The sequence below is a fragment of the Mesoplodon bidens genome (assembly GCF_964165515.1).
Source record: "Mesoplodon bidens genome assembly, chromosome: 14".
Taxonomy (NCBI): Eukaryota; Metazoa; Chordata; class Mammalia; order Artiodactyla; family Ziphiidae; genus Mesoplodon; species Mesoplodon bidens.
The window spans coordinates 11269832-11330779 of record NC_138170.1 but is presented as its reverse complement, the minus strand read 5'-3'; the positions used below and the strand labels follow the sequence as shown (position 1 = coordinate 11330779).

Sequence of the window (60948 nt, the reverse complement as noted above, 5' to 3'; positions counted from 1 at the left end):
CTGAATGCCCTTCAACCCAGAGGGCATTTTGAGGAGTGATGTGTGACAAGACGCTGCGCTTTGGAGTCACAACCCGCTGTGTTACTATTTACTTGTTTATAATTTTCCTTGAGCCCTCTAATCTGTTTCCTCAACTGCAAGTAACACGTTATGAAGATTAAGGGATAAAATATATAACATTTAGTGTAGAATCCCGTTAAGTAGTAAGCATTCAATAAACAGAGGCTTAAAATGAAATAACCTCAGTTTCCTCAACTCTAATATGGGCATAATTTGTCGCAGAGTCGTTGTGAGGATTAAGTGACATAATTTGGGTTAAAGAGTCATACAGATATTTGCATATATGCAAATCTACGATTACACAATGGGGGGGGGGTGGGGAGGTATAGAAAGAACTCCTGGCTGCTACTATCCTCAAGGACTAGAAAAGAAACAGTAGGTGAAGGAAGAAGGAAAGATCACATAGCAAAATATGTAGCTTATAAAACTTTATAATGTTTCGGCAAAAATACAGACATTGAATATGCATGTGACAAGGACCAGGGGCCGACAGTTGATTATATGAGGGTAACGTGTTAGGTTAAGAAGAAAGTATGATTATTATTAAAGTAATCAAGAGACGTCTTTTGTTAGCTGAGGGGTGTAGTGTAGGGCCGGGCAGGTGGGGGTGATGCTGAGAATTCCCTTTCTTTCAGGACTTTGACGCTAAGCTGCGGGTCAACAGGGTAGCCTGCGAGTCCCCCTCCCCCTCCCCGTTTGACTCCGCGGGGAGCCGTGGCGCAGGGTGGCCAGAGGGTTTGGAGATCAAAGATACGTGGATGAGACATCATTCTCTGGCCCGGGGCCGGATGTCTGGCTCGGGCGAAGCCGGGAGCGGCTCCAGGAATTACTGATGCAAAGACCGGTCTGGGAGAAAGAAGAGCTCCGACTGGCCACGTGGGGGCGACAAGACACCGAGGGAAGGCGGGGGGCTCCGCGGGCCTTGGGGTTTGCCTGGGTGTCGTCGAGAGGGTCCAGTGGCCCGTCCCTTAGTGGGGCAGATGCAGGAGGACGGACTGGGCAGCGAGCACCTCGGCTGCGCGGGTGTGATGCGGCCCGGATGCTGCGCTTAGGGAGCCGGGCCACCGCCCGTTGTGAATTACCAGGCCCCGCCCGCCCACCTTCCCTGGGGTTAAATGGACCCGCCTTGGCAAGTTACAAAGGCAAACATTTCTGGAACGCCTGCTGTATACCAAGTCCTCTCCTAGGCACTGTATATTCGTGAAATCTCACCTAATCTTTACAACCACCTTGGGAGATATTATCGTCTCCATTTTATAGAGGAAGAAACTGAAACTTACTAAGTCGGAGGATTTAGCCCTAATAGGTATAATCAGACAAACAAGGAGAATTGTAAATCTTTTCACTTATTTATTTTTGTCTGCACGTGGGCTTTCTCTAGTTGCGGCGAGTACGAGCTACTCTTTGTTTTGGTGCGTGGGCTTCTCATTGCGGTGGCTTCACTTGTTTCGGAGCACGGGCTCTAGACGCGGAGGCTTCAGTAGTTGTGGCACGTTGGCTTCAGTAGTTGTGGCTCGCGGGCTCTAGAGCGCAGGCTCAGTAGTTGGGGCGCACGGGCTTAGTTGCTCCGCGGCATGTGGGATCTTCGCGGAACAGGGCTCGAACCCGTGTCCCCTGCATTGGCAGGCGGATTCTTAACCACTGCGCCACCAGGGAAGCCCTGTAAATATTTTAAAGTAAATATATGAATGAAAAGAACTCAACCTCGCTGCTCATCAGGGAAATGCAAATGAGAGCAGCAACGGGAATCCCATTTTTTCACTACCAGAGGGCAAGAATTTGAAAGATTTCCCTGTGTGGGTGCAAGTGTAATACAAAAGAGTTCTCCTCTACACAGTTAGGAATGCAAAGAGGAATGCATTTCAGTGAATTTTGGGTAACTGTCAAAATTTGCGAGCAAATTCCTCCTGATACAGAAATTCCCCTTGTGGAATCTATTTTACAGAAATAACCACACAAGTATATTCATCTTAGTGGGAAAGGCAAATAAGTTTTTTTGTTTGTTTTGTTTTGTTTTTTTAAAGAGATTTACCTGCTATTATGCAGCTATTGACTGAGCCTGGGGGTCCAATCCCACTGTATCTGATTCTGATAATCTCTGCCTTTGGGCAACATGGCGGGGGGCGGGGGGGGGGGCGGGGTGAGGGGAGGGTTCCAGTTTGAGCATTGTTCACAGCAGCGGAATCTCTAGGGATGCTTGCTAAAATGCACATTTCTTTGGAGGCCTTTTCCAAGATTTAAAGAAACAAAAGCTTTAGGAGTGGTTATCCTAGAACCTACATTAAAAAAAAAAAACAAACAAACAAAAAAAAAAACTCCCTGGGTGATTTTGAAAGCTCTGCTTTCTCCGTCTTTGCAGCAGGTTAGAATACTGGGACCTTTAAAAATACCAATATCCAGGCCACACTCTAGCCCTATAAAACCACACCCTCTGTCTGTGAGGCCCAGGCATCAGGATATTTTTTAAAGCTCCCAGGTAATTCCCAGATGCAGTCAAGGCAGAGAACCACAGGCCTTGCCACTCACAGTATAGCTGCTGGCCCATGAGTATTGGCAGAAGTGCACAGTCTCAGGTTCGACACCTCTGACCGGCTGCATCAGAATCCACATTTTAACAGGATCCCCCAGTGATTCATATGCAAATTAATGTTTGAGGTAGATGTGGGTGAGTTTTTTTCTTTTTAATTAATTTTGATTGGAGTATGGTTGCTTTGCGGTGAGGTTTTTTTTTTTTTTTTTTTTTTTTGCTGTACGCGGGCCTCTCATTGCTGTGGCCTCTCCCGTTGCGGAGCACAGGCTCCGGACACACAGGCTCCGCGGCATGGCTCGCGGGCCCAGCCGCTGCGCGGCATGTGGGATCTTCCGGGATAGGGGCACGAACCCGTGTCCCCTGCATCGGCAGGCGGACTCTCAACCACTGCGCCACCAGGGAAGCCCTGCGGTGAGGTTTTAAATTTACTTCAACATTCCTCCTGTTGCCTGACCTCATTCTGATAGCTTGGAGAGCAGATTGGAACTCTGGGCTGCCACCTACGAGATCAAAAGCAGCTGGGCCATGGTTAATTCTGCCAACATCTCCTGATCAACTCCTAAGGGGAAAGGCAGTTCTGGAGGGAGCTATACCTCTTTGTCCAGATCCCTAAAATCTGGACAAGCATAGGCTGAGGGAGGACTGGCCTGGAAGCAGTGTAAGTGCAGACAATCCGAACTCCAGGTGGATTAAAAGCATAAAGTAAATCAACCATGTGAGGCATCTAGTGAAACTTCAGATTCAAGTCTCCGTCATTCACTGGTCTCCATCACCTCTCACCAGATCCCCAAACTGGTCTCCCCACCTCCAGTCTTGAACCAATTCAAGATGACATGACAGAGAATGTTTTACAGCACAAATCTGGCTATGCTATTTATTCCCTGCTTACCATCCTTGACAGGTTTTGGGCATCCTCACATTAAAAGTCAAACTCATGATCTTGGCATACTAAGCCCTCCACCAACTGACCCAGCTAAGCCTCAACTCTGGAGAACCGCCATGTGCCAACTCTGTTCAGGAATAATGACTGAACCACTGGGCTTCCCTCAAGCTGCTGTGTCCCCAGCTTCTCTATTAGTCACCCACACTGCCCTCAGCCCCTGGAAAGTCCTCCTCCCCGATTAAGTCTCAGGATTTCAGTCTGTGACTCTTCTCCTGATCAGTCCTCATCCCAGTGAAGAGCTGAGCATGATGTCATTAGGAGGAGTGTCACCTGATTTCAGATTTGAAGGCCTGTCCAGTGAGAGCAGTGGGACCGTCTTACAGGCACAGCTTTTAAGAGCCAACCCTCCTTGGACATATCAGGATAGAGGTTCAGGTGTGTGTCACACAAACCCAGATCAACATAAAACAAGGGTTCTCAACTTTGGCTGGGGAGCTTTTTGAAATATTGAAAGGTCAGGGTACACCCCAGACCAATTACATCAGAAATTGAGGAAGGGGGGCAGTCATCAGTATTGTTATAAAGCCCCCCCCACCTTTGATCCTAATATGCAACCTAGATGAAGAACCATTGGTGACTTATTTCTCTCCCATGAGACATTCCAGAGCTGAAGTGACTGCTGTGTACCACTCAGGAATCCAGCCTCCTTCTCATCCCACCCACGTAGTCCAACTGGCTCACAGTTCATCCAAACTACAGGGTGGAGGAGGGGAAGATGCACGGGTCACTTCTGGGTATGGCCCATTGGCTGGATGTAGTCAGAGGGCCACGTTTTATCCAAGGGAAGCTGGGAAATGTAGTCTTTATTCTAGGTGGCTGTGGCTCAGCTAGAAAACTTGGGGGCTCTGTTAATACAGAGGAGAAAATGGCTGTTGGAGGAAATCAACCCAAGGAAGGGTTTCCTAAAGAACAGAACGGTTGTGTAATGGAAGAGGCAGTGTGCTCCCTGCCACCTGAAGAAGGAATCACACCAGTGGAAAAGTGCTGCTCTAGAGTGACCAGATACTCCGTCTGTCCTTTAATTATTCATTCTCAGCCACCACAGTCACACTGGCATTCTTCCTATTCTATGAGTGCACCCATCTGTCTTCCCCATCAGACGGCCTTGAGTTTGCCATGCGTCTCTCCTGTCCTTTGAGTCTCAGGGGGGTCCACTCTGAGCACCAGACCCAGAGGTGTGCTCCTAGTACCCCCGCCCCTGTCAGTCCACATACTTTCTATTTCATCGTGTTTATAACCTTAAGAGTTGGACTGCTGGGTTTAGTCCCAGCTCAGCCCCTCACTGGTTGTGTGACTTTTCTGTGTCTCTGTTTTCTCATCTATAAAATGGGGATAAGAATAGTGCCTAGGGCTTCCCTGGTGGCGCAGTGGTTGAGAGTCTGCCTGCCAATGCAGGGGACACGGGTTCGAGCCCTGGTCCGGGAAGATCCCACATGCCGTGGAGCAACTAGGCCCGTGAGCCACAACTACTGAGCCTGCACTCCGCAACAAAGAGAGGCCGTGATAGTGAGAGGCCCACACACCGCGATGAAGAGTGGCCCCCGTTCGCCACAACTAGAGAAAGCCCTCGCACAGAAACGAAGACCCAACACAGCCAAAAATAAATAAATTAATTTAAAAAAAAAACCTAAAGAAGAAATACATGGCGAATATCTTAAAAAAAAAAAAAGAATAGTGCCTATCATTATAAAGTTGTTAAGCGCATAAGTTATTTCTGTAAAATAGTTAATATTAGCTATTGTATCACTGGATCAGGTGTCTCTTCTTATGGGCAGGGAAGCCCCCTGAGATCTTTTTGCCTTATTGCCTGGCTGTTCACTGTGGGGAAAACAGCCCCCAGAACAGTGCTTGACAATTGTAAGGCCCTCAGTTTCTTCAGGGAATTGTACACGGTGGTGAGTCCACTGCCCACTGCATTCTCCTGCCTGTGTTTCAGAACAGCCTGAGGAGTGTAATCCAGATCCCCAGATACTGACTCTACACATCAGTTCTGCGTCTTAACAAACCCCTAGGTGATCTGGATGCAGCCCAGCCATGGATGGAGGTGGGGGAACAGGGGGAGGGGGAACCACTGGGTTAGACAACCTGGAAGTCCCTTCCAAATCTACCTGATGTGACCCCACTGTGTACGTGTTTATTTTAAATTTAATTCTTAAGGCAGTACATGTGTGCTGTCAAAATTTCCAACAGTGCAAAAGGATAAGAAGTCCTTATGGATGGGAGGAGATGATACGCACTAACTTTCCTGTTTCCTAGTCCGTCGCAGCTTGTGTCCCATTGATGGCCAGCTGGTGGACATTTGGATTTCTTCCAGGGCTTTGCTATTATAAATAATAATTCTGTGATTATGCCTGTACCTAATCACTGAGCATCCATGTGACTCTGTCCATCGGGACAAATTCCTAGGAGCAGAATTACTGGGTTGAAGTCTAAGTTCACTGAACAGAAAGGCTGTACTAATACCAAGTCCTAACAGCGATGGGTGACAGTTGGCTTCTCTGGGTTTCCACAGTATAGTATCAATTTTTTAATCTCTCCTGATCTGATAGATGTAAAAAGAATTCCCCCCCGTTGTTTAGTTTTTTGTTTTTTGCCACGTGGCTTGCGGGATCTTAGTTCCCCAACCAGGAATCGAACCCAGGCCCTCGGCAGTGAAAGTGCAGAGTCCTTACCACTGGACCACCAGGGAATTCCCTCTGTTGTTTGATTATGAAGTTCAGTATCTTTCCATTGTTTAAAAGCCATGCATATTTCTTTTTCTGTGAACTTGCCATGTCTTTGCCCATCTCCCCCCCACCCCATTTCTTCTGCCTCGTTCCCTCTTGCCCACCCTCTCTTCTCCCCCATTCACGCCCAGGCTCCTTGCCAGGTCACCATAACCTTGTGACTGCACCCAGAGATTCGTCCTCAGGCCTCATGCTTCCAGGCCCAGAGGCGGCATCGGGCCCAGCCGGTCCACTGAGAGCTCCCTCCTCTCTGACACGTCTCTTCTTGGGGTTTCCAGAACGCCCACTTCCCTGGTTTTCCTCCCGCCTCCCAGAGCCTCCCCATCTCCGTGACTTCTCAACCTGGACCTAGACCTCAGTCCCTGGGCTACTTCCGTGCCTTGCCAATGGGGTCAGGTGCCCTGGTTTGCAGTACCGTCCATAGGCTCTTAACTGCCACGTTTCTGTCTCCAGCCGCCCCTGACCTCTGTGCCGACCTCTCCCCCAGCGTAGCCAGCCACCTCCTCAAATCCACAATTGGATGTCCTCCTGGAGTTTCAAACTTAGTTTCAAACAAATTTCCAAAGCCAAACTGGTCTCCCCTCCAAACCCATTCTGACTGTTGTCCTCTCCAACTCAGTGAGCAGCCGCTCAACTTTCCAGTTTGCACAAACCCAAAACTGGAGTCACCACTGCTGCCTGTCCTGCTCTCACACGCCCTCCGCACCCCGGATCTGTTGGAAATCCCATTGGCTGGACCTTCACACGCCCCCAAGACCCACCTCTTCCCACCATCCCCACCTGGCAACTGCCACTCTGGTCCAAGTCGCCACCAACCCTTGCCTGGATTATCCTAATCGACCTCGGCTTCTGCCTTTGCCCTCCCAGGGTTTTCTCAACCCAGCGGCCGAAGTCATCCTTTTATTTTTTATTATTACTATTGTTATTTTTTTGGCCGCTCTGTGCCGGCATGCGGGATGCGGGATCTTAGTTTCCCGACCGGGGATCGAACCGTGCCCCCTGCATCGGGAGCGCGGAGTCTTAACCACCGGACCACCAGGGAAGTCCCTAAAGTCATCCTTTTAAAACAGAAGTCGGGTTATGTCATCCCTTTGCTCGTTACTTCCCTGTGGCCACCGGCTCATTTGGAATAAGGCTCGGAGCCTTCGCAACGGCTCAGCGGTCTGTGGACAGTCCTACGCGTCTTCTCTGATCGCATTCTGCTGCCCTGACTGGCCTCCCAGGCCCGTCCCCCTCAGGGCCTTGGCCTGGTCAGTAGGTCCCACTCATCCCATGAGAAGGTCTCTCTCCTCTTTCCTGCTTTGCTCAAAAGTTGGCTTCTCAGTGAGCTCTGCCCTGACGAAACTATTTAACCTGTGCCCAGGTGGCAGCCCTCTTACCCTCTGTGCTTGCTTTACTTTTCTCCAGGTCACTTGTTACTTTCCAACATATTATATACTTCCCTTATTTAGTTTATTGTCATTTTTCCCATCTGGTATGGAATCTCTTTGTCTTATTATTATTTTTATTGTTGCTGTATTCCCAGCATTTAGACGTGTGCCTGGCATATACTGTTAGAAAATATTTGTTAAATGAGTAAATCGTTGATTTCAAAAATAATTTTTCTCCAAATATCGTATATTAATGCATATATGTGGAACCTAGAAAAATGGTACAGATGAACCAGTTTGCAGGGCAGAAATAGAGACACAGATGTAGAGAACATGCGTATGGACACCAAGGAGGGAAAGCCATGGTGGGGGGGCAGGCGGGGGTGGGATGAATTGGGAGATTCAGATTGACATGTAGACACTAATATGTATAAAATGGATAACTCATGAGAACCTGCTGTATAAAAAATAAATTAAATAAAATTCAAAATAATAATAATTTTTCTCCTTCATTGTTGGCCTTTTTCTTCTTGGTGTGTAAGGGACTCGGATGCTTTTGTCATTTGTGTTACAAATATTTTCCCAGTTTGTTCTTTGCCTTTTGATTTTGTTTATGGTATTTTTCCCATGCAGAAATTTTAATTATTATGTAGGCAATGTGCTAAGTTTTTTTTTTTTTTTTTTTTTTTTTTTTTTTTGCGGTATGCGGGCCTCTCACTGTTGTGGCCTCTCCCGTTGCGGAGCACAGGCTCCGGATGCGCAGGCCCAGCGGCCATGGCTCACGGGCCCAGCCGCTCCGCGGCATATGGGATCCTCCCAGACCGGGGCACGAACCCGTATCCCCTGCATCGGCAGGCGGACTCTCAACCACTGCGCCACCAGGGAGGCCCTAAGTTTTTAAATTTATAGTTTCCAGGTTTTATGTCACAGCTTCCCTTTCATATATATATATATATATATATATATATATATATATATATAATGTGTGTGTGTGATGAAATATACACATAACATAAAATTTACCATTTCACCCACTTTTAAGTGTATAGTTCAGTAGCATTAAGTATATTCACATTTTGTTCAACCACCACCTCCATCCATCTCTCGGACTTTTTCATCATCATCTTTCCCCCTTCTCCCAGCCCTGGGCAACCACCATACTGCTTTCTGTCTCTGAGTCTAACTACACTAAGTACTTCTTATAAGTGAAATATACATATTTTTTGATGTTTGGAAATTAATGCACACTTTCTGGCTTGTTGCTTAGCCAAGACACTCTTGAGATATTTAAATAGGTGATGGAATTCCCTGGCAGTCCAGTGCTTAGGACTTGGCGTTTTCACTGCCAAGGGCCAGGGTTCAATCCCTGGTGGAGGAATAAAGATCCCACAAGCCTGGCAGCGCAGCCAAAAACAATAGGTGTTGCTCTGATCCACCCCCACCCCCTCCATGCCAACCCTGCACACCCGCTTCGTAAGTTATCTCCAGCAGAGATTTAATACTGTCTCCCACTGAGACTTCCAGGGACGCTGCATCCTCTTCTGCTGCTTCTCAGAGCACCAGCGACCCAACCTCCAGGTGAACTGGATAAAAACGCAGATGCTTGGAGTTTGCTCCAGACCCGGTGACTCTCCATCCACACCCGGTGGGGCTGAGGAATCAGCATTTTATCATGGTTCTCAGATGTGATCGCCTGCTAGGCACGTCTTCAGAGTTCACGATCAGCAGTGGGTGGCCACTTGATCCAGAAGAGGGCACACTGCAATATAAGCCTGGGTTCTGCATCCCCACCTGGCCTTAGTTACTTATCCTTCTGTGAAATGGGGGTAAGAATTCCTGGAGATGAAATGAGCATCGCAGGAGATAGCATCTGCGGCTGTGTTTTGTAAACTCTGAAGAATATACACATGTAAGGGCTGTTAGCATTATCTCGGAGCCTCCCAGTCCTGCTTCTGCAGCCTCATCATCAGGGCCCCTCCCCAGGCCAAGGAATGACAAAAACATCCCATCAGGTTGACATCATGGTGGGGATGGGGGACACAGTGACGGGCAGTGGCCAGTCTTCAAGCAAGTGCAGCAAAACGCTTTATTAACTTTTACCAAAAATTTTAAAAAGTCCATTCATGTACATTCTTTTATTTTTTCTCTTAAGTACACCTGTTTATTTTATTTTTTTTGCGGTACGCGGGCCTCTCACTGTTGTGGCCTCTCCCGTTGCGGAGCCAGAATGTGAATCCCAAACTTATCTGAGTCCAACCCCAAGGTTTCATTTTGGGAATGTCATGTGTCATTCTCTTTTTTCTGAATGAATGATGGAAAGCCCCTTAGTATCATAGTTCTCTTGCTCCTTTATGTCCAGATTTCCTTGATAAACCACCCATTGGTGTGAATAACTGCCTGGACCAATAAGATGGGCCAATGCGAGCGGTCTTTCAGGAGTTCTTAATCCGAGGTGTTCAGGAGGTCATAGCCTTTATCTCAGCCTTACAAGGCGTGTGAGTGGCCGTGCTTAAGATAGAAAATGGATCACCCAGACATGCCTGGACAGCACCATGGGAGTGGACAAGGCAAGAAGGTTAGCTGGGCTCTGGGTCCCTTGGAGCAGGAGAGGACAGGGGAGGGGAGCCCAGGAGGGATCTGCTCAAGAGAGGAGGATGAGACCCCAACAGGCTGCATTTGAGGTGCTTGCCCCACCTTCCCACAGAGAGGCCCGAAGGCTGATAAACTGGTCTCTGTCTCGGCAACAGCCACTAGAGTCCCAAGATCCTGCTCCATGAATCTCTGAATTGGCCCTCTGTCCAGAGGCCACTGCAGAAGCATCCAGCTAGCACCCAGGAGCGCCCCCTGCAGGTCCTCCCCGTATTTCCCCCCAGAGGAATCGGAACACACAACAAATTATTTCTCATCTCCCTGCATAACCGCCCCTATGGGGTTGCCACTGCAAAGGCCCTTCGTATGGGCCCACACACACACACACACACACACACACTTCCCACCTCTGTGCCTTTGCACTTGCTGTCTACTAGAAAGCCCTTCTGTTTCCCCCAGCTGCGTTTCCGTCTCTTCCAAAAAGCCTGTCCCCATCAGTTTGGGTTCCCAAGTCTCTTCATTCCTCCATCCTTTAGAGAAGTGCTGTGAGGATTACATGAGTGAACTCCTAGAGCCTGGCAAACAGCGAAGTCTCAGTAATTGTAAGATATTTTTCATTTTTATTCTCTTTAGAATTGTTACTGTCTTATTTACCCCCAAGAGTATTTTATTTATCTTGGTGGCTCCTGGCACCTGGCACATAGCAGGTGCTCGATAAACATTGAAGGGATGAATGGTGGAGACGGGGCCTTCCAAGGGGAGGCACAGGAGTGAGGTGGCCCTGGGCCTGACCTCCGGGCATTTCAGCAGCTGCTCACCAGCTCTGGCCTCCAGCAGTGTCAGGCTCCAGGCGAACTTGTGCGTCCACCTTCAGCCAGGGAAGCTCTCTGCCCCTGGCCATGTCAGGTGAAGTTACCTGGGCAGACGTTCCCAAGGATGGCCCACAACTTTGCCCACTGAATTCTACTCTCTACCAATCAGAGTCATCTTTGGGAAGAGCAGGATGGTGGGAACTCCAGACTGGGTTTGGTGCCCCCCTCCGCCCCCGCCCCGTGCCTTCCCAGTCCTGAAGCTAGCCTGGACCCAGGGAAGCCTGCTATGGGTCAACAGATATTTCAATATTCTCAGTAGAAGACTCTTAGCTCCTTGCCTAGTTATTCCTGGGGCAGAACATGCCTGCATGCCAGCAGCCACCCCATCTGTCTTCATCGATCTGCGTTTTTAGAGCTCCCTGAGGTCCCTGAGCATAAGGGTAGAGCACAGAACCTGGAGAAGGGGCTGTGGAGGTGCACCCAGTGTCAAGCCAGGCACATGCCCTATCTTACCAAATACCCATCATAACCATTGAGATAATCCAGCGGTCACCCCCCTTTATAGCCGAGGAGACTGAGGGATCAGGTGATTTAGCCAAATGTCACAGGACTTGAAGCTTGGCTTCTTTCTTCCGTGAAATCTCACTTTCATGAAAATCTTCAGTTTCCTCATCAGTAAAATGAGGATAATTACACCCATCTTACAAGATACAAATAAGAATGTACATGATAACACAGGGAACTATACTCAATGTCTTGCTATAATTTATAAGGGAAAAGAATCTGAAAAAGAATATATATATGTATGTATAACTGAACCACTTTGCCGTACACCTGAAACTAACACAACATTGTAAGTCAGCTATACCTCAATTAAAAAAAAAACAGGGCTTCCCTGGTGGCGCAGTGGTTGAGAGTCCGCCTGCCGATGCAGGGGACGTGGTTCGTGCCCGGTCCGGGAAGATCCCACATGCCACGGAGTGGCTGGGCCCGTGAGCCATGGCCGCTGAGCCTGCGCATCCGGAGCCTATGATCCACAACGGGAGAGGCCACGACAGTGAGAGGCCCGTGTACCGAAGGGAAAAAAAAAAAAAAAAAGGAGTGCATCCCTCTTTTTTCCTTCTTCCCTTTTTTTCTTCCTTTTCCTCCACCTTCCCTCCCTACCTTTCTGATCTAATGTTTTATAATGGAAAATTTCAAACATACACAAAAGTAGAGAGAGTAGGGTAATGAACTTCCACACACCCATCACCCAGGTCAACTTTTATTTTGTCACTAAAATTGTTTCACTGATTATTCTTCATCCTACTAATGCTGTTTCTTTTGCTAGAGCATTTTAAAGTAAATTTTAGATATCATCTCTCCTGTAAATATTTCAAAATGAAGTATCTCTAACATAATCAAAATGCCATGCTCACACCTAACAAAATTAGTAACGATCCCTTAATATTAAAAATACACCTTTTTAGACATAGAGAACAAACTTGTGGTTGTCAAGAGGATGGGGGAGTGGGGGAGGGATGGATTGGGAGTTTGGGATTAGCAGATGCAAACTGGTATATACAGAATGGATAAACAACAAGGTCCCACTGTAGAGCACAGGGAACTATATTCAGTATCCTGTGATAAACCATAATGGAAAAGAATATGAAAAAAAGATGTATATATATGTATAATGGAATCACTTTGCTGTACAGCAGAAATTAACACAACATTGTAATTCACTATATTTCAATAAAATTTTAAAAATACACCTGTTAAAAAGCGGTTCGGTAATATGTATCAAGAACCTATTCATACATTTTGACCCAGTAGATTTATCTCTCTTTTTCTACCTAATTGGAGAAAAAAGTTTATTCTGCAGCCTTATTTGTAAGAGAAAATACATCATTGGAAACTCGGATGTTGAACAACAGTAATTATGGTATGTTCATTCAATAATATTTATAAGGTTTTAAAGTTGAGTAGCACTGTTTATAGTTAATGCAACAATTATGTATTCAGTGTATGATTTGTAAATATGCATATAAATAAGTAAAATATACATATAAAAGATCTCACAGAGCACGAACTATATCATAGACATTGTGTTCACTCAAAGATATGACCATTATTAATACTTCTTACAGATGAAGAAATTGCTGTTTGGAGAGATGAAATAACTTTCTAGAATACCCCTCACCTGGTAAGTTGTAAATGTAGGTGTGGGTGGAACTCCAGTTTTGTCTGGCTCCACAGCCCAAGGATTTAACTGTTACCCTGCCACCCTGGGCATCAAAATGTCAACAGAAGTTGTCACTGACTGAGCAGTGTGATTATATGCAGTTTCTTTCTCTTCTTCAAACCTTTCTTCACGTTACAACATTTTCTAATGCAAGTATTATGAATTATATATTAGAGAAAAATACATTCAGATTACACATTTAAATGTTTATATTTAAAACTCAAGAGAGAACATATTTGAAGCATGTGCTAGATAAAGGGTTATTGTGGCCAATGTGCAGAAAGCTCCTGTAAATTGATGAGAAGAAAGGTAACTCAAGGGAGAAAGATCCAATAGCTAATGATGTAAAAAAGATCCTTCACCTCACTAGTAGCCAAATTAAAACCATGATGAGATACCATTTTCCATCTTATCAAATTGGCAAAAATTTTAAAGATCCATAATATCCATATGCTGGTGAGGAGATGGGAAAAGAGGCATTCATACTCACTGCTGATAGGAAGGGGGCCATTCTGGTGGTATCTATTAACACTACATACCCATATGGTTCGACCCAGAAATCCCACTTGTATGATTCTGCCTTACAGAAATCAAAGCATCATTTGTAAAGATACATGTTCATGAATAGTTCTTGCAGCATTCTTTGCTGGGAGGAAATTGGAAAAGCATGACTATCCACCAATAAGAAAATAGTTGAATAAATAAAATCCATCAATTCAATGGAATATCAGGCAGTCATTAAAAATAATTAGATCTATAAGTAATGATGTGTGGAAAGAAAGATGCAGAGTATTGCGTATAGCGTCATTCCTCAAGCGTGAACTATCTCCTAGCAGCACTGGTTTCACCTGGGAGCTTGTGGGAATCGCAGATCTCCTCCCCATCCTTGACTCAACCAGAATCTGCATTGTAACACGATTCCCTATGGAAGCACTGGTGTTTAGCGTGATCCTATATAGGGAAAGCCTTCTCATGTATTGTGGCAAAAATGGTAATCATCTACCAAAATCCAATCTTTCCTTCTGCACTAACTTCTCACTTTTAGCTGGGCGCGTGGCCACCCAGGATAAAGATGACATTTCCCAGTCTTCCTTGTAGTTGGGTGGGACCAGGTGGCTGAGCTCTGGCCAAGAGGACAAGACTGGAAGTGAAGGGTATCATTTCTGCATTGTTCCCCTAAAAGGGAAATGACCTGAATCCCCCTGGTTGTTTCTTGCTTTCTGCTAACTAAAAAATATCAATAATGGAGTCAGTCACTGTATGAGTCTGTTCAGCTGCCACAACAAAATACCACAGGCTGGGTGACTGAAACAACAGAAATTTATTTTCTCACAGTTCTGGAGGCTGGAAGGTTCAAGATTAAGGTCTGGCAGGGTTTGGTTTCTGGTGAGACCTTTTTTCATGGCTTGCAGGCTTCCTTTTTGCTATGTCCTCATATAGCCTTTCCTCGGAGTGTGTGTGTGTGTGTGTGTGTGTGTGTGTGTGTGTGTGTGTAGAGCTCTCTTTCTCTTCCTCTTTTTAGAAGGCCATCAATCCTATTAGATCAGGGCCCCACCCTTATGACCTCATTTAACTTTAATTACCTCCTAAAGTCCCCATGTCCAAATAAAATCATATTGGGGGTTAGGGTTTCAACATATGAATTTGGGTGTGGGACACAATTTAGTACATAACAGCTGCCTTGAACACGGAGCTGGAAGCCACTGCAAAGAATTCTCATCCCCCTTCTCACCTGCCTACCTCTGAACTGTTAGATGGGAGAGAAACTAGTATGTTGTTCAAGTCTCTGTACTTTGGTTCCTTTTGTTACAGCAGCTTAGCCTCCCTCTTAACTGACTCATACACTGTGTGTTCACTAAGGTCCACTGAGCAAGAAGAAAAATATGAAATGATGCCCTCTAAATGGTTACCATTGATTGTTACAAGGGTGAGAGTGGTGAATAAATTAATAGTATTGAGGTGAAAAGTTATCCAATATCATTTCAAGTTTTACAAGCACACCCAACATTCAGATGACTATGCGAAACCTGATTTTTTCCATTTTGTAAGTAAATGACTAAAACAGTAAGACTCCTTACAGCAGTGCTCTTAAAATGAAACAGCACACATATTCTGGCCCTCCATACATACCAGTTTTCCTTCTTTCCTCCCTCCCATTCTCTTCCTATGGTGGGGATGCTGCACCCCGGGGCAGGCCAGGGAGTAAGGTCGGACCAGCACAGTCCTGGTGCTGCTTCAGCATCTTCCCAGAGTTTTATTTTTAGTTCTCCAATCTGTACTCCAAGGGTGGAGCAGGGATTTCCTTGTGAGAGGGAGGAATTTCCACAGTGCCCTTGGAAGGTGTTCTCAGCCTACCTACTGGTAAAATGGCATCAAGGGTCCCCATCGGTTCAAGATGGGGACCTTGATTGTACAGTGATAAGGACAGGCACAGCCAGGCAGTAGGAAGTAGCTTTTGCTCGCCTCTGCAGCAGGCTGGCACTTGGGCTCCAAAAGGCAGGGGAAGTCGGCACTCTGGTGAATCTGGTTGGCATCGCCGTGGGCCAGGTACAGGGTGTGGGAAGCTGGGTACATGGAAGGACAGATGCTGACAAACCTGCATTCATCCTCTGCTGGAGCCACATGGTCCTGTGGTGGGAAGAAGCCGGGTTGCCCCAGGTCTTTGGCGGTCATGTGGGCTAATTTGAAGGCAGAGTATCCATCTTCTAGCTTGGGATTGGGGCTGGGGGTAGGCCTGTAAAACTCTTTGTTCCGGAGTTGGGTGTCCAGCTTTGCGTGCTGTGGAAACAAATCCTACATGAAGGGAGGGCTGAGAGAGGTGACAATGGAGCGTCTTCCTTAGGAGTATCCAAGACAGAGCACACTTTTTTAAATTGGGCTGGCCAAAAAGTTCATTCATGCTTTTCTGTAGGATGTTACAGAAAAACCCAAATGAACTTTTTGGCCAACCCAATAGTTTTCAGAAACTTAATAGTTTTTAAATGGTAATATGTACAACAGAGAGATATACTGAAATAGTACAAAAGGGTTCATAGTGAAAATTAAGTCTATTTCTTACTCTCCTCCTCTCTCTGTTCCCATCTCCAGAGGCACCCACGGTCGTCAGTGTGTCTTGTATCTTTCTAGAAATATTTTAGGTACATATAAACATATACATATATGTTTATGCATATCCGCACCCCTTCAGTTTGTACACCACTGATACATGTTATATAATTCGACTCTGCACTTTGCTTCTCCTAAATAATGTATCTCAGAAACTGTTCCACTTTTGTTTGTATAGATCTTATTAATTTTAGTGGGGCTACCTCAAGATAGGAAAAGATTTCTTAAACAAGTCTTAAGGGATTTCCCTTGTGGCTCAATGGTTAGGAATCTGCCTGCCAATGCAGGGGACACAGGTTCGATCCCTGGTCCAGGAAGATCCCACATGCTACAGAGCAACTAAGCCCATGCACCACAACTACTGAGCCTGCTCTCTAGAGGCTGTGAGCCAAAACTACTGAAGCCCACGTGCCTAGAGCCCGTGCTCTGCAACAAGAGAAGCCACCGCAATGAGAAGCATGCACACCGCAACAAAGAGCAGCCCCCGCTCACTGCAACTAGAGAAAGCCCACATGCAACAACGAAGACCCAACACAGCAAAAAATTTAAAAAAAAAATTTAAAAAGGACTTAAAAAGAGCAAATGATACAGGAAAGGACTGATACATCTGGCTATATTAAAATAAGAATTTCTATTCAGTGAAAGAAAATGAAAAGACAAGCCATAGACTGGAATTTTGCCACTTATATAACTGACAAATGAAAAATGTCCAGAATATTTAAAGAACTCTTATGAATTAATAAGAAAAAGACAAGCAACCCAATAGAAAAATGGGCAAAAGATGAACAGAATAATTACTATCCATGAACAAATGAAAAGATGCTGAACCTCATTTAGGTCTTCTGCCCATTTTTGGATTGGGTTGTTTTTTTGTTATTGAGCTGCATGAGCTGCTTGTATATTTTGGAGATTAATCCTTTGTCAGTTGCTTCATTTGCAAATATTTTCTCCCATTCTGAGGGTTGTCTTTTGGTCTTGTTTATGGTTTCCTTTGCTGTGTAAAAGCTTTTTTTTTTTTTCTTTGCGGTACGCGGGCCTCTCACTGTTGTGGCCTCTCCATTGCGGAGCACAGGCTCAGCGGCCGTGGCTCACGGGCCCAGCCGCTCCGCGGCATGTGGGATCTTCCCGGACCGGGGCATGAACCCGTGTCCCCTGCATCGGCAGGCGGACTCTCAACCACTGCGCCACCAGGGAAGCCCTGTGCAAAAGCTTTTAAGTTTCATTAGGTCCCATGCGGAGGGGGAAGGGTAAGCTGTGACAAAGCGAGAGAGTGGCATGGACATATATACACTACCAAATGTAAAATAGATAACTAGTGGGAAGCAGCCGCATAGCACAGGGAGATCAGCTCGGTGCTCTGTGACCACCTAGAGGGGTGGGATAGGGAGGGTGGGAGGGAGGGAGAAGCAAGAGGGAAGAGATATGGGAACATATGTATATGTATAACTGATTCACTTTGATATAAAGCAGAAACTAACACACCATTGTAAAGCAATTATACTCCAATAAAGATGTTAAAAAAAAAAAAAAACGTGAGGAGGGTCCTTAGAAGCCACCTGCAAGGGCTGAAGGATATGCCTCTGTAACCTCATTTTAAGGGGTGCATTGTATTCCACTGTTGGGGTTTATTAAAAATTACTTTGAAAAATCCAAAAAAAAAAAGAAGGAGGGAGACACTAGAGCAGAGATCTAAGTGTAGAAAGAACCAGCCATGCAAAAATCTGGAGGAAAGGTCTTCCCAGCACAGGGATCAGGAGGGGAGGGCAAAGCCTGTAGGATAGGAACAACATGGAACAAGAGAACCAAGGCAAGTAGTGGGTGAGGGCACGAAGCCAAGAGAGGGAGCCTGTTGTGCATCTCTGACTTTCCCTTCTTTCACGCCAATTTCCCTTTAGAAAGCTGTTTCTCTCCCCTTTAGGAATCATGTAGTTTGTGTGGTCTGATCCTACCCCAGCTCTAAATGGGCGTGTTGTCCCCAGAATCTTCCATCCTCTAGGCCACCATAATTGATTCAGGGAGAGGCTCATGACCCAAGGTGGACTCGTGAGCGCCATCCCCAGCTCTTGGGAAAGAAGCTCTCTCTTTCTGAGATAGCGGGCATGGGAGCCTGGAGCTGCCTGAGGTCATCTTTGCCACCATGTGGAGAGAGCCTCACTGAGAATAAAATCAGGAGAACAAGGAAGATCCAAGAGATGGAGACAGAGAGTGACTGCCTCATGAGGGCACCGAGCCCGTGGATACAACCATGCCTGAAGCTGGACTACATCTAGGTTTTGCAGTTTATGTGAGCCGATATATTCCTTACAGTTGAAGTAGTCCCAACAAAATTCAAGGTTGGAGAGGTAAAGTAGTTATTTCTTCTAACAAACTGTGGGATCCAGTTTCTGAGATACATTATTTAGGAGAAGCAAAGTGCAGAGTCGAATTATATAACATGTATCAGTGGTGTACAAACTGAAGGGGTGCAGATATGCATAAACATATATGTATATGTTTATATGTACCTAAAATATTTCTAGAAAGATACAAGACACACTGACGACCGTGGGTGCCTCTGGAGATGGGAACAGAGAGAGGAGGAGAGTAGGAAATAGACTTAATTTTCACTATGAACCCTTTTGTACTATTTCAGTATATCTCTCTGGGTCTTACCTTTTATCCCTCAGTACCCTGTCACTCACGTGTAGGGATCTGAGACATGCTTGTGAATTTAACAAAACTGGCAAAGAACAGGGTAAAGAATAGGATGGCTGTAGAGGTGGGTAGCAAGATTATAACAAGTGGTTTTTGTGCATCAGGGATATATTTTTCAGGACAATATTACCAAGTAGATTTTGGAGTCCTGACTTCAAGTCCTGATACTTTCTATCCTCATGTCCTTGGGTAAATCATGTAAGTTCAATAGAAGCCAGTTGGATCATCTGTAATTCAGGGAGGTAATATGTGCCTGAAATGAATGTAGGAAGTCAAACGGATATAGTTGGTTTTCTTCATACTAATATTCACCCATATTTTCTGAGTTTCTGCTCTATGCCAGACACTGTGCAAGGTCCTGTGAAATATAGTATATTTCACTACTATAAATATAGTATATTTCACTACTATAAATATAGTATATTTATAGTAGTGAAATAAAACAGAACAGTAAATAAAACAGAACAGTCTCTGCCTTTATGAAGTTACAGCATAAGGATAGACAAGTATATCAATAATCAAGTGGGTCTTTAATTACAGTGGTGAAGGAGAAATACGGGATGCAGGGACCTAATCCAGTCTTGGGGGCTGGTTAGGGAGGACTTGCCTTAAGTAGTGACATCCTAAGGGTTCCTAAAGAAGAAGAAGAATTCTCAGGCTTGTGTCACTGCCGTAAGGTTGAAGGGAGACTGGTCTTGTGGGGGAAGGAGGCTGTCCTGCTACAGCAGAGTGAGGTCGTACAAGTGCAGGTCCAGGCTGGAGAGGATGGTGGGGCTTCGGCTGCTGGGGTACAGGAGGGCAGTTGCTTTAATCCTGAGACTCATGGGAAGTACTGGGGAGATCGAGCGGACGGATGATACAACGGGATGGGCATGTCAAAAAGATCTCTGGTGGGGCTTCCCTGGTGGCGCAGTGGTTGAGAGTCCACCTGCCGGTGCAGGGGACTCAGGTTCGTGCCCCGGTCCGGGAGGATCCCACATGCCGCAGAGCGGCTGGGCCCGTGAGCCATGGCCGCTGAGCCTGCGCGTCCGGAGCCTGTGCTCCGCAACGGGAGAGACCACGGCAGTGAGAGGCCCGCGTACCGCAAAAAAAAAAAAAAAAAAAAAGATCTCTGGTGGACCCTGGCCCGCGGGGAGGGGAAAAGGGGACACGTGGAGATGAGTTCGCAGACCACTGGATGATGATGTTGCTGCGACAGGGTGGTGGTAGTTCCTGAGAAAAGTGGGTAGATTCAAGAGGCACTTTGTACACCTAAAACGAACACAACATTGTAAGTCAACTCTACTCCAATTAAAAAAGAAAGAGGCACTTTGGAAATAAACTCTTTAGGATTTAACCGTTATTAGGAAGTGACAGGCATACAGAGGTATTGTATACAAAGATGCAGAGGTATCTTTGATACCTTTGAGAGGTATCCAAGATGAGTCCCAGAGGTTTGGAATGAGTCTTTGGGGGTTGATCGTCCTTTGATGAGATGGGAAAGGCTGGAGGAGGAGGTGAGTAGGACCATCGTACTGCAGTTGTGCAGCCTGTGTGGCATCCAAGTGGCTACAACGATGTATCGCTCAGGGGAGAAAGCTCTGGATGTGTGACACACACTCTGAAATTGCTGGTGATACAGGTGGTATCTGAAGCTTATAGAGACGATTTATCGTATTTAGGGACCACACAGCCCTGGGATGTGACACTGCCCTAAGGAGCATCCCGCTGCCTCCCTAAACAACTGTCAAGGGCAGCAGGAGGGGAAATTAGGCCAGAAGAGTGGAAAGGGAGCAGGGTCCATGCACGCAGTCTTCTTTTGGGTCCCCTATGTTTTCCATGTTCGCTGTGGTCAGGTTTCTGCAGAATCTCTTGGCTTCAGGGTTAATGCGGCAGCATTAATGGAACAACCTGTAGAGCCCAGCTGGGCCCTCAGCTGGGCCACCCACGGTCACTGTTCCTCAGCAGCCAATGTGGGCAAATTCACTCCCGAAGCCTCGGGGTCCCCATTTCTTCACTGAGAATTGAAATGCTGGGTTGGGCTTCAGACTTCCTCCAGCTAGACTTCAAACAGTTCTGGACTTTCGTAAAGCTTGCACTGAACTGTCACAAAATGTCACAATTGTACCAGTTTTTAAGTTTTTACAGTGTGATACACGTTATTTTTCTGAAGTACAAAGCACAGGTAAGTGTCCTGTGGTCCTTGTCATCTGAGCAGCACATGAGGGGGCATCTTTTCAACACTTAAGAAATCAGAAAACAAATCCTTTCTTTTTTTTTTAAGCCTAAATCACATACAAGTGCTGGGTTCAAATTGTGTGGGCTAAGATAAACTAAATTCCATAAGAGAAACCAATATGAGTGTATTTCCAAAAGCATGGTTAAGGTGAAGTAAACGTTATTTAAAAAGCACACACAAATAGACTATCTGGACAGGATTCAATAAATAGTGTATACAAAGCACAGGGCACACCAAAGGCTCTCAAAAAATCCTCCCCTCCTTCCTCCGTGGGGATAGTCACCTCTACATCTTGATTTCCCTTTCTTTCTTTTTTTTTTTTTTGAAGTATAGTTGATTTACAATGTTTCAGGTGTACAGCAAAGTGATTCAGTTATACACACACACACACACACACACACATATTCTTTTTCAGATTCTTTTCCATTTTAGGTTATTACAAGATATTGAATATAGTTCCCTGTGCTATACAGTAGGTCCTTGTTGTTTATTTTATATATATTTAGTAGTGTGTATCTGTTAATCCCAAATTCCCAATTCATCCCCCCCCTTTTTCCCCTGGGTAACCATGAATTGTTTTCTGTGTCTGTGAGTCTATTTCTGTTTTGTAAAGTTCATTTGTATCTTTTCTTTTTTTCGATTCCACGTATAAGTGATATCATATGATATTCGTCTTTCCCTGTCGGACTTACTTCACTTAGTATGATCATCTCTAGGTCCATCCATGTTGCTGCAAATCATCTTTATTTCCTTACTGATAAAATACATATTCACAGATTGGATGGGAAACTAAAGGAGAAAGACATGCACAATGCTCTGGTATGTTGTAGGAGCTTAATTATTGCAACCTTCATTCATCTGAGAGAAACTCCTCTTGGCTTTCCCTGAAGGGAAAGCTGGGCCCCAAGTTTCTGTCTATGCAAATTCTGCACGGTAATATTGTTAAATCACAGGAGGAAATTCTTCTCCCTAACCAGAAGCCCTCGAGTTCCTCCAGGCTGATATTAAAGGGATTACAATCCATTTCCTTCCTAATTCGACTAATGCGCTCTGGGAAGCCCTCAGGCCGGGGATTAAAGCATTTACGCCTTTAATTACGAGCAAACCTTCCCTCAGAGCCTGAAGCACAAACAGCAAGTCGACACTACAAAGGCCTCCTCCTGGAGCGGTGGGGATATTGATCCCCCTCTGGGAGCCAGGAGCCTTGGAGGGCTTAGCAAACGCTGCTTTTCCCAAACGGGGTATCTGAGCCGGGAAGGTCCTCAGCAGAAATAGAAACCCCTTCGCGCAAAGAACAAACAAACAAAAGCAGATCCGCGGAGTTCATCGGAATCGGAAGCATCTTCGGGGTTGGGGGGTAGGGACGCTGGAGGCTCCCACCGCTTGGCTCTTCTAGATTTTCCCTGTGGGCTCACAACCGGGTCATTAGCTTTCAAGTGGACGGCTCTGAAAATTAAGTCGTGTTTGTGTATCAGAGAGATCTGTCCCCACATGGATGCCTTCACCAGCCCTCAAAACAGGGTCTCCAGGGGCAGTGCTGTGACCGTCTGCTTCAGAGTCCCCTGGGATGCGCATTAAAACCCAGATTTCTTTTACATGTACCTGTCCAGTTTTCCCAGCACCAGTTATTGAAGAGGCTGTCCTTTCTCCACTGTACATTCCTGCCTCCTTTATCAAAGATAAGGTGACCATATGTGCGTGTGACAAAGCGAGAGAGTGGCATGGACATATATACACTACCAAACGTAAAATAGATAGCTAGTGGGAAGCAGCCACTTAGCACAGGGAGATCAGCTCGGTGCTTTGTGACCACCTAGAGGGGTGGGATAGGGAGGGTGGGAGGGAGACGCAAGAGGGAGGAGATATGGGGATATATGTATAAGTATAGCTGATTTACTTTGTTATACAGCAGAAAGTTTACACCATTGTAAAGCAATTAGACTCCAATAAAGATGTAAAACAAAACAAAACAAAACCCAGATTTCTGCAGCCACCTTCTGTGTCAGAATCTCTGGGAGAGGGAGCCAACCCGGGAATCTACCTTTCAGCAAGCTTCATGGGTAATTCTTAGGATTCTCATGCTCCTCTGGAAGGAAATCCTGGCTGGGCTATCCCCCAGCTCTTTGTAGAGGAGAGAGAGCTGAGGTCCAGAGGCTTCCAGGGACTTGTACAAGGGCAGACGGCCAATCGGCCGGCCTGGGATTGGTACACAGTGGTGGATGTGCACAGTACCTGGGTAAAGATGCCAAAAGAGCCAGGGAAATTGTTAAAGTGGGATAAGAATGCAGGACCTTTGGCTTCATACATGACTGCCTTAGGTGAGTGAGGCATGTGTTCGACGCCGTGTGTGTGTGTGTGTCTGTGTGTTGTGTGTATAGTTGTAGGAAGGGCGTGTTGGAGTGATGATAAGACATGACAAACGCAAGGTTCCTGCCGTCTAGCACTTTATAACCTGGTGAGGGGAGGAAGGAGGAAGCATGAACCAGCACATGTAGGCGTTCAGAGGCAGGACCATCTGGAACAGAGCGGGGCCTGAAGACACGGCAGAGGTGTGGCCATGGAACCAAGTCTGAGATGAAGAGCCTCCTTTTGCCCAAATCTGGCTCTTCTCTGAAGGTTCAGCCACTCTCTGACCTCGGGTGGGAACCGCTTCCTGCCCGCCTGTGCTTGCCCACATCCCTTTTCTCTGAACGTTTATGACATTCCAGCAGACATCTGTCACTTAATTGATACCATTTCTATTAGTTATGCTTTTTTTTTTTTTTTTGCGGTACGCGGGCCTCTCCCGTTGCGGAGCACAGGCTCCGGACACTCAGGCTCAGCGGCCATGGCTCACGGGCCCAGCTGCTCTGCGGCATGTGGGATCCTCCCGGACCGGGGCACGAACCCGCGTCCCCTGCATTGGCAGGCGGCCTCTCAACCACTGCGCCACCAGGGAAGTCCAGTTATGCATTTTTTACTTCCTCAAAAGGTTTGAACTGTCTTTTGCCTCTCGACGTTCTCTCAGCCTTCCAGACTAGACCTGTGGATGCTGGATCCTCCACAACGCTCTTTGGTTGATTGGGGGATTTTTCAAGGTCAAGCAGGCAGAGCAGGCTGGGGCAGGTCACTGAAGGCCTACAACGCTAAGGAGTGTGGACTTTCAGACGGGAGGCCAAGTGCAAAGACTTTAAAGGTCAGATGATTTCACATTTGAACCCAGCTCTACCACGTACCAACCTTGTGTCCTTGGGTAAGTTCCTTATATTCTCAGGTGGTCAGATGGGGGTTGAAAATGCCTGGCTGACAGGAGAAAGGAGTAAAATGCTCTACTGGTCCTGCTCAGTGCGATGCCTGACACGTAGTACACACAGGGATGTACTCAATGAATGAGAGTGAGTGTGGAACATGCCACTCAACGGTGACACGATGAAAGGGACTTTTTAAGGAGACCAGCGTGGACGAGCGTGCAGCACAGACAGGGAATGGGACACAGCACTGGAAATGACAACAGCTGGAGGCTCTGCAGTCAGCCAGGCACTTGAGCATTGGCTGGACGGTTGGGGATGTTGGTAGCAACAGAGCACGTCCTCTGTGCTCGTTACTGTCCTGATAGTATCACCATAACCCTACAGCACAGATCCTTTTTATTCCCCGCCCCCACTCTGTAAATGAGGAAAATGAGGCATAGAAAGGTTAAGTGACTTGCTTAGGGTCTCACGTGGCTAATAAGTGGCAGAGACAGGATTCCAGCCCCAGCTGCCTGGGGCCAGAGTCCACGTTCTCCATTACAGGGCCGTATGGCCTCTCCACACCTGAAGAGAGAGAGAATGGGGCTCTAAAGAGGGCAACCTATATGCTGCAGTTCAGGAGATGGTCTTCTTTTCAATGCCCTGAAATTGCCTGAGAAAGTGAAAAGTGGCCCCTGGTCTGGAGGGTGGCACCCACGGCTGGGCTGTGGTGTCCTCCTGTTAGACGTGAGTAGTTTCACACAACACGCACATCGACAAGACCCCTGTGACCACAATGGATCAAGACGGAAACAAGACTGCTCAGTAATTATGTTTGAACACAGACAAAGCAAGAACACTGTCCAGGACACAAAAATGACCAAACACCTCCATCCTGGCTAATGAGTGACTCCCGTTTTTTAGTCTCAACTTAATCCTCCTGCCTGATAGACAAGAATTATCAAGATACCCAATCATAGAGTTACACCTGCTTCCTGACAGTGTCCAATCTGGAGCAAAGCTCCGCTTCCTTGGACGCTCCCTCAAATCACCTAACACAAGCCCAAATTCTATGATCAATACTTCCTGACACCCCATTCTGACAGCTCCCCCTTGTGTGTCTTCTCCCTCTTTGCAACTGGACACGAACCCAATTTGTCCAGTCCCAAGCGGGTTCCTGATGGCCTTTGGATGGAAGTCACTGACAAGTCATTGGAAATCCCAGTGTTTCAGTATCCAAGCTGTTTCCCAGACTGCCTCTCCTAGTCAGAAGCGGGATCTTGGTCAGGCTGTACCATGGTTGGGATTCTCAGAAAGGATCATTATAATCGTCTTTGTGTTTCCCTAATCTCCTCGGTGGAAAAGGGAAAGAATTCTCCGTTAAAGTGAGGGTGAAATGTTCATATCAACATCAGTGAATTGTTAGGAAGCATCAGTACTAGAACATGCAGCAATGTCTAGCATGGTGACTAGCAGAAATAGCTCAGACTGCAATTCTTAATTTGTTTAATTTATTGTTATTTCAGCAGTGCTCAAATCATTTTAAAAAAATCATCCAGATTATTGGCTTCTATTCTATTAAAATAAGACTCAAATTATGGGATATAGGTGAAAAATGAGGTATTCAGTGCCCTCATATCATACATTTTCCCCAGTAATGAAGCTTACTATTCTAAGAATTAAATATTATAAAAATCAACCTGTGTAATATTTTTTAAATTTTTCTTATGTTTAACACAGGATTAGGCATTTCTCAGAATACAAATACACAAATGACTAATAAACATCACTGCAAATCAAAGGAATGCAAATAAACCTGAAGTTTTCTACCTATCAGAGTGCCAAAAAAAGTTTTAAGTATAATCTCCAGTAGCGGCATGAGGAAACAGGCACTTCTTCATACACTATCGTCATGAGTATAAACTGCCATAACTTTTTCGAAGGCTATTAGAGGTACCTACTAAAAGTTTAAATGGCCATACCCTTTGACCTAGCAATTACACTTCTAGATGTTGATCTCACATCAATGATCACTCAGATGTGCCAAGATAGGCATGGCTTTGTTCATTATGGAATTGCTTGAAATGGCAAAAACCTGCAGCAAATGAAATCTACATTGGTAGGGACTGATTAAATAAATATGGATAAATCCACTTTGAAGTACTAGTACGTCTTTAAAGGAAATACGACAGACCTTCAGATGAATTGAAATGGAAGGACGTTCATGTCTATGAGAAGGAGATATCATTTCTGTGAAGATACTAAAGAATCATTTTGATACCCTTAGAGATGGCTTGATAAAATCCTTTTGCCCAAAGGCCTGGAAATGCAATGGAAAATTATACCTCTCAGGGTCTCTTTCCCATAATAAATCTAAGACGTATCTTACGAGTGCTCAGTAACTATTGATTATTGTGGTGGTTGATGATGGTGATGAAGATAGAAATGGTGAAGATTCTATGCTCCCAAAGAATTAAAAGACTATTATCCCTGAAAGATCTTACTTTGCCTAACAGTTACTTCTGTTAGGCAACAAATTAGCTGGGCTTACTTTGTCTCCTTGTACCTCTGTCAACTTTCCTAAATTCCTTCAAATGCTTTTTGGGCCATGGGTCTGGGGTCAGTGGTGGGTCGGGCCATTAGATGTTGAAAGGGCAAGGTGATCAGTAAGTCACACTCCCAGCCCCTCCCTGCCTGACCTGGCACTGGCGGCGTAATCTGTGAGAGGATCTGCCTTTGTGCCATCACGTTGGAATGAGGTGCCGAGAGGAGCATCTTCCCAAGGAATCGTGTTGACAGATCGGTCAGTCACCTTGAGGTCAGCCCCCTCATACTTCATAACGCAAACCTGGCAGCGAGAGGTTGGGGAAAAGGCTGACTTTTTTTTTATCACAGACACTTTCAAGATAAGTTGGTGGATCTTAAAGTGTGGTCCTTGGACCTTCGCAAGTAATTGCTAAGAATACAGAGTCTCAAGACCCCATTCCCTACCTCCAAGTCAGAATTTGATGGGGGAAGCAGGAATCAAGCATGGGAGCCAGCATGTTAAACAAGCACTCAAGAAGATTCCTTTGTGCCCTGAAGCTTGGGGATGACTGAGGAAGACCTTGGTGATATTTTGCCCATAGACAAGTCTTTCAGGATCCCGTGATGACTGATTATATCTTTGCGTGAAGCATTTTTGCAACGTCAAGTAAACTTATGTCTCCATTACTCTGGGGTAGAGAATAATTAGAAATAAATGAAGCTTTCTTCTGGCAATATCAGACAGAAGACAACTCCAGAAACAACATTAGGAAGAGAAATAAGAAAATTTCAAGGCATAGTGTGTAGATACGTGCCATTTACTGATACTTAGTTAGCAAACATTTATTAAACAGCTCAGATATATATATATATATATATAAGAATTTATCCAAAAATTTTTTTAATCTTGAAAAAAATTACCCTTTGTTCTGAGATTTCCTCTCTATTTATATTTATTTGTAACACATCATAGACACAGGCTCCAAGCCCTCAGTGATGACTTTTCATTCTTCCAGGCTTCACGTACCAGAAAGTCCCAGGCAGGGAAGGCCTTCTCCCAGCTCCAGAATAGTGTGTCTGAAGCTTCCCTCGACTGCCCACGTAGATGGCCCCTGCTCATTGAGGTCAGTAGCACCTGACTCTACCTCTCAAAGCCCCAGTGTGCCTGAGACACCTGCCCAGCTCCTGACCTCCAACAAACTTGAGCACAGGTTTTCCTCTCTGTCTCTCTCCATCCAAGTCAGGCATGATTCTAGGTCCCTGCAAGGTCCATCCCACAACCCAGCCTCAGCGTTGCACCAGCTCCTCCACAGTGATTTTCTCCTCTCCTCCACGTCAGCTTCAAGGTTCCATCTGTCTTCTCTCACCCCTTCGAAACCTTAAGCACCAATACTGCACCCCAACCATGAACTCAATGCCTTCAGGCTTTCTCCTCCTTTGAAAACCACTGCACTTTCCATCAGTTCCACGGCAGTCCTCACCCATGTCATTTTCAGCCTCCTCCTCTTTCTGTCTCTCCCCTCCCGGCCTCACCCCCATGGCCCATCACTACAGCCACTCTCTGATGCTCAAGCTCCCTCACCACGGTCACCTATTGCAATGGCTCAACAAAATCCAATTGTATTTATTTATTTATTACTATTTATTTATGACAAACATTCCACATCTGCGATCCTCTTCAGTCAGAAGTTCTTTGAGAGGATGCCTTTGGCCTTGGCCGGTCAGAGAATGGAGTCATCTGACTTCCCCCACCCTGTGAATGCCCACGCAGATAGTGTAGGTTTTAAATTGCTTGTCACCTTGTCAACCTCGGCCACGTTCATCTGGATGGACGCTTGGTCCTTGGCACAGATGACGCGGTTGCTGGCAGAGCATTTTCGCTGCACGTACAGATCCACAAACTCCCCGGTGTCATTCTGCGTGCTGACGGCGCATCTGGTGGCACCATGAGGACCATGAGCGCAGAAACCAAAATCCAAATTTTAGATCATCCAACTGTTGTCTTCTCAACACCTCCATCCAAGATTTCCGGGTGTCTCTGTTAGGATGTCTGGCAGACACCCCCAGCTCAGTGCATCCACACTGAGAGTACTTCTCCCTCAGCAATCCCAGCCATAGCTAGTGACACTCTGGTATTTACAGCGGTAGCGATGGCAACAATATTCACAGCTAAGCGTATCTTGGATACTACAACAGGCATTGTAACCCCATTAATGGCACTTTCACCCTTGCAATAAGCCCTCTCTTATAGATGAAGTGACTGAGGCTCAGAGAATTTGTGTAATTTATCCAGACCTAAGTGGGTGACTCCAACCTAGACTCATCTGATCTCTACAAAATCTTCACCGGTCCCCTAAACCAGAAACCTGAGAGTTGGTCCAGTGCCTCCTCCTGCCTCTCCCCACATCACTAGGTCCTACTGTTTCTACCTCATTCCTTCCTGCCCACCCCTCCATCGGCCTGTCTCTCTCCATCCTCATAATACTTCTTGGTCCTCATCATTAGCTCTTTCCGTGTGGATTGCTGAAGAAACCTCTAGTTTCGATCTCTCAATCTACCCTCTAGTCTGCTGTCCCAGGACATTTCCTGAAGCCTAAATCTGTGCACTTTGCAACAGGCTTCTTGGCAAAGAGAAATCATGATAGGGCCAGATCAGAGCTATGACACTCCAAGAAGCTAGGACACTCCAAGATGCATTGTCCACGTGTAACCCCCCATACACATTTACTTATTTATCATCAGTCAATGACTTGACAAATGGAGATGAAGAGACTATAAGGAGTCCAGCAGAACCTGAGAGTAAAACAGAGATGAAGACACAGTCCTTAAGAACTGCCTGGAGAACTTCACAGAAATTCTGGTGCCCGGGCGTCACTTACCCCCAGAGAATTTGATTCAGGGAGACTGGAGAAGGGCCCGGGGACTTGCACTTTGAACTTTATTCTGTTGCAGGGGCTTCCCGAATTGCATTTAGTGAAACAGTGACACTGAAGAGTCATCTTCCAGAGGCGATGACAATGCGGGGAAATACGGCCAACACAGGGCCCTCCGGGAACCCAGAGGAGGGGCTCAGAGCTCAGAGTAAGTGTGCAATGGGGATGGTGAGGGTGACAAAGTCTTCCTGGAGGAGCTGAGCCCTAGGATGGCAGGTGGGGTGTGGGAGCAGACAGGGTCTCCCCTTCACACACACACACATACACACCTCAGCAGGTGTATTGCCCTTATTTGAGGCTGTCTTTGGTGTTCATCTGAGCCGAATTGAACCGATAAGGAAAAGTTGGGGGGTCTATATGGGGCCTATGGCTGGCCAAGGCTGAACCTAGAATAGCTTAGCTTCTGACACTTGATGACAGGGGTGGATGTTGTGGAAGGGAAGTGGGCCAACTACCCAGACACTTGTTTTCTTGGCCCGCTTGCCACTGACTAGCTGTGTCACTCTGGGCAGCTCATTTAATCTTTCAGAGGGCAGGACAGAGATAAAAGCAACAGGACCTAGCGATGAGAGAGGGAGAGAGAGAGACATCATGGGTACCTGGGACCTGTTTCCCCCATGACACAGACTTCTAGAAGGCAAGAAGCCCTCATCATTATATTCTCCATTATATCCCTAGGGTCAGACTATACTAGGTTTCCCCCCCCACAAAAAAGCAAAAAACTAACATCAAAATAATAATATTAGGACCCGTGGTAAATTTCTCCCTCAATTCTCAGAATCAGGAATAACTTTCTTCAGGAAAAGAAGCCAGACTTGTTTTATTCTTATTATTTTTTAATTTATGTTATTGAAGTATAGTCGATTTACAATGTTGTGTTAATTTCTACTGTACTGTAAAGTAACTCAGATATATATATATATATATATATATATATATATATATATATGTTCTTTTCCATTATGGTTTATCATAGGATATTGAATATAGTTCCCTGTGCTCTACAGTAGGACCTTGCTGTTTATCCAAAACCAGACTTGTTTTAAATTTCACGGATACTGCAAATCCTGTGACCATGTTTAACTTTCATTTTCTTCCTACCCCTTATCACAACCTGAAATTACCTTGCTGGCGTATTTATTTGCTTGCTGGGCTTGGTGCCACAGTGCCTGGCTCAGAGGTAAGGAGAGACTGTTCCTCTTTTCTTCTCGCACATGGTGCATGGCTGCCAGCTCTGCATCCCATCCACAGGCTGTGGGCCGTCTCTACCCTGGCTTCATCATTTCCTATTCTTATTTTCCCTACCTATTAATTGTATCTGGTTGTGTTGTCTGTATTTTTGAAAATCACCCTGAATCCTTCTGGAATAAGGCCAGGTACAAACAAGTTTGTTATTAATTATCAGCATTCCCTCTCAGAGACCAATGAACTCCTTTATTCAAGTCATTCCCTTGTTAGTGTCTGTTACATCCTGCTCACCCTGCTAGGGGGTGGGCGACAGACACTAAACAAGCAAAGAAAGACAATTGTTACCAGGCAGAATTAGTGCAAGGGAGGAAAGAAGCAGGAAAACAGGGAAGGAGGCCGCGTTTATACAGGAAGGTGCAGGCAAGGGCTCTGAGGAGGTGACGCTTAAGCAGGGATCCGGAGGACAAGACGATGTCGGGGAGGTCATCCCAGGTGAGCCGCACAGAGAAACAAGCTGTGTGGGTTTCAGGAGGGACAGAAAGATGGTGTGTGAGAGGGAGGGGAAAGGTAGCAGGGGAAGGCAGGGGAAAGGCAGCAGGCCGGCCAGGCGGGGCGCGCCTTGCCAGCCAGGAGCATAGGTGTTGGTCTCAGTGCAATGGGAAAACCCCGCTTGTACCTGGAAGTGACAGGTTCTGTTTCTAAAAGGTTACATCAGTACCATGGAATACCACTCAGAATACAAAGGAACAACTATTGATACATGCAATGACTTGGATGGATCCCAAGGGTATTATGCTGAGTGAAAAAGAAAAGCTGATCTCGAAGGGTCACATACGGCATGATTCCATTCATAGAACATTATCAAAATGACAATGTGATAGAGATGGAGTTATAGACAATTATAGAGTGGTGGCCAGGGGTTAGGGGGAGAAGCCTGGGTGTGACAATAAAGCATAGCACAAGGAAGATCTCGTGGTGATGGAACTGTTCTGTATCTTAACTGTGGTTGTGGTTACATGAATCTACACGTGGTAGAGTTACACGGACTGACACCCACCCACCCACTCACACACACATCCCACACTCAAGTGAGTGCCGGTCTGGGACTTCCCTGGCAGTCACTGCAGGAGGTCCGGGTTCGATCCCTGGTTGGGGAACTAAGATCCCGTATGCTGTGCGGAGCGGCCAAAAATTTAAAAAATAATGATAAATTACAAAAAAAAACCAAATGAGTGCAGGCCAAACTAGTGAAATCTTGATAAACTCCATGGAGGACATCCATGTCAATTTCCTGGTGTGGATAGCACAATAGGTTACACAAGATGTTAACACTGGGGCAGCTGGATGAAGGGTACTGGAGAGAACTCTCTGTACTATTTTTGCAACTTCATGTGAATCTGCAATCATTTCAGATAAACAGGTTTTTTGTTTGTTTGTTTGTTTGTTTGTTTTTGCAGTACACGGGCCTCTCACTGTTGTGGCCTCTCCCGTTGCGGAGCACAGGCTCTGGATGCACAGGCTCAGTGGCCATGGCTCACGGGCCCAGCCACTCTGCGGCATGTGGGATCTTCCCGGACTGGGGCACGAACCCGTGTCCCCTGCATCGGCAGGCAGACTCTCAACCACTGCACCACCAGGGAAGCCCTCAGATAAACAGTTTTTTTAAAAAAAGTTCATGGTCTTTGTGTGGGAAGGAAGAGTGGCTGTAAGGGGTCCAGCTATCCCTAAAGACTTGACGGAGGTAGGACAGAGTAGTCACAGTGGAGGTGTGGGGCTTGGAGGGAAGGGAGAGAACTTCTGAGGCTGCTGGTGGAATGGGTCTAGGGGTGGAGGAAAGGGAGGAAGAGTCAAGAATAACCCTCAGGTCTTGGACCTCAGTAACTGGATGGATGGTGGTGCCAGCAATTACTGAAACGGTGGAAAAGGGAGGAAGACTAGGCTGTGCGTGTAGCACAACTTTTTCTTGAGTTCATTGCGAAAAAGTTCACATAAAGAAAAATGCTTAAAATGTACACAGACAATTTAACAAATTATTCTAACATGTGTATGTAATCTCTACCCAGATCAAGAAATAGAACCCTGCAAACGACTCACCCCACCAACGTTCTTCCTGATCAGATACCCCTCCCCACAGAGGTAACTGATATCCTGAGTTTTAGAGTATTGCCCCCTTGATTTTCTTTCCAGTTTATCCCCCGCAGTACGCATCAGCCAAGTTCCATTTGAATTGCCATGAGACAGCCATGTGAATGTCTGAATACAAAGAGCTCTAAACTTCTAACGCCTTCGGAGGGCCTTGGAACGTGGTCAACTCTTCACATCCTTTAAAGCTATTTCCTTTTTGAGGCTGGAAGGAGGAGAGCCATCCATGACAACATCACGTATGCTTCAAAATTATAAATACTTAAAGAAGATGGTGAGATGGGAGCTCCCTGGTGGTCTAGTGGTTAGGACACGGCGCTTTCACTGCCGTGGCCCCGAGTTCAATCCCTGGTCAGGGAACTAAGATCCTGCAAGCCACTCAGTGTGGTCAAAAATAAAAATAAAAATAAAAAAGATGGTGAGAGTTTCAGGGCTTGCTGCAAAGATGTCTTTCTGCCTTGCTATTTCCTTTGCTACTTGTGAAGTCTTAAATGTCAAGTTAATTTCCAGAAAAATAACATGACTCAATAGATCAGAGGGTGTGCAAAAGATCTGTTTCTGCAGAAGTGTGAGTTCTTTTAGTTCTCAGGACCAGGAGATGTGAACAGCTAAAATTACATGCGTTTTCTCCCCTGACTGCCCTGGGACAGGAGCCTTCTCCCCAGTTCTGACAGCATTGATCTCATTGGAATGACAAGGCCCACCCATGTGGCCAAACGAAGGGCTCTGTCTAGGTAAGGCATTTACACTGATATTGCCACCAATAACCATAAAGATAGGGTTGTTGGGCTGCTGGTGTCACAAAGCCCAGGTCCCCTAGTGTTAACTCAGAGGACACTGTTGGGCCAGAGACGCAAAGCAGGTTCTCTCTGGCTGCAGAACAGGGTGGGGAATCTGACCTGTAATTCTTTTTTTTTTTTTTTACATCTTTATTGGAGTATAATTGCTTTACAATGGTGTGTTAGTTTCTGCTTTATAACAAAGTGAATCAGCTATACATATACATATGTTCCCATATCTCTTCCCTCTTGTGTCTCCCTCCCTCCCACCCACCCTCCCTATCCCACCCCTCTAGGTGGTCACAAAGCACCGAGCTGATCTCCCTGTGCTATGCGGCTGCTTCCCACTAGCTAGCTATTTTACATTTGGTAGTGTATATATGTCCATGCCACTCTCTCGCTTTGTCCCAACTTACCCTTACCCCTCCCCATGACCTGTAATGCTGAGGCAACTCCTTCAAAAGTTCCTTCAGACAGTGCCTTAGGCCAACCACACCCTGAAGTGAGGCCCTTACCTAAATGCTGCAGGTTATCTTTTTCTTCAAAGGGGCGTGACTTTCTCACCGCAACTGCTTAAAGCATAGCTCTTCTCTAGTTTCCTCCAAGCACGCTGCTTCTTGGAAGCCCTTCTATGTTTATAATCCTTCATCAGTGTTACTCTGCAGCATCCAGAGTCCCTTATATTTATGTCTCACAATCCACAGGCTTGAACCCACGTAGTAATACCAGAGCCCCCCAATAACTAGATGCCAGACATTGAATAATCTATTACTGTGCTAATGAATCATGACCTATGTGCACAAATATTTTTTTGAGCACAAATGTCTTGTGTACATATTTTTATGTGCCCACGCATAGAAGGTGCTAAACAAACTTAAGATATCCCGGTTCTGTGTCCATTTTGTACATTTTGTGAGCTCTGAGTAATCTAGGGACAGATTCCTGGGTCAAGGGATTTGCTCTCTCTCCCCTTCCAACCACGTTAAAAGCAGGGGGACTTGGGGACCCCAAGGCAAGTGGAGGGCACATAGGACTCTTTTGAGCCAACGGGGAACCGGACTGGGAGCGGAGTGGGTACACTGGGGATGCTCGGAGATGGATCTACCTCTCTCCTTCTCTAGCTGTCTAAACTTGGACAACTTTCTCAAACTTTCTGTGCCCAGATTCCTCCTTTGTAAAATAACAATATAGTTACTAGCACCTAATTTATAGGTATTTTGTTTTTCTATTTTTTATTTTTTGGCCTTGCCACGCAGCTTGTGGGATCTTCTTTCCCCAACCAGAGATTGAACCTGAGCCATGGCAGTGAAAGCGCCAAGTCCTAACCACTGGACAGCCAGGGAATTCCCTATAGGTACTTTATAAGAGCTAATTCACATAAAAAATTCGGCACAGGGCCAGACATGCAGTAAGCACTTCTTAACTCATGCCACGTAATATCTATCATTTACTATGGGGTGCCAGACACTTTGCAAAACACCCTGCAAGGCTCACTTCCTTTCGTCCTCACGACAGCCTTGGGAGGAAGCTCCCATTATCAAGCCCATCCTACAGAGGAGGACATTAAGGTTTAACTTGCCCTGGGAATTCTCTGGCTGTCCAGTGGTTAGGACTCTGCATTTTCATCGCGGTGGCCCGGATTCAATCCCTGGTCAGGGAACTAAGATCCCGCAAGCCGTGCAGCTCGGCCCCCCAAAAAATAAAAATAAAAATAAAAAAGTAGGGCCTCCCTGGTGGCGCAGTGGTTGAGAGTCCGCCTGACGATGCAGGGGATACGGGTTCGTGCCCCGGTCTGGGAGGATCCCATATGCCGCGGAGCGGCTGGGCCCGTGAGCCGTGGCCGCTGGGCCTGCGCGTCCGGAGCCTGTGCTCCGCAACGGGAGAGGCCACAACAGTGAGAGGCCCACGTACCGCAAAAAGAAAAAAAAAATAAAATAAAAAAAAAATAAAAAAGTAACTTGCCCTAAGTTGCACAGCTAAAGAACTGAGGCACTGAGTGTCAAACCCAGGCTGACTTTGCCACTCCACAACGTGGCCTCCAGCACCACTACTGAATTCAGTTCAGTGACTGGCTTCTGGCAGCTGCTCTCTGTCCCAGCTCTGTGCTGGCCCGGGGCACTGCTCCACCCCTCAGCTGAGAAAGCCAACAGTGAGGCACATTTCCAAGAGTGCCGATGGCAGTGCCCATTCTAGCAAGGACATTTATACTTTACATACCACTTAGTGAATTTTATCTGTTCTACCTAAAACAACTGGTAATGCCCAGCTCAATAGACCCTGGAGCTCAAGGGCAATATTAATGGGGAAGTTCCCGGCTGCTTCTGCACATGGTTCTTCTGTCTCCTGCCCCACAGAGACCACAGCAGACATCTGTGAGCGTTTTTTTTCTGAGCCAGAAACCGTGTTAAGGATTGGGAATTTGGAGGACTTCCCTGGTGGTCCAGTGGTTAAGATTCCATGATCCTAATGCAGGGGGCCTGGGTTCGATCCCTGGTCAGGGAACTAAGATCCTGCATGCCACGTGGCATGGCCAAAAAAAAAAAAAAAAGAAAGATTGGGAGTTTGGGATTAGCAGATGCAAACTCGCAGGTATAGAATGGATAAACAACAAAGTCCTGTATAACACAGGAAACTATATTCCATCTCCTGTGATAAACCATAATGGAAAAGAATATGAAAAAGATTATATGTATACATATATGTATAACTGAATCACTTTGCTGTACAGCAGAAATTAACACAACGTAAATCAACTATACTTCAATAAAATAAATTTTTAAAAAAAAAACAAGAATCCACATGCACTGTCCATTAAATCCTCCCGGTGTTCTCATATGAAAACCAGCTATTATTATCCTCGTAAGGTCAAGTCCTGGTCCAGAATCACACAACAGTAACAGAGGCAGGATCTAAACCCAACTCTCTAGGTTGTTGGGTTTTTTTTTTTTGCGGTACGCGGGCCTCTCACCGTTGTGGCCTCTCCCGCTGTGGAGCACAGGCTCCGGACGCGCAGGCTCAGCGGCCATGGCTCACGGGCCCAGCTGCTCCGCGGCATGTGGGATCTTCCCGGACTGGGGCACGAACCCGCGTCCCCTGCATCAACAGGCGGATGCTCAACCACTGCGCCACCAGGGAAGCCCTAAACCCAACTCTCTAGGTTTTGATCAGTATGCTGTAGCGTCACCTGAGAAAAGCGAGTTTGTTCCACGTTTTATCACCTTACGTGGCAGCAACAACACAAAGCACGTTTATGTTATTTTTTTTCTTTTTTCACTGACAACATTACATCCAATGGGTGGGTCAAAATGTGATATGAAAACACAATTCTTATGATCTGAAACTTTACTGATTTTAAAATTAGGGTGCTCTGATGAACTCTAATACAAGGATTATTAACAGTCAAGTTTAACTACATTTCTCCTGAATAGGTAACAGAAACCTATGTGAAATTTTTTTTTTTAAACTAAATTTATTTATTTATTTATGGCTGCGTTGGATCTTTGTTGCTGTGTGCGGGCTTTCTCTAGTTGTGGTGAGGAGGGGCTACTTTTCATTGCAGTGCACGGGCTTCTCATTACAGTGGTTTCTCTTGTTGTGGAGCACGGGCTGTAGGTGCGCAGGCTTCAGTAGTTGTGGCACGTGGGCTCAGTAGTTGTGGCTCGCGGGCTCTAGAGTGCAGGCTCAGTAGTTGTGGCACACAGGTTTAGTTGCTCTTCAGCATGTGGGATCTTCTCAGACCAGGGCTCGAACTCATGTCCCCTGCATTGGCAGGCAGATTCTTAACCACTGCGCCACCAGGGAAGTCCCTGAAATGTTTTTAAAAGTTCAATGTTTAAAGCAACAGTCAGTGCCTCCACACCTTTTTTTTTTTTTTTTTTGGATAATCTGATGAAAGCCATGGACACTTTCTCCAGAAACGTGGATTTTACATGCAAAAAAAATCATATCTGTGCCATCAAGGAGTTCTCAGAGCCCCTGAGGCTCATCCATTCACCCCAATGATAAGAGTTGTTCTATGGATTTACAAATGGGGAAATCCTTTGTGAAGCAAATGTTGTTCCTCTGACTTGCATTTGATAACTCTCTCTCTCTGTCTCTCCCTCTATACACACACACATCACAGTATATTCACTCATGAACTGTCGACCATCACGTTTATTTATCATCAGAGTAGTTTTCCCTTTTTTATATTCTGTGTTGCAAACAAATGTTACCATAACAAGCCCTTGAATCTCCCCAAACACTAATTAAACAAAATTTTAGCTACATCATTTGGCTAAACTGATACTGCAACTAATGTGCAGATCTTTCATTTTCAACCTGATTTTGTCTTTGAATTGGTTTGTAGGTCTCTTGCAAAATGTCAATATGTTCAGTATTGCTATAGTCCTAGAGCTATAGAACCAGATGGATTTGAGGGAGCAGTTGGGGGATAGTTTCCACCCTTGCTACAGAAGTAGCCCACTTGTTCACCTAAGAGATATGAACTGTTGACAAGATAGTCATCTCTTTGGGTTACTACTGGCAGGGGACTTTGGGTTTACAAGTGCTTCACACACTTCACTTACAGCATGATATTTAATGGGTGGGTCAAAATTTGACTTGAGAGCGCAACTCTTATGATCTCCAAATTTACCAGACTTGCATTTATACTTACTAATTGATGAACTATAATATGGTATAATATGGTGTGACTCTGAGATTATGCTGTGGTTATCATCTTCACCCAAGGTCACTTAAAAAGCGATCGTGCACTGCCTACTCCATGTATATTATCGCTAATCCTCACAACAATCCTGTAATGGATCAGAATGCCAAATTTACAGTTGAAGAAACTGAGGACCAGAGAATTTAAGGACCTTGCCCAAGATCACACAGCTAGGAAGTGACCCATGATTTGTTTGGCTTAAAAGCCCACTCTTTTTCAGCTACCACATTGCCCCTCTGGCTTTGGCCTCAATTTGGACCCGGACCCGTGTTTATAAGGTATCTCTCCTTGCAAGTAGAAATGTTCTTTTTATCCTTAAACAGGGCTGCCTTTACCAAAACTCCTTATGTCCCTAAAACTTGAAGTTGACACTAAAGGGGATCCTCCAGGGGAACTAGCAGAAAATTTTTTAGGTTGATGTCTTTAACATTGCCACACTATCTGTTTATTTTTAGACTAAGCAAGGAATTTGGCCATTTAATTTAGAGCATTTTTTTAACCTAAGCACATGCATGGTTAGAATCAGATTCTAAATTGAAAGTGTAGAGCCTACATTCCATATATGCCTACAAATTTTTTTTGTCCATAAGAATCACTCCAACATGGATCATGAAGTCCAAGATTTTCTCCCATTGGCCCACTTTTGCTCTGTTAGGTAACATAAACCTGTCCCGGAAAATAAAAGCCTCCAATACCAGACAACCACCTGCTTTCATTGATAGACAAGCAAAGCAAGACCTGGCCTTTCCCATCAGGAGATAATTAAGCAACTGGATGGTTTCAGCTTGTGTCAAGAGTCACCCTCTTCCTTTGATCTGTACTTCAGTTAAGGTGCATCACGGATCTTAGGGGTCATGGGAGAAGAGAGGCCGGGCGAGGGAGAAATTTCAGTCCACCTTGAAGTGTTAAGTGTTTGCTTTTCACCAGACATCTCATCTCACTTCCTCTCTAGTGAAAATCTACCCTGCATATTCCTTAATGAACCCACCCTGGCATTCTTCAGCTGCCTTTCCCAAAACTTTAGGAAGCTCCAAATGAAGTGATTTCTTTCTAAAATACCATGAAATCTGTGTATTCTAAAACACGCTGGGAGTTTTTTGGGGACTTTTCTGTTTTTCTGTGTTTGTTTTTTTGTACGTGGAAAGTTTTTTGTTATCAGTCTAGATGCAGCATCTCTGTACTACTGAAAATCATCTTCATTATAATTTAAGTAAAAGTCACAGCATTTTATTTAACCCCTCAATTACAAGTCCCCTCTTTATCCCTTACTCCATGAAGATTACCACAAATTGAGGGTCCTACAGATACACCTATGCAAAAAGAGGGCTTTTATCTGGCTTGGGAGGCTGAGGGGAAAGGTTAAAGGAGATTTCCACTGACTATTTCTAGCCTTAAAACTTTCTTCTTATCTTTTCTGCCTCCTATGTTTTCATACCATTGACGGCGCAGTAAAATTTGAAATTCTCTCTTTGTGCATCTTTGTGTCATCCCCAACTGCAAGGCCCTGAGGCCCCATTAATTTCAAAGAGATTAGGCAGAGCAGAGATGAGGCACCAGGGAACCAGAGCCACTATCCCAGGAATCCTCACCCCCTATCTCAGGAATCCTGACCCCACCCTTCTTAATTTGGTTGTCAAAAGTACTTTCATCCTAATTTTAGAAATCAGAAATCCTAGAAAAGAGCAGAGATGTCACTAGTAGCTTTGTGGAAGTGGTAGGTAGCCCGTAGACAAAACCATGGGCTCTCTAGGACTCAAGGCTTCTATTTTTTACCCTGTACAACTGTGAAATACAATATTTGTTGTTACAGCACTGCTAAAATATGTATATATATATATTTGCTGTTACAATTTGAAGGTGACACTGATTCAAGTGATTAGCTACTCATTGTAGACTGAAACGTGGCGCTATTGCTTTCTGATGTGTAGGTATGGTTTTCTGGGGACCTGAGAGTGTGATCCTTATGTCCCCCCATGCTCCCACCTCCTACCCCCGTACCGCCAACAGGGCAATGTTTTTGCTCCAAGAGTTGAGACATATCGTTTTTCAGGAGTACAAAGTACCGTTTGGACGCCGCTTCAACATCACCTGGGCTGTGTGGGCTTTCCGACAATCTTGGACCCCTCTGGACTTTAGCTGCCATCAGCAAATGAGGGTGGTGTCCAGGGGAGCTGTGTGAGAGGTGAGGGAGTGGATGACAGATCTGACTGCCTTGTCTCCACACCGGTCCCTGTTGGGGAAGCAGCAGGGTTCCTCTGAAGGAAATTTGCTCTCCCTAAGCCCTCCCTATGCCACTCACTTTATCCAGAAGTTGGAGGAAGTTTACCCGAGGAAGCAATTTGGTCGTGCCTTTATAGCGGGTCACCCTGTCATATGTTTGAGCATTGACCACATACGCTTTTGTTTTTGTTTTTTTGTGGTACGCGGGCCTCTCACTGTTGTGGCCTCTCCCGTTGTGGAGCACAGGCTTCGGATGCGCAGGCTCAGCGGCCATGGCTCACGGGCCCAGCCGCTCCGTGGCATGTGGGATCCTCCCGGACCGGGGCACGAACCCGTGTCCCCTGCATCTGCAGGCGGACCCTCAACCACTGTGCCACCAGGGAAGCCCACAGTTTTGTTTTTTGAATTGAGAACAATAGTTGTTTTCTCTCCGTGATTTCCATTTATGTTCCAGACTTGGTCACTGTCTCTGTCCTCACTCAAATCCTCTGTCTGCTGGCGGCTTTGACTAATGAACACTCCTGGGTTCTACTGCTTGTAAGCTTTGGCGTAGCACATCTTGGCTTTCACACGCAGCCCCCTGGAGAACTGGGTGGTTTTTAAGTTACTTTGTGCCTAGCCCTGTGCAGTACACAGAGAGGGGATCACTGCTGGCTAAGGAAATAAAAGCCCAAATTCATTTTTATTTTAAGGCTTCTGGGTATCCAAGGGTTTCTCTTGGCATATCCAGAAGCTGGGTGACATCAGTACAAGAATGTGTCCCTCACTTGAAAAGTATTGATAATTCTCAGACTACAACTGCTCCCCTCTGTCAAAACACTTGGACAGAAGTTTATTTTCTTCTTATTTAAGAAAGACTTCGAAACTATGTGTAGGAAAAAAAAAAAAGTTTAAAAGGAAATCACAAAGGGATTCCCCTGGTGCTCCAGTGGTTAAAAGTCCGTCTTCCAGCGCAAGGGACGCGGGTTCAATTCCTGGTCGGGGAACTAAGATCCCATGTGCCGCTGGGCAGCTAAACCCGAGCTCTGCAACTACTGAGCCCGCACGCTCTGGAGCCCATGTGCCTCAGCCAAGAGCCCACGAGCCACAACTAAGACATGATGTAGCCAAATAAATAAATAAATTTTTTTTTTAAAAAGGAAATCACCAAAATTTTACCAATAATTTTCTTAGATTGGTGGAACTATGTGTTATTTCCTTTCTTTCAATATTTAAGTATTTTCTAAGTTTTCTAATATACATGTATTAGTTTATAATACTTCGTAAGCTTTTTTTGAGCTTTTAAAAAATTAAATTTATTGAGATAACTATAGATTAGCGTAGTTTTGAGAAATACACAGATCCTGAGTGCCCTTTCCCCATTTTCCCCTAAAAGCAACATCTTAAAAAACTACAGCACATTGGGATTAACATATACCACTGCTATATATAAAATAGATAACCAGCAAGGACCTACTGTATAGCATAGAGAACTATACTCAATTTTTAATTTTTTTGTGTGTGGTACGCGGGCCTCTCACTGTTGTGGCCTCTCCCGTTGAGGAGCACAGGCTCCGGACGCGCAGGCTCAGCGGCCGTGGCTCATGGGCCCAGCCGCTCCGCGGCATGTGGGATCTTCCCGGACCAGGGCACGAACCTGTGTCCCTTGCATCGGCAGGCGGACTCTCAACCACTGCACCACCAGGGAAGCCCTATACTCAGTATTTTGTAATAACCTATAGGGGAAAAGAATCTGAAAAAGAAAAAAAAAAAAAAATATATATATATATATAACTGAATCACTTTGCTGTACACCAGAAATTAACACAGCAGTGTAAATCAACTCTACTTCAATTAATAAATAAAATTTTTAAAAAACCCAAAAAACTGTAGCACAATATCACAACAGGATACTGACATCCATAAGGTGAAGATACAGAAGTTTCCCACAAGTTCTTTTATAGCCACACTGACTTATGTCCCCAACTAACTTTTAATGCTGCTGTGATTTATCCAGGCCCTAACAGCGCCTACATAAAACTGAGAACAAGGTCAGGGGCTAGGAGGATAAATGCATAGGGATCTGCAGAACCTCCAGTCTGGGTACCAGCCTTCATAAACTTTTTTTTTTTTTTAAAAGAAACTATTCACCGATGATCTGAATCAATGTTTAAAATATGCAAGCTGCATTCTCTCCAGTGCTCCTTTCGTAATCTTCTCATTTTTCATTTCTACAAGGAGAATCCTAATATCAAGTATAGATTCAAATAACCACCAAGAGAAGTCCATTTTTATTGAATGTTGAGTGTCTATACTATTTGTGAGGTACACTGAACTACACGAGGACCCAAAAAGGCTTGGGCATAGTTTGAATGACAGCTGGGGAGATGCTACATAGTGGCACGTATTTTAGCGAGACAGTTTGGAAAGCCTGATATCCCTATTTTCTCTTCCTGGGTTTGTTCCTGGATTTGAAACTCCCTGGGTTATATTTGATAGTACATAAACATCTGCTCAAAACAATACTTTGAAAAGATCTCTGCATTAGTGTTATTCACATAGAAAACTGAGCAGTCACAAGGGGGCAGAGACATGGCAAGGAAAAGAACAAAGTTGAGAGAGTTATGAGAAGCATTGCCAGTTTGTTGCCTATTCTACCTGACATTTTGCCTATGTCTCCTCTTCCATCACTGCAAGTTGTCAGGGTGTTTGTGGATAAACAGAGCCCCTTCTCTGGGTGATCTATCTTCTTGCCCTGCTTGGTTTATGCACGGATCACTGCCTATCCTTGGTGAAATGGCCTAGAAACCTCAACAGGCATTAAAAAGAAAAAAAAAATCAAATACTCACTTAATTGCTATACAAATGCAAGATATTGTTTCTGTATCTCTGTATGGCTCCCTTTAGACCCTGAGTGAGTTGAAGAGTTCCCACTGCCAACCGGAAGCAACCTGACTTCTTACAAATTATAAACTTGGGACAGGTAAGGCCTTCCTTGGTCTGGTCCCAATCAGCCTCTCACCTCTCCAACTTCATCTATCTCTTCCATTCATTCCCTAAAACGATTCTTTTTCCTCACCAGCTGTCTCTTCCTTTTTAAACAATTTTGTCCCAAAAGCCCACCCTTCCTTCTTTAGCGATTACCCAGCTCAAATGCCACCTTCCCCAGAAGCCTTCTCTAATTGCCCCGGATTTTCACTGCACTGTCTGTTTATGTGCCTGACCCCTGTCCCAAATAGGCTGAGACTATATTTGAGAACTCCTGGTGTGGGAGATGCTGAATGATTCCTTGCTGCTGGAATATTAAAGCTTATTGAATTTATTTACATATATATTTACCAGCACAAGGTAATTTAAAAAAACCCCAAAATTTTAGTGTTCTGCCTTTGGCAGTATTCTCTCCTTATATCTGTTGTTCCTTCTCAGTACCTGCTCTGGCAGGTGGGATTTCCTACCCATCCCAGCATCCAAGGAACCAACACTGGAGAACTTACAAAAATTTCTCCTCCTCATTTGACATCTGGTTTCTAAGACTGTTGATTTGTTATAATGTCATGGGCCCAGCAGCCCAACTGGCTGAAAATCAATTTACCAAATGACCAATTAGCTGAATCAACCCTATCTTTGTAGTAAGTCTGGGAGGCAGAATTGTGAAAAAGGAGTTATTTAGGCTGGATCTCAAAGAATGGGCAGAATTCAGATGAGCCATGATAAGGGAGAAGAGAAAAGGGACATTCCAGAGGAAGGAACCAGCATGAGCAAAAATATTTCTAACAAAAACAGCAGTGGGGTGGGGGGGAATAGTTTCAAAATAGATAATTGGTGAATACAGGATACTTCTGGGTGGTTATATATGCTCTTATTGCTACAACTGAATACATCGTCAAAGCCTTTTGTCTTCATTAGATTAAGATTTTGTTTAGTAGCTGCCTTCTTTCCTTCCATTTCTTGGTGACATAGGTTCTGCTAAAGGATGGAGATCTAGCCTGGAAGAATAAGTTTGCCTCCCTAAGATGTTCAACTTATGTCAACAGAAATTGGCTTGAGTTCAATGGAAGTTGGCTCATGCTGTCACAGAGCTGGGTCTGGGGAAGTGAACCCTAGTATATTTGTTCAATATTTCTGGTAACCTCAAAAGAAGAACAATAGATGATAGTACATTCAGTGGACCTGGCTGCTTTCCACAGTGTTCTTCCTCCAGCTGTGATCCAAGAATATTCTGCATGGGTGGTATGACCATGGTGATGATGGAGGGAGGGGTGTGTGTGTCATAAAGTACAGGCTCCAGGACCAGACCCAGACCCATATCAGACCCTTCAGAAGTGGAGCCAAGAATTGAGTTTAAAAACCTGGTGCTTTTTCATTCATTCAAGTTTGAGAACAAATGCAAATAAATAAATACACCAAGAAGGAAATATGGATCTTGAAAACATTTTATTTTTTTATGTTACTCAAGACCAGCCCTTCTGTTCAATATATGTATCTTGGTATTCCTTCTTTCAGGCAAAAGAGCTACTTTAAATGTCTGACATGTAAATACAGGATAAACATCTAAACATCACAATGAAAAGTCAGAAACTATCCGATTGAATAAAAAGCAGTTAGATGTTGCCTACAAGAAACCCACTTTAAATATAAAGATACAATAAATTTAAAATATGGAAAAATATATACCATGCTAACACTGAAGTGAAAAGTTTGGTATGGTTATATTAATATCAGATAAAGAAGATTTCAGATTCCAGAGATAAAGAGAGTCACTTCATAAGGATGAAAAGGTCAGTTCACCAAGAACACAGAACAATCCTAAATGTTTGTGCATCTAATATCAGTGCTTCAAAACTAAAGTAAAAACTGAGAGAAATACGAGGAGAAATAGATGAACCTACAGTTAAAGTTGGAGATTTCAACACTCTGTCAATGTCTGATAGAACAAGGAGACTGAAAATCAGTAAGGACATAGAAGACTTGATCAATACAATCTACCAACTTGACCTATTTGACGTTTATAGAACATTCCATCCAACAACAGCAAAATATACACTCTTGTCAAATTCACAGAGAACATTTACCAAGGTTGACTATGTTCTGGGCCATAACACAAGTCTTAAGAAATTTTCAAGGATTTAAATCATACAAAACATGTTCTCAGACTACAGTGGAATTAAATTAGCTGAAATCAAATCAACTATCTCTGGGAAATCTCCAAGTATTTAAAAACTAAATAACACACTTCTAAATAACTCAAGAAGACACCAAAAAGGGAAATGAGATAGTATTTTTAAACTGAATGAAAATAAAAATGTAACATTAAAATTTGTATGATGTAGATAAAGCTTAGAGAGAGATTTTTAACGTTAAGTACCTATAATAGAAATGAAGAAAGGTCTTAAGTTAGGGTTGCCAGACTTAGCAAATAAAAATACAGGATACCCAGTTGAATTTGAATTTCAGATAAATAATAAAATTTAATTTAGTATAAGTATGTCCCATGAAATATTTAAGATAAATTAAAAAGTTAGTTATTGTTTATCTAAAATTAAAATTTAACTGAGCATCCTGTATTCCATCAAGCAACCTAATTAAATCAATGCTCTCCGCTTCCACCTTAAGAAAGTAGAAAAAGGAGATCAAATTAAAGTCAAAGGAACCAGAAAAAAGGGAAAAAAATAAATTTCAAAGCAAAAATAGACAGAAAAACAATAGAGAAAATTGATGAGACCAAAAATCATTCTTGGAGATTAATAAAATTAATAAATATCTAGCCTAATTCATGAAAGATAAAAATTACAAATATCAGGAATGAGAGAAGGGGACCATCACTACAGATCCTAGAAACATTACAAGAATAAGAAAATATGAACAACTTTATGTCACAAAATTTAACAACTTAGGAGAAATAGACAAATTCCTTGAAAGATACAGACTACTAAAACCCACTTATGAAGAAATAATAATCTGAATAGCTTTATATTTATTAAAGAAATTGGATGTGTAACTGAAAACTTCCCACAAAGAAAACTCCAGGCCCAAATGGCTTCACTGGTGAATTCTACCAAACATTTAAGGAGAAAATATCAATTCTGTACAAACTCTTCCAGAAAATTGAAGAGGATGAAACATCTGCCAATTTATTTTGTGAGGTGACATAATCCTTATATCAAAACCAGATAAAGACCTTACGAGAAAAGAAAACATACTAATATTCCTCATGAACATAGCATAAACACAAAAATTTTCACCAAAAGTTTAGAAAATCAAATCCAAAAATATGCTTCAAAAATGATAATACTTCAGGACTTGATGGAGCTTATTCTGGGAATGAAAAGTTTAACATTTGAAAATCAGTTAATAAATTCATCAAATTAACAGACTAAAGAAGAAAAAGCATATCATTTCAATAGATGCAGAAAAAGCATTTACAATATTAAACATGTATTCACAAAAACTCTCAGTAAACTAGAATTATAAGGGAACTTCCTCAACCAGAAAACCTCTAGTTAACACCCTCCTCAATGGTACAAGACTACATGCCTTCCCCTTAAGATTGGAAACAAGACAAGGGTGTCTACTCTCACCACTCCTATTCAAGGTCATATTGGAGTCCTAGCTAATGCAATCAGTCAAGAAAAAGAAATGTTTCCCAACATATTGGAAAAGAAGAAATTAAACTGTCACTCTTTGCAAAGAACATAATTACCTATGTAGAAAATAAAAAAGAATATACAAAAGAGCTCCAAAACTAATAAGTTCAGCAAGATTACAGTATATAAGGTCAACAATAGAATCTCAGTCTATACCTTGCAAAAATTAACTCAGAATGAATCATGGACCTACGTGTAAAATCTTACACTATAAAATTTCCAGAAAAAAATATAGAAGAATATCTTTGTTACTTTGGGATAGGCAAAGATTTTTTGGATAAGACCTTAAAAGCACTATCCATGAAGGAATTTGTTTTATTTCTGTGGTAGTGGTTACACCTCTATATGTGTTTGTCAAAACTCACAGAGCTGTACACTAAAAAAATGGTGAATTTAATGTATGTAAATTGTCACTTAATAAAAAAATCAAATGCAAAAAAAAAAGTCTGACATGTAAATACTAGAACTCTGTAAATGCAAAGTTTGTTAGGAACTAATCATCCTATAGGTGACAAATGCAGTGTCATTGGCTGGGTTTGGAGGCAGAGACAACTAGGGAGAGTCTGAAAATGGTAAAAAACAAAGAAATCAGTAAAGGATTTGAAATAGTCAGAGTGGGAGCTGGAGAAGAGATGATCAAGCAAACAGCAGGTGTGAGAAACAGAGAAGAGGAAGGCACAGACATTTGAACACCCAGGGCTGCCCCCTTGGTGCCTTAATTACCCTTTGATCAACACAGCGGGAGGGCGATGGCTGATGTCTGGTTGGTGGTAACAATGGAGGGGGACCCAGGACAAACCTGGAGAGAGCAGCCCAGTGAATGGATCACTATGTACTGAGTTGAGCACATCACCATGATGTCAGGATGCAATGGAAAGAATATGGAGCCAAGAGTTGGGATATCTGGGTTCCAGCCATAGCCCAACCAGGAATGACGTGTGTGACCGGTGAAGCCAGACAAACACCAGATGTCGCATCTGTCAGGAGGGTTTGGAATGATGGCTCTCAAGCCTCTTCCTCTAACAATCTTCTGGTTATGTAATTTATACCCCGAGTCCTACTGAAATACACATCTACAAAGCCTTTACAGTTTATGGAGCACTGTTAGCACCAACCTCATTCACCGGCTGGAGGCCCTGTGGAGTGTATGTCGTTATTAGCCTCTTACACAGGAAACTGTTAAATAGTCTCACTTAAAGTCACGCCAAGTCCAATCTCTTTCGGCCATCCCACAGCAAGGGGCAAAGCAGTGGTGACTCGCTGGGGAGAAGGCTTTGGGCTGAGGGTCAGACAGCAAAGCTCGGTACCTCCAGTGAGCTACAGAGAGCACTCCAGGTGCGTAAACAACTCTTCGTCTACATCTTAACTATTGCTTCTGGAAGCCCTACTTCCAGTTCACAGGTTTGTAAATACATGTGACAGTAGGTGCATAAGATGAATAATGGCCCTGCAAAGATGCCAGGGTTCTAATTCCCAGAATTTGGCAATATATTACTTCACATGATAAGGAGATTTTGCAAATGTGATTAAATTAAGGATCTCGAGGTGAGAGATTATCCTGGATTATCCAGGTGGGCCCATTGTAATCACCAGGGTCCTTGTCAGAGGGAGGCTGGAGGGTCAGAGTCAAAAAAAAAAAAACCCATGAAGATGGAAGTGGAGGTTGGAGTGATGTTCTTTGAAGATGGAGGGATGGGACCACAAGCCTAGGAATGCAAGAGACCTCTAGAAGCTGGAAAAGGCAAAGAAATGGATTCTCCCCTGAAAACACCAGGAGGAATGCAAGCCTAGTGACACCTTCATTTTAGACTTCTGACCTCCAGCGTTGTAAGAGAAAAAATGTGTTGCTTTAAGTCACTAAATTTGTGGTAATTTGTTACAGCATTAATAGGAGACATACAGTAGGGAAGGAGAACATTGATATTTTGGAATTAGATGTATTTCTAAAATGTAAAGCCAGAGATTCTTTTTTTAATTTTAATTTATTTATTTTACTTATTTTATTTTTGCTTGTGTTGGGTCTTTGTTGCTGCTCGCAGGCTTTCTCTAGTTGCGGTGAGCGGGGGCTACTCTTCGTTCTGGTGCGCAGGCTTCTCATTGCGGTGGCTTCTCTTGTTGCAGAGCACGGGCTCTAGGTGCACAGGCTTCAGAAGTTGTGGCATGCAGGCTCAGTAGTTGTGGCTCATGGGTCCTAGAGCGCAGGCTCAGTAGTTGTGGCGCACAGGCTTAGTTGCTCCGTGGCATGTGGGATCTTCCCGGACCAGGGCTTGAACCCGTGTCCCCTGCATTGGCAGGCGGATTCTCAACCACTGTGCCACCAGGGAAGCCCCCCAGAGATTCTTTATTTTAATCATTGCCCCACATTTAAAATGAAGCAAAATGTGAACACACACATACACACACACACACACACACACACACACATCTCGGTCCATGGCTTAATTAATATAGTCCATCTCTCCTATAACAAAATGATCCTAATTTTGCTATGTTTAGTAAATACTGTTTAACACAAGAAATTGTTATACTGTTCTCTCCAGAACCCCAAATAAAGTAAGGACAAATAAACTTAGAATCCTTTTCTAGCCAGAACTGTACGCAAACAAATGCTGGGGGTAACTTTTATTAATGCAAACTCACTTTAGGGCTTGAGTGGAGACAAATACATGGTTTAAAATTCAGTTGGAGGTTTTGATCATTTCTGTCTATAATTTTCTGCTCCCATTTTCAAATTTGCCACCCTTATCTCCATAATACATTTAGACTTCTCAGGTACGGATTATCGATTCAGAAAAACCACTTCTCTGAAAACAAGTATTGAACTATCTTAGAAGTTTACAAAAGGGTGTATGGAACTCATCTTGCTTTTTATTTTGAAAATTCATTTAACATTTGTTTGAACCGAGCTCTGGCTTTGAGAGTGATCTCCTGCTCTGTTGCCCTAAGCATGAGTTTCGCGGTCATTCCAGTAATGTGTTAACAGACAGTGACATCATCTGGAGTCAAGAAATGGCTCTCAGGTTACCATATAAATTGACTTAAGCTCCGGAGAGGATTACAGGGCAGACCTTGGCTAAGTGTGGAGATGCCATTACAGCTAAATCAAAGGTAACTGTGAGGTCTGGCAGGCACCTGTCAACAGGTAAGGGAAGGAGGAGCCCGTAAAGGAACCTCGAGTCAGGATGACATTCTCCAAGCTTTATTTTTATTTCAGGTTAAGGGGTCAGACAGAAAAGCCATTCGCAGTGGTCTTTATTTATGGTTCTCAGAGGCCCAGTTGGTGAAGCATCCTGAAGAAGAAGGATGGCTCAGGTGGGATCCCCGTTTCCCCGCCCGGCTGATGACAGACTGAAGGCCTCGCACTCTGTGAAAGGCCAGCTTTTTATGAATGTGCATTAATGTTTGCAGGCACAACACGAGACCCGTCCTGTCTGTTACCTCCAGTGCAGAGAGAGCTGTGTGTTTTCCCTCTGATCTCCCTTCTCGGCCACCTGAAAAGATTCCTTCCCACCACCTGTGGTTGGTCTTTGAAGGCCAGATAAGAAGATATGAGCATCCCTGGCTGGCAAGCTTGGCTAGGGGAGAGCCTCACACTCTTCTCAAATGCTTGAAAATCAGTGCAAATGTTTTATTCACGCCTTCTCTTGGTGCAATAATAAGCCTCCATTCTCTGAAGAGCTCATCTTCCCCAACCAGGAGCAGTATTTAGGGAAAATGGCCGGAGAGCAACAGCGAAGGAAGGAGACCACTCCCCCTGTTCCTCTGGGCCCCCTCTACCTTCTTCTCATCCTTTAACATTCAACTTGGATCCCACTTCCCCCCATCTGATTTCCTGGTCCTCTAATCTTTCATGTCCGGCGGACACAGTGAAGTGGCAGACAGAGAATGGCCAGGGTGGAGGGGGACAGGGTGGGGCTGAATGTCTTTTTTGCCGACCGAAGGCTGCGGGACCTCAACCTCTGGGAGCTGGATGCATCCTCTGTGAAGTGGGATTGATAATGTCGGCCTCCAAGGCAGTATGGTTGAAAATTACCTTTTCCCCAACTCATTGCCTAGCTGTTTCGTTCTCATTCTTCAGAGAGGCCTGCCCATCACCTCCCTCCTGACCCACCCCCCGGCCAAAGCGAAGGGACCTCTTCTGTCTTGTTCCATGAACCTGGCCCATAGAAGCAGCTCAAAAAATATTTGCTGAATCATGCGGGCTTAGCCAGCCCCATGGGCTGTATCATCCCAGACAGTCAAAGGGGCGCCCATCAGGGGCTTCCCTGGTGGCGCAGTGGTTGAGAGTCCGCCTGCCGATGCAGGGGACACGGGTTCATGCCCCGGTCTGGGAAGATCCCACATGCCGCGGAGCGGCTAGGCCCGTGAGCCATGGCCGCTGAGCCTGAGCGTCCGGAGCCTGTGCTCCGCAACGGGAGAGGACACGACAGTGAGAGGCCCGCATACCGCAAAAAAAAAAAAAAAAATGGGGCGCCCATCACAGATCATGTAACCCTCCCATCCAACATATTTTACTAAGAAAAGAGAATTTGCCTTAATATTCAATTAATGGCACTAAAGGGGTAGAGTGGCAGAAGGGTGATCTGGAATAAATCAAGTTTGGCAAAAATATGAGAAATTGTGTCTCAAGCATTTTCCTACTTTTCTCAAGAGGCCAAGAGCTCATAGGTGGGAGTGGGGGTGGGTGATATCTTGTTCATCCCTGTATTCCTGCATCTGGCAGAATACCTGTAGCCAGGTAAGCAAAATGATGGGTAGATAAATGAACAAACTGATTTTTAAAATGTCCTTGCATGCACAGGTAAATAAGAGAAACATTGTTCTCTTTGTTACCTCCAGTGCAGGGAGAGTTGTGTGCCCTCCCTACCTTGTATGTCTTGACCCCTTCCTTGGTCACCTGGAAAGACTTGTTTCCACAATCATAGCTGGCCTTTGAAGGACAGGTGAGTAGGTACAAGCATCCGTGACCGACAAGCTTGGGTCTGGAAGATTCTTATGTATCATCAGGCAGCTAAACTCTAGTAAGGTATTAACTGATAACTGATGTGTTAATTAATAATAACCTATACCCATTCCAAAAGATATTTCCATTTAGTCTGATGATTCTAGAAAACAAGAGATTTTAGCACACAAAACAGCAAAGTTATAACGGACAAATGAGTGGAAATGATATTTTGGAACAGTGAATAGCCTCAAGACACCAGCTGAAAAAATTTTCATCATCCCCAAAAGAAACTCCATACACATTAGCAGACACTTCCCCCCTCCAACCCATATAAATGGAATCCTACAATATATGGTCTTTTTTTTGTGTGTGTGGCTGCGCCACATAGCATGCAGGATCTTCCCAAACCAGGGATCGAAGCCCGCTACCTGCAGTGGAAGGTCGGAGTCTTAACCACTGGACCACCAGGGAAGTGCAATATATAGTCTTTTGTAACTTTCTTCTTAGCATTATGTTTCCAAGGTTCATCCATGTTGTAGCATGTATCAGTATTTCCTTCTTTTTTTTTTTTTTTTTTTTTGCGGTACGCGGGCCTCTCACTGCTGTGGCCTCTCCCGTTGCAGAGCACAGGCTCCGGACGCGCAGGCTCAGCTGCCATGGCTCACGGGCCTAGCCCCTCCGCGGCATGTGGGATCTTCCCGGACCGGGCACGAACCTGCATTCCCCGCATTGGCAGGCGGACTCTCAACAACTGAGCCACCAGGGAAGCCCTTTCCTTCCTTTTTATTGCCAAATATATTCCCTTGTATTGCTATACCACTTTTATTTATCTATTCTTCAGTTAATGGACCCCTGGGTTGTTTCCCCTTTTTGGCTCTCTCTCCAAATTTTGAAGACACTTCTATGATTCTCGCCCTCTTATCCAGTTATTATTGCAATCTAATGCAATCCTTTGTGTGTGACTTTGGACTTTTCCTCTATTATAATCTTTCAGAATATCCTCTCCATTTCTAGTGCTGAAATTTCATGATGGTGTGCCATGGTGAGTCATTTATCATTCAATGCCCTGACCTCTCAATGGACCCTTTTAATTGAGATACCTGAGGCCTCAAAACTGGGAAATACTCTTGTATTATCTCTTTTCACTTTCTTTTCTTCCATTTTCTTGACTCTTTTTTGAATTCATATAATTGAATGTTGGATCTTCTGGCTTGATACTCTTTCTTATCCTCTCCTACTTTTCATTTCTTTGTATTTTTGTTCTAGTTTCCAGGACATTCTTTCAACTTCAGTTTCTAAACTTTCTGTTAAACTGGTGTGTATGTGTGTGTCTTTTCCTATTAAAATGGTCATCAACTTTCTTTTATTTATTTATTTTTGGCTGTGTTGGGTCTCTGCTGCTGCGAGTGGGCTTTCTCTAGTTGTGGCGAGCAGGGGCTACTCTTCGTTGCGGTGCGCGGGCTTCTCACTGCAGTGCCTTCTCTAGTGGTGGAGCACAGGCCCTAGGTGTGTGGGCTTCAGTAGTTGTGGTGCACAGGCTTAGTTGCTCCGCGGCGTGTGGGATCTTCCCGGACCAGGGCTCAAACCTGTGTCCCCTGCATTGGCCGATGGATTCTTAACCACTGCAGGGAAGTCCTGGAACATATAATTTTAAAGGGCTTCGATGGTTGCAATTTCTTGAAATATGCTGGCTTGCCCTGAGGCCAAATGTCATAAATGCCAGAGAGTGAGTGCACACATCTCAGAATTAATCACCCTCCCATCCGTGCTCGCGCCTCTCTAGAGCAGAGCCACCTAAAATGTGATCTGCCGGCCAGTGAAGTCACTTACGTGTTCTTACTAGTCTGCAAGGAGATGGCTGAGGGGCTTAAACCAGGATGCAAATCAACCAGGCAACTAAGCATTTCCTTTAGTTAAAAAACAAAAAGTATATATACATATATAAAAAAGTAGTGTGTGTGTGTGTGTGTGTGTGTACATATATATGAATAGCGAGACTCTATCAATCAAAGCAGCGGTATGTTGATTTACACTCCAGTACAAGCTCCCTGTTTTATTGCAGACCAATCACAAACAGCTCTTGGGCCAGTTACTTTGATTAGCACTGCTCTGGGGACTTATTTCAGTCTGCTTTGTATTGAGACTAGTTGTTTTTATTTATGTTATCCCATATATTTCTCAGAGAATTATTTCTGTGATGCTTAGCATCAAGTCTGTCTCTCTCTCTCACACACACACACACACACACGCGCGCACCCACATGCACGCGCCCACACTTGCACGTGTATGTGCATTGCTATTGCCATGCTTGTTAGGGCTTGATGATCAGTCTGGCCACTGGGGACCTGCCCGTGGTAGGACAGTCATGGGTCCAAATCCCATCAACCCCAAACTAGCTACAGCTCCCTTAAAGGCTGCAGGCCGAGGTAGTAAAAGCCTCTGTCCCTGCTCCAAGCCCCCAGTCCCCCTGCAATAGCACCCAGAAAGCTGCACCTGGACGGTACTACGACACACCTTCAGTACGTGCCCAATGTCACAGAAAACGGGTAAACGTCTCTCTCTCTCCATTTTTAAAAAAAAAATTTATTGGAGTATAGTTGATTTACAATGTTGTGTTAGTTTCAGGCATACAGCAAAGTGAATCAGTTATATGTACATCTATCCACTCTTTTTTAGATTCTTTTCCCACATAGGTCATTACAGAGTATTGAGTAGAGTTCCCTGTGCTGTACAGTAGGTCCTTCTTAGTTATCTATTTTATATACTGTTGTGTGTATATGTCAATCCTAATCTCCCAATTTATCCCTCCCCTACCCCTTACCCCCTGGTAACCATAAGTTTGTTTTCTACATCTGTGACTCAACTTCTGTTCTGTAAATAAGTTCATTTTACCCTTTTTTAAGATTCCACGTATAAGTGATATCATATGATACTTGTCTTTCTCTGTCTGACTTACTTCACTCAGTATGACAATCTCTAGGTCCACAAATGTGTCTCTTTAAGGTTTTAAGATAGCAACAACAAATATACAGAAACCTTCACCAGGTAATCTTTTCAGAGAGGATATTATCATGCCTTATTCAGGCTTTCATCTCCATAAGTACCCTCCAAAAGCATCTTGCTCTGATAGGGGTTCAAAAGTGTTCATGAGACTGAATTAAAAGTTATTGTCTCTTTAAGTTTGTGGATACTGACATGAAAAGGCCAGACTTCTTTTTTTTCTTTTTTTGTGGTACACAGGCCTCTCACTGTTGTGGCCTCTCCCGTTGTGGAGCACAGGCTCCTGACGCGCAGGCTCAGCGGCCATGGCTTACGGGCCCAGCCGCTCCGCGGCATGTGGGATCTTCCCAGACTGGGGCACGAACCCGTGCCCCCTGCATCGGCAGGCGGACTCTCAACCACTGCGCCACCAGTGAAGCCCAAGTTTGCTACCTTGATCGTGGTGACAGTTGCCCCAGTCAGAACTATCCATATATGTGTCATATATCCATGTATATGGCAAAACTCTTTGAATTGTAACTTTAAATATGTGTAGTTGGTTGTATGTCAATTATACCTGAAAAATTAGAAAGAAAACAAAAGAGAGATAAGAGAAAAGAAAGAAAAAGTCAGAGGAGAGGGAGGAACAATGGGAGAGAAGCAGCAGGAAGCAGAAAAAAAAAAAAAAAACAGATGCAAATACAGCATCTAAAATCTAGTCTTCCCCAGGCAGTCTCCTGGGGCAGCTGTCCCACTGGTCTTGGAGTCAGAAGGTCTCATTCTGAGCCCAGCTCTGCAGGTCACTGGTTCTGACCCTTTAGGCAAATCACTTAATGTGGGTTCAAATGACATAGCAAAACTTTCTTCTGTAAAAACCCATATAAATGTTTGTAGCAGCAATAGTGGTGGGTACTATTGTTGATTTTATGATTATGCTAATCAATGGACTCAGTTTTCCCAAATGAATCTTTTTTTCCCCATCCCCAGAGTCCCTGCAACCATCTATATGGAGATCCTATATCTATACTTTCAGGAAATTAAAACTACTCCACTTCAGCAGGGCTAGTACCCCGCCTGCACTGCTGCAGTGAACATCACGCCATGTTTTAGCCTGTACCGCGCAGAAGTGGATTTGACCACTGATGTGCAGACATGACTAACATTTCAGGGGAATCCGTGGCACCCTTTCCCACAAACTCCCACAGGAGAAAAAAAAAAAGAAGCAAATAAAGTATGTTTTAGTTTTCTACATTGCTCATTCATGAGATGTGATCAACCCAGAATTGCCAGTTACATTTTTGCATGTTTCGAATTTTCCTTTAGGACTGTTAGCTTGATTTACTTTTTGTCATTATTATTTTTATTAACAAAAAGAACACATCTGTCAGTGCATTCCCATAATAAAAGACATACCCTACATCAAGCCCAAGTCTGTTCCCAGTCTACTAACACAGCCCATGAAGATCTTAAACTCAAAATTGACCACATATAATTCTCAGAGCCCAGGGCAAAAAATGTTGGTGTGTTCCTTATCACAGTAAGAGACTTCTCATCAGCATGTTCCCCCAATCAGCACTTTTTTTTTTTTTTTTTTTTTTGCGGTACGCGGGCCTCTCACTTTTGTGGCCTCTCCCGTTGCGGAGCACAGGTTCCGGACGCGCAGGCTCAGTGGCCATGGCTCACGGGCCCAGCCGTTCCACAGCATGTGGGATGGTCCCGGACCAGGGCATGAACCCGTGTCCCCTGCATCGGCAGGCGGACTCTCAACCACTGCGCCACCAGGGAAGCCCCCCCAATCAGCATTTTTAAGAGATAAACATTTCTATGGAAGATGACAGGTCCTACAACTGATTCTGCATTACTTTTATTTTTTATTTTTTAAAGTCTTTGCTGAATTTGTTACAATATTGCTTCTGTTTTATGTTTTGGTTTTTTGACCATGAGGCACATGAGATCTTAGTTCCCCCACCAGGGATTGAACCCACACCCCCCACATTGGAAGTAGAAGTCTTAACCACTGGACTGCCAGGGAAGTCCCATCTGCATTACTTTTAAATTTTCTTTTGCATTTTCCCATTGAGGTGACCTCTTGGCGAACAGCACATCTTAGCCAGTCAAACAATCTTAATTTTCTCAACTTGCTTTGTGTGTGTCTGTGTGTGTGTGTGTGTGATTTAGAGATGGTACATCACAAAGTTGGTTTTTTCTGCAGATATATCTAAAGAAATGCTCTTGTCCTTATAGAGAAAGCCAGCTTTCTTTTTTCTTTTCTCTCTCTCTCTCTGCATTTAGATCTGCCCAGGTAGAGGATGCAGGACCAGGTTAAAGCTAGTGCTTAGCCTTTGATTAAATAATAAGCTGGTTATTATCTATGATAACTTCTCCCTGACTTTCTCTGCCATCTGGAGATGCTGGATCACTTGAGAAACACTCTCAATAATCTGCCTGGTAAGAGAGAACCACTGGATTGCATTTTCATAATATCTACATGTTATTTTTTCTAGCAATGACATTTTCTCTTTTTCTACCAAAGAGATTAATGTAGTCACTTCTACAACTCAATTAATAATTAGATTTGGATTCTGCAACCCAGCTGCATCCAGTTCCTAGGATTTCAGGGCTCTAAACCTAAACTATGGCAAAACCCTGCATTATTTAGACTTAAATAGTTTCTTCCTATGCACTTTGAAATTAATTATCTGGGATTGATCTTATTTATGCACTGGAATATATTACAAAGTAGTGAGTTACCTGAGTACTGCTTATTCACATTGCTGAAAGTATTTATTTAGAAATGCATTTTAAAATTTAAACCTGGAATGATCTAAGCAGGAAAATGTTTTCAATATTCCCCATTTTATATAAAATCTTTATAGCAAAAAGATGTAGGATTTATATGGGAGAATCAAGAGTGGAGAAATGATGGAGAACATGTAATTTTCTCACATACCTGAACATGTCTATTTTCTCCAGAAAGCCCAGGCTCTGAAGGAGCCATCATCCGATAAGCATGATGCATAGCCTGTAGGCGAAAAGAGCTGAATAAAAGCAAACTGCAACCTTCAATACTGTCATCAGTTAGAGGCTCCTTCAAGGATACGCTTGAGATTAAAAATAAACACCCCTTACCTTTCACAGAAACAGATTATTTTTTTAAATTTCTTGTTTGACCTATCATTTTTTTTTAATTAAAAAAAATTTATTCCTTTGGCTGTGTTGGGTCTTAGTTGCAGCATGCAGGATCTTTGTTGCAGCATGTGGGCTTCTCTCCAGTTGTGGTGAGCAGGCTCCAGAGTGCTCAGTAGTTGCGGCCCGTGGGGTTAATTGCCTCACGGCATGTGGGATCTTAGTTCCCCGACTAGGGATTGAACCTGCAGAAGTCCCAGAACCCAGGGAAGTCCCAGAAACAGATTCTTTACAAAAAAATTTTTTAATTGAAGCATAGTTGATGTACAATATTAAATAAGTTACAGGTATACAGTATAGTGATTCACAATTTTTAAAAGTTGTGCTCCATGTATAGTTATCATAAAATATTGGCTATGGAAGCAGCAGTCAGCTGTTTTAAAGACACACACACAGTCTGCATTCCTTTCCACAACTCTCTAAGAAAAGTGTCTCTTCTGGCTTAAGAAGAATCATAAAAAAAAATTGCCGCTCCAACCCCCTCATCTTAATCCCTTGCCATTTGGAGAACAATAGAGAAAGCACACCTGACAAAGGTGTTGGGCTCATGCCCGGTGCCTCTTTGCTTTGTGAAGAGCACAGTGGGAGGCTTCATCTCCTCGTTTCCTTCAAGTCTGGAGACACAGATCAAGCCAAGCCCCTGATTTCAGTTTCTTTTGGAAATGGGTAACACTGCCATCCAAAAGATGGCTTTCTGGAGTCATCATCTGAGGCTGGTGCTTCTAGCCCTGGTCCTCCCAGACTTTGCCTCCATGCTTTCTTTAAACTCAAAATTAGGTCTCTTATCAGATCTAACTCTTTTGCCAGACTAGATTTGAAAATATCGGGACACTGAGATGCATTTTCACATGCTTGGTAGCAGGGACGCTGCCTATTTTGAAGCGGCTGCAATTCAAATGTTCTGCCAAAGACTACTCAGCAAACAGTACCAAAGCATCATTGGATATAAGGAATGCTAAATTCTTATTTTCAAGTGACTTTCCTCCAAGTACTCTCTGCAAGTAACGTCCACAATAAAAATGGATTAATTTAAGGCAATAAAGCCTAGCAGATGTGTTCATATGGGAAAGTCAGAATCACATCTTCCTTTTCTAATAATTTTTGCAAGAGCCATCATTGCATTGAGTGTAATGGAACAGACAGAAGATTGGAGGGGCTGCTGACTCACCCGTGCTGCCTTTTCTTCTCACCCCCTTGACTCTGAGATCATCTGATAGGAGAAAGCCTGAATAGAGGGTAGGAAGATGGTTTATTATAAAGTGCTTTAATGGTCCAAATTGAATCAATGCAAAAATTCTTCATTGGTCACTGATAGATCACTGGATGTAGGGAAGCATTTTCACACAGTAGGCTGCCATGGGCTCTGCACAGTCCCTGGTGATAGTGAGGGATGGAAGTGAGACTAAGGAAGGGAAGATCAGGAAACCACCAAAGTATAACCCCAAACCCTCTGATTCTCCCGGAGTCTTCTTGACTCCATACGTCTCTCAGCTGCCGTCATTTCCTAGTGACATCAAATAAGGAATTTTAAAAAGCAAAAGACTGAAAGTACATTTTTTTTAGATTCTCTGTGTTTCATTTTATAAGTGATTCAACATCAACGACCTTTACAGCATGCTTTCCAAAGTGTCCCCCCGGCCTTCACAGTTTTTGTATGTATGTATGTATGTATGTATGTATGTATGTATTATTGAAGTGTAGCTTATTTACAATATTGTGTTAGTTTCAGGTGTACAGCAAAGTGATTTGGTTATACATATATATCTATTCTTTTTTTTCCTATTCTTTTCCATTACAGTTTATTATTATTTCCATTATAGCTACTGAATATAGTTCCACCTCTTTTTTTTTTTTTTGGCTGAGCCACGAGGCATTTTAGTTCCCCAGCCAGGGACCAAACCCATGCCCCCTGCAGTGGAAGCACAGAATTTAACCACTGGACCACCAGGGAAGTCACTTGTTTCCCCTCTTAACGTTTAATTAAAATATTTGCTCATAGGTGACTTACCATTCCTACAAAAGAGGCAGAAATTTTGAGCAGTCTAGGTTTTTAAAAAAAAAAAAAGATAGGTACATAAATCGATACATTATATATAATGTAGCTTACATCTATCCAAAATGAAACAGTATCTCAGAAGTTTAATTCGATATTCAATATGCTATATATCTTACTGACTAGGACACTGGTCAAATGTAAATAATAATGTCAAAAAGTATACTGACAACAGGAAACAATGGA

General features: G+C 44.2%; 1 protein-coding gene and 1 pseudogene across 2 annotated transcripts; both read right to left on the bottom strand.

Moving 5' to 3' along the window:
- Nucleotides 1-15609: 15609 nt before the first annotated feature.
- SPMIP9 (sperm microtubule inner protein 9) lies at nt 15610-27319 on the bottom strand (the record flags this gene model as incomplete). Its single annotated transcript, XM_081254591.1, has 3 exons — nt 15610-16032; nt 24972-25065; nt 27180-27319. The coding sequence occupies 3 exons, from the start codon at nt 27317-27319 to the stop codon at nt 15610-15612; spliced, it is 657 nt and encodes a 218-aa protein (XP_081110717.1).
- Nucleotides 27320-28688: 1369 nt separating this feature from the next.
- Nucleotides 28689-31967, bottom strand: LOC308628041 (small ribosomal subunit protein eS21-like; annotated as a pseudogene). The gene is made up of 2 exons: nt 31963-31967; nt 28689-28941 (listed from the first exon to the last, which is right to left on the bottom strand). The product of its transcript is annotated as a small ribosomal subunit protein eS21-like (transcript).
- Nucleotides 31968-60948: the final 28981 nt, after the last annotated feature.